The 70,349-nt window shown below is 38.3% G+C and overlaps 7 protein-coding genes, 1 long non-coding RNA gene and 1 pseudogene across 11 annotated transcripts; 5 read left to right on the forward strand and 4 right to left on the reverse strand.

The window, feature by feature from the left end:
* Positions 1,084 to 2,923, forward strand: LOC109124825. Of its 2 annotated transcripts, XM_010483797.2 has the most exons (5): positions 1,084 to 1,174; positions 1,825 to 1,879; positions 1,979 to 2,215; positions 2,317 to 2,520; positions 2,647 to 2,923. In XM_010483797.2, exons 2-5 carry the CDS (start codon positions 1,871 to 1,873, stop codon positions 2,707 to 2,709), a joined length of 513 nt encoding a protein of 170 aa, XP_010482099.1. In that variant the 5' UTR covers positions 1,084 to 1,174; positions 1,825 to 1,870; the 3' UTR covers positions 2,710 to 2,923. The 2 variants fall into 2 exon arrangements, with proteins under 2 accessions (XP_010482099.1, XP_010482098.1); XM_010483796.2 differs by lacking the exon at positions 1,084 to 1,174 and having other exon boundaries at positions 1,612 to 1,879.
* Positions 13,084 to 13,602, forward strand: LOC104763228 (BTB/POZ domain-containing protein At5g48510-like). Its single transcript, XM_010486632.1, has 2 exons — positions 13,084 to 13,224; positions 13,261 to 13,602. Exons 1-2 carry the CDS (start codon positions 13,084 to 13,086, stop codon positions 13,600 to 13,602), a joined length of 483 nt encoding a protein of 160 aa, XP_010484934.1.
* LOC104763229 lies at positions 14,562 to 27,704 on the forward strand (annotated as a pseudogene).
* LOC104763230 lies at positions 32,851 to 33,693 on the reverse strand. Its single transcript, XM_010486634.1, has 2 exons — positions 33,516 to 33,693; positions 32,851 to 33,266 (listed from the first exon to the last, which is right to left on the reverse strand). The coding sequence occupies exons 1-2, from the start codon at positions 33,691 to 33,693 to the stop codon at positions 32,851 to 32,853; spliced, it is 594 nt and encodes a 197-aa protein (XP_010484936.1).
* On the forward strand, positions 34,359 to 39,730 carry LOC104760829 (AUGMIN subunit 3-like). 2 transcript variants are annotated; one of them, XM_010483798.2, is made up of 18 exons: positions 34,359 to 34,787; positions 35,142 to 35,178; positions 35,280 to 35,383; positions 35,882 to 36,077; positions 36,168 to 36,234; positions 36,608 to 36,711; positions 36,974 to 37,055; positions 37,237 to 37,294; positions 37,523 to 37,654; positions 37,757 to 37,826; positions 37,936 to 37,993; positions 38,081 to 38,136; positions 38,298 to 38,450; positions 38,552 to 38,663; positions 38,760 to 38,901; positions 38,999 to 39,074; positions 39,172 to 39,267; positions 39,353 to 39,730. In XM_010483798.2, the coding sequence occupies exons 1-18, from the start codon at positions 34,612 to 34,614 to the stop codon at positions 39,485 to 39,487; spliced, it is 1,854 nt and encodes a 617-aa protein (XP_010482100.1). In that variant the 5' UTR covers positions 34,359 to 34,611; the 3' UTR covers positions 39,488 to 39,730. The 2 variants fall into 2 exon arrangements, with proteins under 2 accessions (XP_010482100.1, XP_010482101.1); XM_010483799.2 differs by having other exon boundaries at positions 34,361 to 34,787; positions 37,240 to 37,294.
* LOC104763231 (F-box protein At1g31080-like) lies at positions 40,270 to 41,622 on the reverse strand. The gene has a single exon (XM_010486635.1). The coding sequence runs from the start codon at positions 41,620 to 41,622 to the stop codon at positions 40,270 to 40,272; it is 1,353 nt and encodes a 450-aa protein (XP_010484937.1).
* Positions 47,551 to 50,320, forward strand: LOC104760832 (RNA-directed DNA methylation 4). Of its 2 annotated transcripts, none has more exons than XM_010483802.2 (10): positions 47,551 to 47,772; positions 48,079 to 48,200; positions 48,336 to 48,416; positions 48,506 to 48,609; positions 48,703 to 48,777; positions 48,894 to 48,935; positions 49,037 to 49,170; positions 49,278 to 49,469; positions 49,554 to 49,627; positions 49,866 to 50,320. In XM_010483802.2, the coding sequence occupies exons 2-10, from the start codon at positions 48,092 to 48,094 to the stop codon at positions 50,129 to 50,131; spliced, it is 1,077 nt and encodes a 358-aa protein (XP_010482104.1). In that variant the 5' UTR covers positions 47,551 to 47,772; positions 48,079 to 48,091; the 3' UTR covers positions 50,132 to 50,320. The 2 variants fall into 2 exon arrangements, with proteins under 2 accessions (XP_010482104.1, XP_010482103.1); XM_010483801.2 differs by having other exon boundaries at positions 47,552 to 47,772; positions 48,082 to 48,200.
* Positions 48,886 to 49,105, reverse strand: LOC104760831. The gene is made up of 2 exons (XR_763039.1): positions 49,014 to 49,105; positions 48,886 to 48,918 (listed from the first exon to the last, which is right to left on the reverse strand). It is a non-coding gene; the product is annotated as an uncharacterized LOC104760831 (long non-coding RNA).
* Positions 50,306 to 51,332, reverse strand: LOC104760830 (cysteine-rich repeat secretory protein 55-like). Its single transcript, XM_010483800.2, has one exon. It carries the CDS (start codon positions 51,271 to 51,273, stop codon positions 50,482 to 50,484), a length of 792 nt encoding a protein of 263 aa, XP_010482102.1. The 5' UTR covers positions 51,274 to 51,332; the 3' UTR covers positions 50,306 to 50,481.

Below are 70,349 nucleotides of genomic sequence, written 5' to 3' on the forward strand. Positions count from 1 at the left end.
AAAAAATTCGAGACTTATTATTATGAACTGTAAAAAGATGGAATTGAATAAGGGGAAAAAGTAAGAGAAAATTGACAAAAGATAAAAAATAGAGAGTATGGGATTGCTTGGAGTCGTGGCAATGTTATTGTATTGTTGTTGGTTGCACACTGCACAGAGCACAAAGTTTCATAACAGAGGTAATGTTGCATGTGGCCCCTTCCTTCCTAAAGCTCCTTTTCTTAACTCTTTTGTCTCTTCAATTCTTTTTTTTTTCACTTTTTCTAAACAATAAAATTCCATTTTTCAAATTGGATATTCTGAGAAATGACAATTAATGAATGTTATATCTAATCCACACAACACAAAAACAATCTACTAGTATTTTTCTTACCCAACTCACAAGATAGCAATAAATGGAACGAGTAAGTCAGCTTTAGAATCCATAAAACTTGGTCAATTTAATAGTGTTAGTGAAAGTTACGTTACGTTTTAAGTCTTTTTTGTTTTGTTAACCATGGAAAAATAAATGTTTTGTAAAATTTTATAAAGAAAAAAGTTATCTCATGTAAAAACAAAGTCTAAAGCCACCAATTGTTTTTTATAAAAATGGATAAAAATCCTCTAACATTAAAAGTAAAGACAGTAGTACACAACACTGTATAAAAAGAAATTATATTTAAAAAACAATAGTACTCTCTCGTCTCATAATATAGGATGTTTCATTTTTTGAGGCAACTTTTAGACTACTTTTGTATTTTCTTATTATTTATTTTATGCAGTTTTATTTTTGATTGATTAAAACATTATTAGTTTATTATGGGTGTTTTGGCTAAAACATTATTTTATATTTTGAAAGAGAAGAGTATTATTTTGTTAGAAAAGTAAAAAAAAAAAAAAAAAAGTAGTTGAAGAAGAGTGGCTAAACCCGACTCTATTTTTCATTATTAGTTTTCACTTATTCACTTACCCTACAAGATTTTTTAAAAACAACACTCACCTCTGCTCAGAGAGACCACACAGAGTCCCCCATCTCTCTCTCTCTCTCTTTAACACTCCCCTACAAGTAGACTTTAAGGCAACCTCAGTGTTGAGTAATGTAAAATACCCATCTGGTCATTTACTTAACATACTCTCTCTCTCTCTTCTCTCTCATTCTCTATTTAGATTACTTAAAGCAAGCAGAGATCCAAACATCATCANTATCTAGTATTTTTCTTACCCAACTCACAAGATAGCAATAAATGGAATGAGTAAGTCAGCTTTAGAATCCATAAAACTTGGTCAATTTAATAGTGTTAGTGAAAAGTTACGTTACGTTTTAAGTCTTTTTTGTTTTGTCAACCATGGAAAAATGAATGTTTTGTAAAATTTATAAAGAAAAAAGTTATCTCATGTAAAAAAAAGTCTAAAGCCACCAAATTTTATTTTTTAAATGGATAAAAATCCTTTAAACATTAAAAGTAAAGACAATAGTACACAACACTGTATAAAAAGAAATTATATAAAAAAAATAGTATTATTTTGTTAGAAAAGTAATAAAAAAAAAAAAAAATAGTAGAAGAAGAGTAGCTAAACCCAACTCTATTTTTCATTATTAGTTTTCACTTATTCACTTACCCTACAAGATTTTTTAAAAACAACACTCACCTCTGCTCAGAGAGACCACACAGAGTCCCCCATCTCTCTCTCTCTCTCTTTAACACTCCCCTACAAGTAGACTTTAAGGCAACCTCAGTGTTGAGTAATGTAAAATACCCATCTGGTCATTTACTTAACATACTCTCTCTCTCTCTTCTCTCTCATTCTCTATTTAGATTACTTAAAGCAAGCAGAGATCCAAACATCATCATCAATCAAACCCATTCATCACTACTTCACTAGTACTACAATGGACTACGTAAGCTAATAAGCTCCTTCCTCTTTCTTTCTTCTTCATCTTCTTGTGGGTTTTACAAAGTTTTTAACTTTTTGTGTTCTTTTGGGTTGATTCAATCAGGAATACGGAGGAGGAGAGTACTGCAGGAGAGGGCACGTGCCGGCTTTTGGAAGCTGGGACTGGAACGATGCCGTGCCTTTCACTCAGTGCTTCGAGACTGCGACAACTCAACAGCCAGCTTTTCTTCACTACGCTCCTTACCCTCATCAAGACCGTGATCTTTACCTCGCTGGTGACCTCTACGACAACCACCACCTTGTGGCTGCTCCCGCTGTTATCCTCCTCCCTCGTCGCCGGGTACGTTCTTGATTCTTGACTCATGTTTCCCGATTCAACACTTGTCGCCCGTGAGTTTTCTTGATTTAGTCTTATGTTCCCGGAAAATGTTTATTTTTTAGGCTAAGGTGGGGCAAGAACCGGGGACGGAGAAGAAAAGAAATGTCTCCAAGGAACAACACAACTACGAGACGGATGCGCGTGAGTTAAACGCGCCGACGAGCTGTCCAACACCGGTGGTGAAGCGGAGGATGAAGGCACCTAAGCCTGTGGATGAAGACTTGTACAAAGTCTCCCCACAACCTCTCTCAGTCAAATCCAAAAGGGTATTCAAAACCTAATTAATTTGTTAATTAGTTAGTTTAATCTTTTATTGATATGTTTCTATGACTATTTTTTATTATTATAAGGTTTGATTTTTTTATGGAAAATGTTAAAATTGAAATTTGCAGAAAAGAGGAGGAGGTGGGTTTGGGTGCATTTCAAGGTGTTTTTTGCCAACACGGGTGCTTTGACGGAGGAACAAGCGTGAGAGATTTCGAGTCACAAACAATACTTTATTATTATATATTATCAAAAAGACTATGCTTTGTGAAATTATTATATATGTATTTAATTATGCGTAGGCAAAAAAGAAGGAGATGAATCCTAAAAGATAGTAGAACAATGTAGCTTTTGAGCCATATTGTGTTAATTAGATTATAAAAATATGAGACTTGGTTTTGCATATTTGGCTCACATCCTCTAAAATGTGCACTATATTGTTGGTACTAGTGATCACTGATCAGTGATGGATTTGGTTTTAGATTAGGGATGGGAAAGGAGTTAAAAGCTGTGAGGAGGGGAATGTTGAATAGTAGCTTAGCTTCGTCTACACAAAGTTTGACTTGTGGCACCTACTTTTTTTTTGTTTTTGTTTTTTTTTTCCCTTTTTTTGTGAATTGAAAAAGAGTGGACTATACTAAGAGTTTATGAGAATGTAGACAACGGATCCTAAATTGATATTTTTTTATATATATTAGAGTATATGGAATGATCCTTTATTTTCATTTGTAAACTCTATTATAAAGTAGTTTTGTTCCAATAGATCTCTATTTTCACCTCTATAATAGAGATTATTATTTTTTCCCTATTTTTAGGGAAACTCTATGTTCTTCTCTATAAATAGAGGTGAACTATTTTATTTGCAAAGTAGTTCTCTTAATTTTTAACTTCTTTTATTTATGACCAAAATAAATAAAATAAATATTTTAAGAACTAATAATACAAATTTATTAAAATAAGTATTTTTAAAAACTAATAATATAAATTTAAGTATAAATATTTAGTCTAAAATATTGAGATTTTACCATTTGGAAAAAATAATTTCTATAAATTATAATATTTATTTTTCATTCAATCCATAATAATTATTTTAATACAAAAAAACAAATAACTTAATAATCTGGTAAATTACTTTGGGATCCACCAATATCGCTAAAATATTGTGAAAGTGTTACAAATTTAATTTAAATAAAAATAATAATTTTATGAAAGTGTTACAAATTTTAAGTAAAATAGGTTAGTTTGCAATTTTTATAAATAAAAAGTGTTAATTGTAAAATAAATAAAAAATCTATTTGGAATATTCTTTTTAGAAGAAATAATAGAGAAAACCATTGGACCAAAACTCTTATCTATTATAGAGATCTTCTATTATAGAGGAAAAAATAAGGGAAACCATTGGAGATAGTCTTAGCAGAAAGAAACTCGCAGAAATCTTAATGGTAGATTTGACAAAAATTTTCAAAGTTAGCTGAGTTCTAAGCTGTGTGTGGGACTTAATAAGAGGAATTGAACTCTATAACCAACAAAAAATTATAATTCAACAACTAACTATTTTAACATGAAAAGTAATATACACTATATAAACTATAATATAATCTATATTATTCTTGCCACCACCACCATTCCCAACCCCTACTACCAACATCCCTACCCCCTACCACCACCAACCCACCCCCTAAAACCACACTCCCCACCTCTTACAACCACTTCCGGCAGTCACCACCACCACCTCCGGCGACTACTACCTCCATCGATCACCAACTCCGGCTACTCTCTCCGGCCACCCTCGCCGGACCATCGTCAGAACACCTGTCGGAACACCGCCGGACCACGCCAGAACACCGCCGGATCACCATTGGACCACCGCCGAACCACCGCCGGACCACCGTACACCATCATCCCCGGCCACCCATCCACCCTTACCCCTAAACTATAAAACCCAAAAAGGTAATTTACTTTACCCTTACTCCTAAATATCTAATTTTTTCAAATTAATGGTTATATTATTTGTTCCTTTTTTTATTTGGTCACTCACCTAATTCACCCTAATAATATTAGGATAGACCCTGTTTTTTAAAAGAAATAAATTGTCAAGTTTTGGCAATAAAAAAAAATAAATAAAAGCTGGATAGGCCCTGTTTTTGAAAAGAAATAAATTGTCAAGTTTTGGCAACAAAAAAAAAAAAATTGTCAAGTTTTGGAACTTGGAAGCTGGATAGGCCCTGTTTTTATAAATGACTTGGTTTAGCAAGAAGCTAAGGTTGTTTTGTTTATTTATTTTGTGCCTTTGCTTGTATTTGATGGACTAAAGTACGTAATTCTTCCAAGTTTCATTTTATAATAATCAGATGACAAAACAGTTGTATATTCAAAATTGTTGGTAGGTTACTTCATATGTTCCTATTGTTATACTGAGAAGTGTATATAAATGAAATTAATATTTTGATAAAAACAATTATGCTTTCAAGATAGAGAAAAACTTATATAGCATGGGATGATAATATATTATGCTTTTCAAGATAGAGAAGAACTTATATAGCATAATCTTTTGTGGCTTTCTTTTTAAACAAACTAAGATTTTGTGACTTAAAATCAGAATTATCTTTGCGAGATATGATAGATAAGGCTAATGAGAGGCAAACACAAAAATTCTAAATGAGAGCTCACAAATGCTAAAACGACAACCATTGTTCAAACAAAAACATACAGATAAATGAGAGCTCACAAACTCAACCAAAAAAAACATACAAATTTTGGCTACTAGAGAGGGAAGCACCGTAAGAAAATCCAAGGTAAATAAAGAAAAAATAAAACTTTCTTTTGCTTTCATTGAGATCTTCAAGTCAGGTCATTTAGTTGAATTGTTTAATTTACTGTATATAGTAAATGTTGAACTTTCAAGCATAATTTATATATCTAAACTTTATAAAAAAAGTTTAAAATATTAAATATTTAAACATACTAAAATTTTAAAATATTATAGGACGGATTATATTGTGAAATGAGTTTGAATCGATATTAATATTAATATAAATTTAAAATATCATTTATCCAATACTTCAGTACAAGCTAAATTTTTATTTACTATTTTTAGCATTACTTATAATTAAATATGTCAAATCAAACTGATTTAGTTAAAATTGAATGAAACAAAAAATTATTGATACAGTATGAGAATACTACGCATATTAAATCCTATTTTACTATCTGCGTTGATTCACAAATATTCAAATTAATCATATTGAATCAAAACGAGTACCGAATTTAAACGTACCGTAACAAATAATACCCACAACACAACCCTACCTCTCAAACACATCTGAATAAAAAGGTGAATATCATAACCAAAAGAAGAAAACAAAAAACTGTAGTATCGTATTTATATTGTTATTTTGGAGTTTGGACAAACAAAAGTACTAGGGGACATCCAATTATTTTTCAACAAATAGCTTTCTATGAAACCCAAATATACTAAATCACTTAAATATCCTTTGATATCTCTTTTTTTTTTTTTTTTGTCATCTGGTTTTATATTATAACTGAATAGATTACATCTTTTGAATACAAAAAGATGAAAACAAAGAAATCACCTAATACCAAGCCAAAACAAGGGAAGCTTAAGCTGGCAAGTAACACACTTCCAGAGACATAAACCGACAAGTTACAAACTTCCAGAAACAAAGATACAAAGACTAAACAACCTAAAAGAAACAGGTCACTAAGGAATATACAAAAACCAAAGAACTAAAACTGCCCAGCTGAATCAGAAAGAAACTTACAAGCTTTCCCATAGAACCTGTAAACGCCGGAGAGTACCAATAAGACCGGAAGTGCTATAAACCATGATAGCACACCGTCGACAAACCATCATCAGCACCGGCAGGAACGAAAGCAAGCTCGAACGACATCAGAGAAACAGAAGCCACAACTATCCAGTCGCACAAAACCAGTCTAGAGAAGGCGAGCCAAACTAGGGACAAAGAAGAAACCTTGAGATTCGACCTGAGACAAGCTAAAGAGGACTAACAGCTCTTACACGCGGACCCTCGTCGACCCAGCTTTAACCATCTACAGAATCAAAACTGGTGACCTCCTCGCAAGAGAACAGCTAAAAGACGACTCCACTACTATGCTTAGAACCCAAAACCACAACTCAAAAGAGCCGCCGAAGTGAGCTAGTAGATGGCTAGCAACAAAATACCATTCGAATGACAAGCATAAAGAACGAAACCTAACAAAGAGCACAATCACTGACTAGCCAGGAGACCTAATAGAGCAGAAGATCTAAGGATTGAGAACCAACCAACAGAGAAGGCAACTTTGAGAGAAGACACAAACCACAAACATCTCTTTGCAACCTGAGACCATCGGTTGAAGCCACACTAACACCAACAACACAACCTAGTTGAAAAAACGCAGTCCAAAGAAGAGAGAAACGAGAGAAATACCATACCAGACCAGGAAACGACAAGCGTTCATTTCCTTCAAACCGCCATTCACAAGAGAACCACCAGAACCGAGCCACAACCTAGACTAACCCGTTAACAAACGGATCCGTCTCTACCATAACCAACTCTCGCCGCTGATGACTTCTCCTTTTTCAATCGATCTTCGCTTCAAAGGGGATCTTGACAACAGAATTGCTACAACACCGAAAAAAAAGATCTAAACCAAAGAAAACAAAGACTAAGAAGCACGACGAAGAACTACACCCTCCCACAGCTCCGGCTTGAAGCCCGGCAGTCGGAGAGGGCAGATCGAATTTTTTTTTTCTCGCGGCGACTGGTTTTGGAGAGAAATTAGGGCTCTTGAAGGAAGTGCTCTCATCCTGTTGATATCTCTAACCCAGCTCATATATACGGTGAAGTGGATGATTGATATATGACCTCCTTCGCTCTTTTTTATTTAAATTTTCACTGCTGACACTTTTATAACATAAAACAACGTTGTCGAAATCTTCTCCTCCATCTTGTTAACCTTTTCACTATATATACTGATGGTACTTGTTTTTTGGAATTTATGGATTGGATGGATTTTGTGGAATATGTCATATATGCTTTATTTAACCATAATTTCATTCATTTTCTTGGAGAGAGATAGTATTTTCTTCGGCTACAAATCATTATATTCTCTTCTTTTTTTTTGTATTTTTCTCCACAATATTTTTATAACTTTTCTATATCAAACTTTTCATAAAAGTAGGTTTTTCGTTTTTTTTTTCTTTGAAATTGAATTTCAATCGTTGACAAAAACAATTCAGTTTATATAACCAACAGCTTAATTTAACGTTAAAGTATCACATAAATGTTGGGCGTGACTCTTAAGTAAATTATGAAAGTCTTGTCTTTCTTTCTTATTAGGCTCGAACTTACAACTATTAAAAATTCAGTTACAATTATTTTAATTAATTTTCTAATCAAATTATTTCGTCTTTTTATTATCTTTCTAATAAAGAAATGGAAAGAAAAGAAAAGAAGATACACGTTCAAATAAAGGGAAAAAGTGGGTAATTTAAGAAAGAAAAGAAGACAAAGGTGGTGGAATTATGGCAATCAATGTCATTAAAGGAAAGAGAGCCACGCTTTCAAATTAGGGAAAGAGAATGGTAGCACTCTAAAGCACAATTAAAGCAACTATAGATTGATCAAGTTAGCTTCTACTTTTTTACTTTGTCGCGAGATGGTTGTTTTATTATATTTTACTTTCTATTACAATCATAGAGAAGTTTTTTAGGATGAAAATAGTTGAATAAAAAATACAACAATAAAAATAGGTTGAATTGAATAAAATTATTTCCTTTTTTTCAAACAAATAAAAATAAAAATATTTCTACAACTTACTATTTGTGATGGAGAGTAAGCATAAATAGATTCACTTATGCCACTACAAGTTTGAAAAGTTGAACAAATCTTATTATATAAACCTTGATGACAAAAATACTCATTAACAAAATCGTTACACGTGTCAATTATATCACTCAGATGTTGACACATGTCAATTCATTATTAAAATTTTAAAAAATAAAATTAAAAAATCTAAACCTAATTTAGAAAGGTTTTATATAAAAGTAAGTAGATAAAATAAAACCTAATTTTATTTAAAATCTAATTATAAGATAAATTTATATATATAAACCGTAAATTTTCAAAATTATTATATTTTTTACTTACTTTAATTTTTAGTTGCTATATTACAAGAAAAATATTACTTTTTATATAAGACAAAAAAATGATTGTGAAAATGATATAATCAGTTACTGTTTCTAAAAAAACGTAAATACTCACCTTTACACAAAGAAAAAGATTCTTGAAGTAAAATAAAAAAATAGATCGTCTCATATTTTTTTCACGAATCAAATAATTTATTCAAAAGACTGCTATTGTAATATATATGATAGGAGTATGTAAGATTAACGTATGCGCTTTTATAACTATAAAAATGCTAAAGTGAAGAAAGATATAACAGGTTATATAATGTTTTCATAAAGACAATTTTTTTGTAGTAGTTAAGACTAAAGAGTATAGTTTAACAGTAAAATATATTTGTGTGTACAAATAAACTTTTACTGGTAATATAGACAGTAGATTTGTAAATGGATATACATTAGTGTACTATAGCAAAAAAAAACAACTATTTTCTATAACTAAAAGCTTATCTCTTTACTTTTATACATTGTTTTTACTTACGAAATAATTAAATATATATTCTTTGTTAAATTAAATTACATTTTAATATTTTTGAACTCATCTACAACTATTTTTTTTTTAACTAAAAGTGTATATATTTTTTTTTTAACCAACCAATAAAGTAAAAGGAATTTTCTCGGTTAGTTTCCTAAGCCAGAGGAAAGGGGTCTACAAAAGAAACTTCAGAGATAAGAGAATGCGAAGCACGGACAAGACAATTTGCCTTCAAATTGTCGCATGCGGGATCCAAGAGATGGAGAATAGTGAAAAAAATAAAATTAAATTTGACAAAAAATATATATTTAATTATTTATTATATAAATCTTGATGACAAAATTATTCATTAACAAGATTGTGACACGTTTCAATTATATCATTCAGATGTTGACACATGTCAATTCATTATTAAAATTTTAAAAAATAAAAATCTAAAAAACCTAAACCTAATTTAGAAAGGTTTTATATAAAAGTAAGTAGACAAAATAAAACCTAATTTTATATAAAATCTAATTATAAGATAAATTTATATATATATATATACATATATATATATACCATAAAATTCAAAATTATAACATTTTTTACTTACTTTAATTTTTAGTTGCTATATTACAAGAAAATATTACTTTTTATATAAGACAAAAAAATGATTGTGAAAATGATATAATTAGTTACTGTTTCTAAAAAAATATAAATACTCACCTGTACACAAAGAAAAAGATTCTTGAAGTAAAAAAAATAATAGATCGTCTTATATTTTTTTCACCAATCAAATAATTTATTCCAAAGACTGCTATTATAATATATATGATAAGAGTATGTAAGATTAACGTATCCGCTTTTATAACTATAAAAATGTTAAAGTGAAGAGAGATATAACAGGTTATATAATAGGTTCATAAAGACAATTTGCTGGTAGTAGTTAAGACTAAGGAGTATAGTTTAACAGTAAAATATATTTGTGTGTACAAATAAACTTTTAGTGGTAATATAGACAGTAGATTTGTAAATGGATATACATTAGTGTATTATAGCAAAAAAAACCAACTATTTTCTATAACTAAAAGCTTATCTCTTTACTTTTATACATTGTTTTTACTTACGAAAAGAATTAAATATATATTTTTTTGTTAAATTAAATTAAATTTTAATATTTTTGAACTCATCTACAACTATTTTCTTTAACTAAGGGGGATGTATTCAATCCATGATTTTGGAGGATTTTGGATTTGTATTAAAATCACATGTTATTCAATTTAGAATTTTAAAATCCTTTTCTAAATCTAGTGTTATTGAAAATGACATTTTAATAAAATCACCCAAAATCGCTCAAAATGTCTTGTTATTCAAACATCAATTTTAAAAAATCATATAAAATCAACTGTTATTGAAAACATAACTTTTTTTTCTTTAAAATCTCATAACAATGATTTTGAAAGATTTTGAGAGATTTGGAATACATTTTTACACTACAAATCTAATTTATAAAATCACACCTCTAGAGGTGCTATTTTGAAGGATTTGTTTTACAAAAAAAAAAAAACATCGTGACCTCTCCTCTCACTATAGACAGCTTAGAGAATTTCACTATCAATACAATATGATCATTACCATCACTAACGAAACCAAAGTGCTTGAATCTTGTCCTCTTTTGCCGCCTCCATATCAGCGTTCGGAACCACCACGTCCTCAACTCCACATTCGGCCAGTGAAAAGAAGATGATGATTGGGGGAAGGAGATGATGAACAATATTAGGAGATGACAATGTTTTTTATCCACCGTACCATGATTCTCCACTCCCCAGTTCTTAATTAACAATTAAAACTAGAAGAAAAAAACTAATGACGAAACAAAATTTGGGGAAAAGAGATGATGAACAGAGAAATCCATTTTTGTCTTTCAATTTTTTAACCAGTACAAGCCGTAAGGTTATATTTTAGCTTTCAATTTATTTTGGAAATCCATATTATTTTTCCTATAAATCTCTTACAATCATCCAATATAATCCCTTTGAATCTCATCAAATCACAAACTTTTTTTTAACAATTCCACCGAATATCCTAAAAACTCTCTTTAAATCTCTCAAAATCTCAAATTTCCTAAATCCCATAAAATCTTCTAAAATCACAGTTTGAATACACACCCCTAAAAGTGTATCCATTTTTTTTCAACCAAACAATAAAGTAAAAGGAATTTCCTCGGTTAGTTTCCTAAGCCAGAGGAAAGGGTTTTACAAAAGAAACTTCAGAGATAAGAGAATGCGAAGCACATGAAAGAAAATCTGCCTTCAAATTTGTCGCATGCGGGATCTAAGAGATGGAGAGTAGTGAAAAGAACTCCAGCGAATAAACTCATCGAGCAAGTTGAAGAATGATGACCAATATTCGGGGAATGCACCATAGTGAGTAACTCAGCACGTATCCACTCCATGGCCCACAAAAACGTTTCTAACTCTGAATGCAGGGGGGAGGGGGTCCGTCTTAGACACTTGGCCCCCAACAACAAGGTTCGCTCCTCACCAACGCATCACCACCAGCCCAATCATGAATGCTCATTGGTTGCTTTCTAAGAACCATCAATTTGACAACAAGGTGAAGAAACCTGGACATTCAAGGACGGAGATGGAGCCGATATGACCGCCGTAAAAGATAGCGCCTCTTCCCAGGCTAACTTATTGCCCAAAGCCTGAGCAATTATGGCATCCAGATTGTCCATAAAAATCATGGTAATTGAAGAAGTTGATCAGGATCACCCTGTTGAGAGACATCCATCCAGAAAACAAAATTCAAATTTGAGTACACCGACTCATATGGAAAATCCTCTGATGAGACCGAAGTTAGAGATACAACCTAAACTTCCTACGAGTGAGGCCATTCAAAGAAAAATGTGATTAATAGTCTCAACCGCAGAGTCGCACCTTTTAAACAAGATAATTACATTGGACACCTCGGTGTTTCTATTTACTTTTATAGATAGTTTTTACTTATTTAAAATATTTACTTTATATTCATTGTTAAATTTTATTTTATTTTAAAAACTCTAAACCCGCACATCGGGCGGGTCCTAATCTAGTTATATATAAAGCAAAAGATTTACCTTTTTATTTTTAACAGAATTTTTTTTTATTTTTGTTTTGTTTTGTTTTGTAAATGGATAGGTAAAATGAAAACCTCTCTTTTATTTATTTTATTTTCCTATCAATGTTTATTCCTATAGGGGTGATATACTAATCATTCAAAGTCCAAATTATTCTCATAAGTCGTAAGGGGTGATACTAATCATTCAATGTTTATTCCTATCTGATCGCATGTGTTTGATGACCCATGCATAGACATGTGGTCTAAATGTCTAACGAATCGAAGACAAAAAGTAGTTGGTGATTATACAAACGCATACGTTCACGTCATCACGAGTTATGGCCATGCAAAAGTAATCTAAATTAATCCTTTTGTTTTTCGTTCTTTTTTGCTCCTTCGTGCTATTTTATCACCATCGCAAAAAATTAATCAATATATATCATAGAATGATAGACGTAAAGTTTAAAAACCCTGGAAAACTATTTTCTTGTTAAATTTATATGGCATGTTTTAAACATCTTCATATATACTTTTTAAAAAAATAATTTTAATATATATATATATACTTGTGTTTTAACGATTTCATATCGTAATACAATTTTCAAGAGAGGAGGCGAGGCCAATTAAGAGTTTGGACTTGGCAATTTCTTCGTATTTGTGTCTTCTCCATTTCCAAAGTCTTGAAAAATGGAAGCAGATGGAAGAAAAAGAATTAAATAAGTCATTTTGACCGTTTTCATTATGTTCTCTATATAATCCACTTTCGTTTTGCAACGATAAATATACTATTCTATTGATATGGCAACTCCAAATAACAAAGAGCAATTCTCGGGTGGACTTGCAAAGGTTTTGGCAGAACAATGGCAAGTTGACGTACGGCTCAAGGCAGTTAATAGTGATGATGAGGGTTCAGCTATCTCTGCCCACAAACTTATTCTGGTCTCTTCTTTTCATTCTTCCTTCTCTCTTTATTGATATCTTGCGGCTGATAAATATGAGATTCCGCATCTACGAGACCTATGCAGAACCGAGCTTATATCTTCTCTTAGTTTGTCGAATTCTCTTGACCTCCTTGAGCTCGCTCAAATTCCTTTTGACAAAGTACTTAACGATGCAGCCTTTGGCTATATCAAAACAAACATAAGTACGATTGCTAGCTCTGATGAGTTCAAGTTGTTCGTCGCCAGTAGCCCAAATCTTGCCGTGGAGATCATGAAGGCATCTCTTAGTAATTCAAGATGTTATTCCTGTGGTTACAACAATGCTCAATATATGACTAGAAGCAACTGTTATAGTTGTGGTCGCTACTTTCGTTGAATCACCACACTGTATTCCTGTGGTAATCCTTTTTCCCCATTTTCAAGGGGTTTGGATTTCTATGAATCTCCAAAAGATAACAAATCGCATATTAAAATAATTGGATTTCAGATCTATTTTTTTTATCAAAAATATCTCTTTACTATGCATGCGAAAACATTTTTTGTTGTTGTTGTTGAGAAAATAGATCGATTGTTAATATGAATATTGTTCATCTTAATGGAATTAAATAATTGGTACCGGAGCTCTTAGACTAGAAAGCGTTTACTGGAGTAGAATGTGTTGTCGTTGATTGCTTCGTACGTACGTAATTCCTATAGAGAGATTTGGTTTCTATTAAAAAAAAAGAAGAAGTGAGACTTGGACTTGGTGATTGATATGTTGTACACTTGTTCTACCATATTGGTCCTTGACGTTCCTCGTTAATGATGAAGAATCTCTCTGTATAGGACAAATGTGAAAACGTGTTACTCTCTCACTCTCAACATGTCGAAAGCTCTATTTACGTCCTCACTCTTGCCGATATTTCTTTTTTTGAAATATCTCTGTGCGATTTCCGTCTGTAAAAAAAAAAAAAAAAAATTCTCTGTCTGTAATGAGTTCAATATTTTTGTGGTTGGGAACCCAAATCCTGCTATATATGGGGATAATGTAGGAGGCTGCTCTGACTCCAATAAAAAAAAATCATATAGTTCCTACTAGCTAAAGTGGGTGTTTGTAAACTGATAAACATATATGCGGGTTTTAGTCAGAGAGAGTGTGAAACACCGGACTGACAATTTTAATAAGTAGCTCCAACATTTATCAAAAATAGATAGTTTAGCCATTATTTGTAAAAGACTTCCTTTGGATGGAGGTCTATATGTTACAGACTTTCTTGTCGTGTTTTATATAAATGTAATTAGTTCCCTGTGAGAAATTTCCGGGGAATTTGTTTCACATCACTTGGGTTATCATTTATGACTGCATTCAGGTTCTTATTGGTGTGAGATTTCCATTATGGTATCAGAGTGTTCATAATTACTGCACTAGCTTTTGTTGATGTAATCGTGTATATATATACCAAATCAGTACATCAGCACCGCTGACAGTTTCTTTTTTAATCAACAGAGATGCACTTTGGCGCATAAGGCTGAAGCCTTGGAGTTGCAGAAGCAGCTAAGGCGGTTACATACTCAATATGATTTATTCACTCGCCAATGATCAGATCTGATTCAAATTCAAGGGAGACTGTTGATGAAAGAAATCGACAATATAAATAAAACGAGTTTTAATGGGGATGAATCGGAGTTGTTCCTTTTATTAACATAGAATTGAATGTGAGAGTTTACGGAAAATACAATCAAAGATCTAATCAAAGATCTAAACGCAAATAATACGAAAATAATTGTTTTTTTTCTCTCTGATTGCCAAGATTTCGGATCCCCAGCTCTGACAAAGATCTCTAGTATTTATAGTGGGCCAGTGACCTAGGGTTTCTTCTGTTTCTCTGTAAAATGATGATTTTGCCCCTGCGACCAGATGGCCAGATCCAAGACTTCAGACCCAAAACTCCTAAAATTTTCTGTTTGGGCTTCTGTAGATGTTGGGGGCAAAGCCCATATCCGACAAAGGCCCCCTAATCCAATGAGCGATGGCATGCTTGAGCTCGTCGGGTACAGTTCCATGTCTCTAGATCCGTCTTGCAGAATGAACAGAAGATTTTTGAGAGTTTGACGGCCTTCCGGAAGGTGCCTCGATGAACAGTGTGTTGCGCATGTTTTTCGAGACATCCGGGAAATTCCGGGATGAATAATACCTTGCGCACGTTTTTCGAGACATTCGGGAGATTCCAAGATGAATAGTGTATTGTGCACGTTTTTCTAGGTCACTCGGGTTTTAAACGGGAGTTTTGCGTGTTTTGCACGTTTCCCGAGACGCGGGAAGTAGAGATGGCTCCAAAATTAGGGTTTTCCTTTTTACCTCGGTCAACGTGCTGGTCCCTCCATATATAAATGTCTCCACAAGGTAATTTTCTTTCTCTCTCCCTTATCCTTTTACTTTAGATTTTTTGTGGTTGTGTAAGGGCCATGGCTTCGCCGAGCACCCCCGCCGAGCTTGTCCGCCGCCGGGATCTATTCCCCACCATCGTGGGGTTCGGTCCATCTTCCGCCGCCTTGTTCTCTGTGGGTGATCGTTATCTCGCTGTGGCGCCGCCGTTGCCTGGTTCCGTCGAGCAGATTCGGCGAGTACACTGTCCGTTGGCTTTGGTCGAGACCGTGAGGCGCCTTGGCCCTGCCGCTCCGCCATGGTGCTTCTCCCTTCTATTCGCTTCGTTGCTCTGCGCTAGTCCCCTTGCTCGCCATACTTGGCCGAGACCGTTAGGCGTCTCGGTCCAGCTTCCGCCTGGATTGTGTTAGTGCAACGATGGCGGAATGACGACGTGCTTGCTTCGAAGAAGATGGCGTGCTCGTGATATGGTTGTGGCGAACTCATGACATGCTTACAAGGTACTAACAAGAGTCTCGTGGAATGTTGGGGCAGATTGTGCGAGATGACGAGATGACGAGATGGCGTGGTGAGATGGTCTGGCGAGATGGCGCGATGGCGAGATGGATTGACGGGGATTTGTCCGTACTGTGGCGTGCTCAAGGATTTGTCCTCGTTGTGAGTTTGAGGGCGCATATCGAGAATGGCGAGGTCGTGCTCGTAGCGAGATTGAGGTCAAGTTGATTGCCTGCATACGAAGCTTGCTGTGCTTGTTATTGCGAGACTGAGGCGGTGACGCGTTAGCGTGCTCGATACTTCTACGTACAGGACCTTGGCGAGCTCAACACTTCTCCGTATGGAATCATTGGCGAGCTCAACACTTCTACATATGGACTCATTGGCAAGCTCAATACTTCTTCGTCTAGAATCATTGGTGACCTCAATACCTCTCCGTAAGGAATCATTGGCGAGCTCAACACTTCTCTGTATGGACTCATTGGTGAGCTCAATACTTTTTTGTATGGAATCATTGATGATCTCAATACCTCTCCATATGGAATCATTGGCGAGCTCAACATATGTATACGGGATTGCTGCGTATAATGTTGTCTTGTCTTGGCGAGATTAAGTTGGTGTGGTCACCATTTGATGAGATCACCGCTTGCGGAGAAATTAACGAGCTCGTACGAGTCAAGACGTGCGCGTGTAGTAGGACGGTGAAGTTTTTTCAGACGTTGATTAACAGATGGGTCTTAATTCCCGAAGATAGGATCCGAAGCCATTCCTGGAGGCTGCTGATGGAGACACCGATGATGCTGCAAACGAGTGATATGNGGTCCATCTTCCGCCGCCTTGTTCTCTGTGGGTGATCGTTATCTCGCTGTGGCGCCGCCGTTGCCTGGTTCCGTCGAGCAGATTCGGCGAGTACACTGTCCGTTGGCTTTGGTCGAGACCGTGAGGCGCCTTGGCCCTGCCGCTCCGCCATGGTGCTTCTCCCTTCTATTCGCTTCGTTGCTCTGCGCTAGTCCCCTTGCTCGCCATACTTGGCCGAGACCGTTAGGCGTCTCGGTCCAGCTTCCGCCTGGATTGTGTTAGTGCAACGATGGCGGAATGACGACGTGCTTGCTTCGAAGAAGATGGCGTGCTCGTGATATGGTTGTGGCGAACTCATGACATGCTTACAAGGTACTAACAAGAGTCTCGTGGAATGTTGGGGCAGATTGTGCGAGATGACGAGATGACGAGATGGCGTGGTGAGATGGTCTGGCGAGATGGCGCGATGGCGAGATGGATTGACGGGGATTTGTCCGTACTGTGGCGTGCTCAAGGATTTGTCCTCGTTGTGAGTTTGAGGGCGCATATCGAGAATGGCGAGGTCGTGCTCGTAGCGAGATTGAGGTCAAGTTGATTGCCTGCATACGAAGCTTGCTGTGCTTGTTATTGCGAGACTGAGGCGGTGACGCGTTAGCGTGCTCGATACTTCTACGTACAGGACCTTGGCGAGCTCAACACTTCTCCGTATGGAATCATTGGCGAGCTCAACACTTCTACATATGGACTCATTGGCAAGCTCAATACTTCTTCGTCTAGAATCATTGGTGACCTCAATACCTCTCCGTAAGGAATCATTGGCGAGCTCAACACTTCTCTGTATGGACTCATTGGTGAGCTCAATACTTTTTTGTATGGAATCATTGATGATCTCAATACCTCTCCATATGGAATCATTGGCGAGCTCAACATATGTATACGGGATTGCTGCGTATAATGTTGTCTTGTCTTGGCGAGATTAAGTTGGTGTGGTCACCATTTGATGAGATCACCGCTTGCGGAGAAATTAACGAGCTCGTACGAGTCAAGACGTGCGCGTGTAGTAGGACGGTGAAGTTTTTTCAGACGTTGATTAACAGATGGGTCTTAATTCCCGAAGATAGGATCCGAAGCCATTCCTGGAGGCTGCTGATGGAGACACCGATGATGCTGCAAACGAGTGATATGTCCTTGTATTATTGCTTTTTGTTTTTGCTTTTAGATTTTTCTTTTTGTCATGCGAACTCGATTGCTGCAGGAACTTGGTAATTCGTATTTTATTGATGATCTTCGCAAAGATTGATTATTGCTGATTTTTGTCGCGCAAAATATATTATTTCGAAATTACCCTCAAAATAGAGATGCGACGTTTTAATTGTTTACAAGGCATATTTTGCAGTGCAGGACATCTCCTGGCTTATCCTGGATATGTTTTTCCCCGAAACGTCTTGAGTAGACAAGACGGACTTGTCGTACTGTTTAAGGTGCGGTACGCGTGACCGGCTTACCCTGTGGGTGCTGCAGGAATTACGTGTGTGTGAGTCGGGGTCTCGGCTTACTCACTCTACTTCCTGCCAGCTCATTGCGAGTCTGGGCTCGACTTAAAATGTCCTACTGAAGTAAGGACGTGGATTATTTCACCACTGCACCCATGCGGAGCGCATTTACAATCGTACACCTGGCCAGGGCGACGATGTGCAAGCTAATCGTTAGCAAGGCAGTATTGCCCGAAAACTCATTGGATGCGGCTTTTGCTTCTGGATTATCCCGTGAGTACTTAGAGCTCGATATTGTCGAGCGTGTGACGATTTTTTTTTTTTGGGCTTGAGAGGTTCTCGTTGCGCCAAATATGGCAGGTATTGCTCTTTGTTGCGTGCTGGTGAATGTGCGGTGGTTTGCCGGCGGCGCTGTCTGGTGGGTGCGTGTACGATGTCGACGTGATGGTATGGTAGTTGACGCGGAGGCAGCATGGCTCGTGTGACGATTTGTCGACTTTGATGCTTGTCCAGTCGGAGTGTTCGAGACTTGGCAAGGGCGAGATCATGGTTGTTCGGAATCTCACCATTCTTCCAATTTAGAGAGGTCGGTTGGAATGCTGCTTACTGAGCTTGGTGTGGCTTTATCCTCTCCGATTATTGTGCGTTGCGGCGTGATGGTGCTTGGCGATGTCAGCTTCAATACGGAGCGATGTTGGTGCCTTGGTCTAGCGGTTCGTTAATCCAAGCGCGACGGTGTGTAGAGGTCAACAGCATATTGTTCTCTGTGGTGCGGTGACATAATGGAGACGATAGCGAGGTGCCGCCAAGGGTGGTAGGAGAATCGTGGAGTCATGGAATGACGACGGGCAATGTACGATGGCGTAATTAAGAAATTTCATCCATATTTTGTGGGCTTGAGAGCGTGAGATCAAGAGTGGGGAGATCGAGAGTGCGAAATCGAGTGCAAGTTGCGAAATCAAGAGTGCGAGATCAAGAGTGGCGAGATCGTGACTGCGATATCGAGGGTTGCAAGCTACAGCAAGAGTTGCGAGATTGAGGGTAGCGAGCTCGAGCGAAAGTTGCGAGGTTGAGAGTTTTGCATACGAGATCGTGGCGAGATCAAGACCTTTTCGTACGAGCTCATGGCGAGATTGAGACTTTTGCATACGAGATCGTGGCTAGATCGAGAGGATGGCGAGGTCGAGACTATTTCGTACGAGATCATGGCTAGATCGAGAGGATGGCAAGGTCGAGACTTTTGCTAGATCGAGAGGATGGTAAGGTCGAGACTTTTGCGTACGAGATTGTGGCTAGATCGAGACTTTTTGCATACAAGATCGTGAGATGCGAGCTCAAGAGTGCGAGATTGTGAGTGGGAGACTTGGCGAGGTGGATTTTGTACGGGGGCGTGCTTGATGCTTGATGCGCGTCCAGCTTATCGGTCGCGTCTCGCAGGTCTCGGCGATGGCGCACTCGGTGGTGTGCTCGAGGGTTACCCTTGTGTTGGTTCGTGGGCCGAGTTCAAGGCTTGCTCAAAATTCTGGCGAGATCAAGGTTTTTCGGCGATGCGGTGGCGAGGTGACGCAGCGGAAGTCAGCGCATGAGTGCTTGCGATTTTAGGCGAGATGACTTGCTCGCATATGTGTTGGCGAGATGGCGAGATTGATGATGGTGTACGTGACTTCGTCGTGGCTTGCTTGAGAGTTGACGAGGTCGCCGTTACGGGCTATGCTTGCGAGAGCAAGATCGTATTCAGGAGTGGAGAATATCGATGATTGTTCGTTGATTGTTCGTTGATTGCATGTACGATGGTGTAAGATGGTTTGGGTGATGCGCGTACGCGCCTACGGTTACGCGGTGTTCGGAGCGCCGTAGGCTATGCCATTTGTTGGAGCGACGAGCGTAGCGCCTACGGCTTTGCGGTCGGTTGGATTGATGCCAACGGCTACACGAACAGGAGGGATAGCGCCGTTGGTTTCGCGATTAGTCGGAGCGACGCACGTAGTGCCTACGGCTTCGCGGTCAGTTGGATTGACGCCTTGGAGCTGGTTTGTCCTCGAGCGGAAGAGTTGACGCTTTCGTTACTTGAGAGATCAGTGTGAGACATGCTTCTGGTTTTTTGAAAACGCCTTTGTCTTCAAACTCTATTCGTCAAATAAAAGGATTCCGTCTGGTCCCACGGTGGGCGCCAAATTGTTGTATGTAAGAAATCGACAATAGAAATAAAACGAGTCTTAATGGGGATGAATCGGAGCTGGTCCTTTTATTAACGTAGAATTGAAGGTGAGTGTTTACGAAAAATATAATCAAAGATCTAAGCGCAAATAATACAAAAATAATTGCTTTTTTCTCTCTGATTGCCAAGATTTCGGATCCCCAGCTCTGACAAAGACCTCTAGTATTTATAGTGGGTCAGTGACGTAAGGCTTCTTCTATTTCTCAGTAAATTGAAGATTTTTCCCCTGCGACCAGATGGGCCAAATCCAAGACTTTAGGCCCAAAACTTCTAAAATTTTCTGTTTGGGCTTCTGTAGCAAAGCCCATATCCAACATAGACAGTGCCCGGGTTGCTGCAACTCAGCCTGGACACTAATACCCGTTACCCATATTCGGTCCGTTACTCGGCTCGTACCCGTCCCGAAAAAAGGGTACCCGTAACCTTAGGGTCGAGTAAAGGGTTCTATAATTATATTACCTGTGAGTAAGGGACGAGTATCGAGTATTAATTTAATTTTCAATACCGTCCCGTTACTTGTCCCTTTACCCGTTTTGTTACCCGACCCGTTAATACCTTTTAATATTTTGTATTATTATTATATATTATTAATTTATGAATATATTCTATAGTTAAAGTTAAAGTCTAGGTTCAATTTAACCCAATTAAAATGATACAAAGCCCAATTCAATTAATATATCCACAAGACCATAACCTAATTGAATTAATATATATTTCACCTAGCTAACATAGTTTCTATTCTCCTCCTCCACTACACTTCCTTGTCGGCCGCCAATTAGTTTCTAGGCTTTCACTTTGAAACAGGTTATTCATGTCTCATTTTATATTCAAGATTCTTGTTGCCACTTCTATTTTTTATTCATCTCTCTGATTTTTTGTTTATGTTATCTTGTTATGTTGTAGATGGCAATCGAAGAAATCGAAAATCCCAAGGTGGAACATAATTAAGGTCCCGACATTGATAAGATATCTCCAAAAATAAAGTCAGTGGCTTGGGATCATTTTAAGAAAACAGAGAAGGGAGATAAAGCGAAATGTAACCATTGCTCACAACTTGTTGGTCTTACGACGAAATCTGGTACCACTACAAGTAATATGATTAAGCATATGAGGAGATGCAAAAAACTTCACCCGGAGCTTGCCGTTGAAACAATGGATGGAAAAAGATTCAAGCAGGCTACCTTGTTCAATCAATCTAACAAAGATAACACTGTTGGAGCTGTTCCATCATATCTAGCGTTTAGTCAAGAAGATTCACGCAGAGCTTTGCTGAGAATGATTATAAAGGATGAGCTACCATTCAGGTTTGTGGAGAAAGTAGGTTTTCGTGAATACATGAGCATTGTTCAACCTCGGTTTACTATTCCTTCTCGTAGATCAATAACTAGGGAATGCATGAGTTTATTTCTTGAAGAAAAGAACAAGCTGAAGAAGTTCTTTAAAAGTTACAGGGGATCTGTTTCTCTCACTACGGATACATGGACGTCGGTGCAAAACTTTAGCTACATGTGTTTAACAACACACTTCATTGATGATGGCTGGAATCTACATAAGAAAATCATCAACTTTTGTCAAATACATAGTCATAAAGGTGAGATGATTGGGAAGATGCTTGAGAAATGTTTAGTTTCTTGGGGAATCAACAAGGTTTTTACACTCACCGTGGATAATGCAAGTGCAAATGATGTCGCTATAAGATTCTTGAAAAGAAGACTTAAGTCATGGGGTACAAGTTTCCTTGATGGTGATTATCTTCACATGAGATGTGGTGTCACATCTTAAATTTGGTTGTTAAAGATGGTCTACAAGAGATGAATACTGCTATTTGTCGAATTCGTACTGTTGTTCGCTACATAAGATCTTCTTCGGCTAGATTACTAAAGTTTAAGGAATGTCTTCTTCATCAAAACATCTCTACTACATCTGGTCTTACTTTAGATGTTGAGACAAGATGGAATTCCACATACCTAATGTTGGAAGCTGCTGTGAAACTTAAGAAGGGATTCGATATGCTTGAGTTGGAAGATGAAAAATACATGGAAGAACTTCAGAAAATAGGAGGTGCGCCAACTGAATCTGATTGGACCTATGAAATCTCCATTTTACCTATCTTTAAGTTCTTCTATGATGCCACTTTGAAAGTTTCTACAACACGTTATTTCACGGGAAATGCTTATATGAAGGAGATCTTTGGTGTTGGCCTTATGATTCGGAAAATGGAGTTAAACAAGAATGATGCTAATCTGAAGTCAATGGCTGGTAAAATGAAGATAAAGTTCGATAAATTCTGGGGAGAAAACATGAACTTGGTGATATTTATCGCATGTGTCGTTGATCCTCGGTATAAGATGAAGTACGTGAGTTGGCTAATCCGTGAAAGTTATGGTGGGAGCGTTGCTGAGGCCTTGATCGAAAGTATTCATACTCTGCTTGAGAAGATGTATCAAGTCTATGAAAGCTATGCTTCAAGCTCTACTACAAATACTAACCAAGTGCCAAGAGGAACCAGTAATTTAGAAGAAGTGGATGTGGTTGGAAGTTTTGATCTTGATTCATTGATGGATATGCATGAAGAAACAGAAGCAAATTTGGTTTTTAAAACAGAATTGGAGTGTTATCTAGCTGATGATTGTGTTCCTAGGTCTGATCCGGATTTTAATATATTGTTGTGGTGGAAGAAAGCAAGTTCAAAGTTTAAGATTCTCTCCTTAATGGCAAAGGATCTTTTAGCAATACCAGTTTCAACTGTTGCTTCTGAATCGACATTTAGCACAGGTGGTCGCATACTTGTTCCTTTCCGAAGTTCTCTCACACCAATGATAGTTGAAGCACTCATTTGCACTCAAGATTGGATTCGGTATGATTATCCACAAGTTTCTTCGGAGGAAGAACCAATGGAAGAGCTTGAGACTCTAGAAGATGGTAAAATTTTTAATCTTTGAGCTTTAATCAATGAATGTTCATATTTATTTATACACTTACAAGTTACTTTTTGTTTGTAGAGTTTAGCGCTTTCCCCCAAGGAGTTAGTCTTTCTTTGGAAGATGAGTGGGTTTAACTTCATTAAACACGGATGAAGAAGGTAATATTGTAAACCTCATACTGTTTCTGTGAATATATGTTGGAGCTTGATATTGATCTTTTGTATTACGCTTATGTTTAGGTAAGGAAAGAGAATCAAAGTTGTTAGGAAATTTCACGGCAGCTTACGGAAGAACGGCAACATGAAATTATAAGCTTTTTAAGTTTGTAATTTTATATTTTTTGATACTATATGTTGCATACATTTATAAATGTTCTTCTTTTTTGGATTTCGGAATATGAAATTATTGACATTTATGAGTTCTTCTTTTTGCGGTTATTGGCGATTTTTTTTGCCGGATACCAGTTTTTCCGGGTACCCGTTAAAGGGTCGGGTATTTAAAGGGTCAACTGTTTTTTACCGGGTACCCGTTTTTACGAGTACCCGCTATTTAAGGGTCGAGTACGAGTAATTTTTTTCTATTACCCGTAAGAGTCGGATCGGGTAAAGGATATCGAAAAATTCAAGGGTACGCGTCCCGTGCCCAGCGCTAGCTGCAACTTCTGCTGTCACTGGACAGATAACAGCTATAGAATACAACTTATCTGCTAAAAATTTGCAGGTTTGGTACATGAACCTCACACAATGTAAAGTGGAATGTAGAATTCTTTTGGTCTTTGATAAGTTTGTGATGTTTTCTTTCGGTAATTTCCTGTGATTTAGATGAATGGAGTTTTGGGAAGACGGCTTCCACTTCGCAAGAGCTGGCGCATTATCATTCCGGAAAAGGTGTCCTTAGTACCCCTTATTTGTTGGTTTAATTTTTCCCTATCCGGTGAACCACTGTATATCTAGTTGGCTTGAATGCATTATACTTTTAAATTAGCATCAGTTGGGTGAGAAACTTAAGCTGCATAAGATAGTTGCATATCTGGTAGATATTTTGAAAGATCGATTAGTTAGATTGGGTATTTATTTATCTGTAGCCTGGATATCATTTATGGAACTTATCTATTAGTTATCTGTATGAAGAGTTTTATGGAGGCCGGAAGTTGTATTTTCTTAGATACTTCTTTTGGTTGATAGATCAAAAAGTGGGGTTTTGACAGCTAGCAGAGCAGTTTTCTTACTGATATATTCTATTATATACAGTATGCATCATAGTAAAAGTCATCAACTCTTTTAGCCAACTTAATTGGCTGTTTCATATGTGAAGAGGACGGAGCTGCTTAGCATACTGCGATTTTCAGGACTACTTGGCTGGAGATTCAGTGTGCACAAAGGAGTTAAATCAGTGGTTTGCAAAGCAGCTAGACACAGTAAGTGCATGGAATTAGTGGTGAATCAATTGCTGATTATTTCAAATTTTCTTCCTCTTATAGAAAAGTCAAGCTAGCTGAGATCTTATTGGTCGTTCGTACCTAGTGACAAATGCTATGGTTTGACAATTTCTGAGAATGAAGAAATTATCAACTGGTATTCATCTTGCACCGTTTTGTGCACTTGTTCAATGTTTATCCGCTGTCATGTCAGGGGCCATACCGTTTAGTCGCAGATGAAGGAAAATCGAAATGCTCACGGGTTAGCTTTGATGATACATTAAACATGTTTCAAGGTAACGGTCCTACAGTGTGACTTTTGTTTTTCTCATATACTATTATGTAAGCCTAAAATATGTAACTTCCCTCTGTATAATAAAAATCCTCCATTTTGTTATTGTGCATAATTCTTACTTGTTAGAAGCCATTTTCCATCTAGAACTTGTCTATTTACATTGCTGCAGATTTGGAACAGCCACAGCATCAACGTGTAGATGAACTGCAGTGGCTCCGATCCATATATGTATTATTTGGTACTCCAGCAATATAATTTTCAGCTTTCACTTTGATTGTTACTCTGGATTTGAATATTTGAATATATTCGTTTAGTTGAGAAAAAAATGTATAAGTACAAGGGTCTCTCTAAGAGAAACTAGAGACCATTTTATGGCATATAAAATAAAATTGTGGAATTTTCACGCATACGATTTTTCTCACTCTCTAAGGCATTTTCCTGGTTATTCACAGCTTTGGAAAAAGGAAGAGAGACAATGGATTGAAGCCCAGGTCGAGAATGCTAAGCAACAAGCTAGATAATTCTCTTGACGCTCAAATCTCAAGTAACATCAGTTGAAGCTCATATTCATTTTGATCTACATTCTCTAAGGTAGAAGAACATGAAACATTGATAAAATCATCTTTTTGACACCTTAAATTGTCATACTGTATTCCGGTGATCATTTTCATAACTGTGCAGGAGAAAACAGGCAGATCTAGTTGAAAAAATCTCGACCCTTTATAAGAAAGAAGAAAAATGTTTATCTGAGGTTTGTTTAATTATATACTCAATTCTTGACATTTCAAGTATCAAACAAGTAGACACTTCTGTGAATATATAATATTTGCTTTATCTCTTCTTCCTTTTAGACTACTCCCGAGCTATGTTGGGAGCTTGCTCAACTCCAGGACACCTATATCTTGCAATGGATTAAGCATTTACTTTTTGCTCCTTACATGTAGCCTATGCATGCTTTTATATGCTTTTTGCTCATCATAAATTGTAGGTGACTACGATCTAAAGGTCATGCGTCAAGAACTGTATATTAGTAAACAGAAAGTGGTACGTTGTCATTAAGTTTTAATTGTATACTTTTAGTTAAATCTCTTCGAGATATGTTGGCCACAAGACTTGCATGGTGTTTTTTCCATGTCTAAGATACAAAGATCTACTTGTCATTATGTCTTTGATATCCCAATATATTGTCACAGTTCATCAGACACCTGGTTAATCAGCTTGCTAGACACCAGTTCTTGAAATTAGCATGTCAGCTAGAAAAGAAAAACATGCTTGGAGCATTTTCTCTGCTAAAGTAATCGAATCTGAACTCCAGACTTACCTCTTAGCCACAAGAAGTCGTGTGGTGTGGTCATTAGCCATAGTAATTATTGTCAACGCTTTCTTGCAACTATCGGATATTGAAACTAATTCATTTCTTCGCTATATATACAGGGACGATGTTCGGCTTTGATCCAACCTGCATATGATGTGCAAGAACAGGGAGCGGTGGATGACAATGACAGCTTTTTACATGGAGTTGGAGATCTCTTAAGCATTCACTCAAGTAATCAATGCTACCGTTTTACATGATTTTTCCCTTTTGTCTGATATTTCCTAACCTACTTTAGGCTGATGATCTTCATTTATTCCTGTAATAGATGCTCAAGCCATCATTCAGCAGATAGTTGCTCTTCAGTTAGGTATATCATCTCTTCAGTCTGACCTTGAGAATTCCCTTCCAGACGACAGAAATAGATGCATTAGTGAGCTGTAAGTCCAAAATCCTCATAGCACATTCCTCATTCTCTTTTACGACCTCATGTATCACTATTGTCTCTTCTCTGTTTCTCAGGCGAACCCATATTCAGAACCTGCAGCAAATACTCTTTGCGTCTTCAACTACGGCACAACCGATATTGACACCATGGGTAAAAGAAATCTCAGTTACCATTGTTTGACTTTAACCTTATCCAAGACCTGGAGTTTAACTCATTTTGTTTCTCCCTTGTAAATATTAGCTGTTGATGAAAGAACTTGATGAAATGGGGAAAATCACCTCCAAACTATATGTAACAGTGGAAGAAGTCATGCTTGAGCTCGACAATAAAAAAAGAAGGTGAGTCTTAATCTGTTCATCTAAATTCCTCTTCCATGAACTGCTATAGATGTATTATAGCGATATAGAAAATTTGAGTTTACTGCTATCGTTGCAGATCGTGGAGCATAATGTATTTGTGGACTTTTTCTGAGAAACCAAGTGAGGGAACTCAATGCGCGTGTCCCTGACCGTGCTTGCCAAACCTCATCAAGGTAAAAAAAGGGGTCAAAAGTATCATATTCGGAAGCAACCTAACTCTCTTAATAACAATAGCACTATATAGCAGCAAGGGATTTTAACAAAACAGGAGATTCATCAATCCCAAGAACTCCATTTGAACCTGCTTCACATGTATGCAACGCATCTCTACGAACGTTATTTCCCACTTATTGTGCTTCTTTAGCAATCACTCGCACATAATTTTCTATCATACATATAAAAGTCGATCTCTTTTCTCAAAACATGATTCTGCTTCTAAAGAACCACATTCTGTTTATACCATCGACTCTTTTTATTTCTTCATATATATAGCATCAATTTGTAAACTATATGTAGTTTGATCTCAGTCTTGTACTATTTTCCAAGATGAATAAAAAATCTCTTCGTATCGTCAAAAATTTATGGCATGCCACTTGGGTTAACCGAACCAAACTGACCTGAGCTGCCTTTTTTGGTTCTTGTTTAACCAAAATACTAGTAGTATTTATCGAAATTAACCGAAAATAAATGGTTTGGCTCGTTTCGGTTCTTGGTTAAATGTACTGATTTAAAAACGGTTAAAACTGTATAATGTGGGGAGGCATGGTAGCGGGCGGGCTGTTAGAAGTTCGGCTTGGTCGAGTTGCTAAAGCACCTATCTTTCGATAAGGAGTACAGGGACTGAGTCGACTAACCTGGCTGCACCACCTTCTTTTTAGTGAAAGGTGAGCTACGGTGTCTAACAACCTTAGCTGGCATTGATCACTCTTCCTTTCCTATGGCCGATCTGTCACCCAACCTACTTTAAGTGGGTAAATAGGTTCGTTTTAATTTAGGTATTAATGAATACCGATCTAATTTTGGTATAGCCAAACAATTACACAAAAACACTGATCGGTTCTACCCAAACCAAATCAAAATTCTCACGTAACCAAACCTAAATTAAAAACCAAACCTAAATTGAAAAGAACAATTCTTGGGTTCACTCATAAAACCCCTTTGTTCACTTCTCATTACTTTAGCCAATGAAAATATGACATGTCATAATACATTTAATAACTTATTCATTCATCTCCTTATAAAATAAGGAAACAAAATCTGTATATATTATTATAAAATTAAAAACTTAAACCGCTTATTTATAAACTAAAACCGATATATAATTTCATTCTAATTGTAAAATCTAACCCTAACCATCTCATTTGTAAACCCAAACCGACATATAATTTCGTTCTAATTGTATAATCTAAACCCTAACCATCTCATTTGTAAACTAAAACCGATATATAATTTCATTCTAATTGTAAAATCGAAACCCTAACCATCTCATTTGTAAACCCAAACCGACATACAATTTTGTTCTAATTGTATAATCTAAACCCTAACCATCTCATTTGTAAACCCAAACCGACATATACTTTCATTCTAATTGTAAAATCTAAACCCTAACCATCTCATTTGTAAACCAACCCGACATATAATTTCATTTTAATTGTAAAATCGAAACCCTAACCATCTCATTTGTAAACCCAAACCGACATATAATTTCGTTCTAATTGTAAAATCTAGACCCTAACCATCTCATTTGTAAACCCAAACCGACATATAATTTCGTTCTAATTGTAAAATCTAGACCCTAACCATCTCATTTGTAAACCCAAACCGACATATAATTTCGTTCTAATTGTAAAATCTAGACCCTAACCATCTCATTTGAAAACCCAAACCGGCATATAATTTCGTTTTAATTGTAAAATCTAGACCCTAACCATCTCATTTGTAAACCCAAACCGACATATAATTTCGCTCTAATTGTAAAATCTAAACCCTAACCACTTCATTTGTAAACCCAAACCGACATATAATTTCGCTCTAATTGTAAAATCTAAACCCTAACCACTTCATTTGTAAACCCAAACCGACATATAAATTTTTTGAATTGTAAAATTTAAACCCTAATCACCTTATTTGTAAACCCAAACCGATACATCATTTCATTCTAATTGTAAAGTCTAAACCAAGCCAATATTTAACTTTTTTTAAAAAAATTATACATAATTTGTTTCCTTAATCTGTTTTGCTTTTTAATTTAATTTTGATTTAATTTTTAAATAAAATAATGTATAGAAGATTTTGATTGGTTGAAAAGGAAAAAGTGAACAAGACACTCATAAGTATTTTTCAATTGAAAATATGCTGATTGGGTCAGCGGAGAAAATCGAAACCCAACCAAAACCACAACTTTTCGATTGGGGTAGTACAATATGTGACTCGGTGCAAAACCACAGTATGTAGATTTAGGCTAAAAGAATACTCAAGTTTGCACTGAATGATCTAATCTTATTCATACTCGTCCAATGCCTTTTATAGACTTAAAAATGCTGAAGCAAATAAACTGAAACAAAACATCACTCCACTAACTCAACTACTAACTAGTTTTGCGGAAACATAAACTTGACCATGTAAACTATAGAGAACAAGTCTCCTTATTGTTAAACTTGCGTAACTAACTAAGACTCGAAAGATAATCCAACAAACCCTCCCTTGAACTGAACCTTCTCAAGGAGTCAGTTCAAAACACGCATTCCGAAAGCTACTCTAATTCTCTGAAACGTTGCCATCTTCATCGGCTTAGTCATGATATCAGCGAGCTGCTGCTCAGTTTTGCAGTATGTCAGCTTAATAGCTCCTTCCTTAACCAAATCCCTGAGAAAATGAATATGAACCCTGATGTGCTTCGACTTACCATGTAACACAACATTTTTAGACAACTTGATGGTTGAAGTATTATCACATAGTAGCTCCATTTCTCCTCCTTGATTGTAACCAATCTCTTTCAGAATTCTTCCCATCCACATAGATTGACAAGCAGAAGTTGATGCTGCAACATACTCTGCTTCGGTAGTTGAAAGTGTCACGATAGGCTGTTTTCGTGACGACCATGCAACTGCTCCTCCTCCCATTAGAAAAACATACCCTGATGTGCTCTTGCTATCATCTATATCTCCCGCATAATCACTATCTGTGTAACCAACAAGCCCTATTTTTCCCTCCTTCTTGTACCAGATTCCAAACTCCATGGTGCCTTTTAGATACCGCATGATTCGTTTCACTGCTGCAAAGTGTAGCTGTGTGGGATTTGACATGAAACGACTAACAAGACACACCACGAACATGAGATCAGGACGTGTTGCCGTTAAGTACATCAGGCTTCCCACCATTTGTTTGTAAAGGGTTGAATCAACCTTCACACCCGTCTCATCTCGGTGAAGTCTCTGACCAGGAACAATTGGATTGCAGACAGAGTTGAAATTCTGCATTCCAAACCTCTCGATGACCTCCGCTGCATGCTTTCTTTGACAAATAAAGATGCCATCATTCTTTTGTACTACTTCTATTCCCAGAAAATACCTCATTCTCCCTAAGTCAGTCACATCAAATTCCCTTTTCATAGACTGTTTGAACTCAGCTAACAACACCTCATCATCACCAGTAAAGAGCAAATCATCAACATAAATACTAACAATGAGTATTTTACCTCCTTTGTGTTTGATGAACAAAGTTTGCTGCTGATGCTGCTCTCAAAGCCTGCTTTGATGAAGTAAGCTTCTATACGACTAAACCAAGCTCGTGGTGCCTGTTTTAGTCCGTATAGAGCCTTATGGAGCTTGTAGACCATGTGTTCTTTCCCAGTTACCTCATACCCTTGAGGTTGCTCCACATAGACATCTTCCGGCAACTCTCCGTGTAAGAAAACAGATTTGACATCTAACTGATGAATTCCCCACCCTCGATGAGCAGCTAGAGCAATGATCATCCTCACTGTATCCATTCTTGCCACAGGAGCAAAAACTTCGGTGTAGTCAATCCCATATTCTTGTGCATAACCCTTTACCACAAGACGAGCCTTGAACTTGTCAACCTCTCCCTGCTCATTAAGTTTTGTCTTGTAGATTCATTTCACGCCAATGGCTTTGGCTGCAGCTGGAAGCTCCATCAGAGACCATGTCAGATTCTTTTCAATCGAACAAATCTCTGCATTCATTGTAGTCTTCCATTTCGAGTGTCTAACAGCTTCCTCTAAAGAAGTGGGATCTGAGATCACCATAAGTTCTGCTACAATCTCCTCCTCCTCAGATCATACTCGCACCATGTTTGCCTCTTCTTCGGTGTCTGATAGCTCCTCTCCAGATGTGTAGTCATCGTGCCAAACAGGTGGCCTTCTTGTTCTGCCCACTGTTGCAGTTTTTGGTCGAACATGAGCTTGCGGAGGGGGATCTCCATCACTATCGTCTCCTGTTTCCTCCACTTCTACCTCTTCCTCTTCATTTTCATCGAACTCATGTTCATCTTCCCACTCGAGCTCCACCAACTGCTCTGTAGAGAGACTTTCATCCCAACTCCATTTTTTGTCTTCTTCGAATATCACATCACGACTGATATGAGTCTTCTTCTCTACCGGATCATACATCTTGTATGCTTTTGACTCACTGTTGTACCCAATCATGACACACTTCACGCTCTTGTCATCTAGCTTGGTTCTTTTCACATCTGGGATGTGAACATAGCCAACACAGCCAAAAATTTGAAAATGATCCACTAATGGCTTGTTCCCACTCCATGCTTCTTCTAGAGTCATATCCTTCACGATCACGGTGGGAGATCGATTTAGGACATGGTTTGACCATTGCACTACATCTGGCCAAAAACTCCTTGGTACTTCCTTCTCTATCAGCACAGCTCTCACCATATTCATGAGAGTTCTGTTCTTACGCTCTGCAACGCCGTTTTGCTGTGGGGTGTACGCAGCGGTGAGCTGGCGTTTGATTCCGTGTTCCTTGCAGAACTCCTTGAACTAAATGGAGTTGTACTCTCCTCCTCGATCTGTCCTTAAGCATTTGATGAAGCTTCCTGTCTGTTTCTCCACATACGCCTCAAATTGTTTGAATTGTTGAAAGGCCTCTGATTTCTCAAGCACAAAGTAGATCCACGTCTTTCTTGAGAAGTCGTCAATGAAGCTGATCAAATATCTTTTCTGACTATTCGATGATGGAGTTATTGGACCGCACAGATCGGAGTGAACAAGTTGCAGCTTCTCTATAGCTCTCCACTTGCTCTGCTTTGGGAAGGAAGTTCGATGGTGTTTGCCTTTGACACATGATTCGCAAGTCACCTTCGTTCCTCCAAAGTTTGGTAACCCCATGACCATCTCCTTGTTACGCAGGATTGAGAGACCTTTTTAACTAAGATGTCCATACCGGTGGTGCCAGAGCTCCTCTTGGTCTGCAACATCGACCTGCAAACATCTCTCCTCCTTTGTCTTCTCATTGATTTCTCCCAACTAAACGAACATTCGATTGGTGCTCTTGACTGACTCTGCAATTTTTCCTCTTGTAGGATGAAAAATGCTGCATGTGTTCTTTTCTCCTCCTCTGAATAGAACATCGAGACCCTTCTCTTGAAGTTGTCCAACACTCAACAAGTTGTTTTTCAGCTCCGGAACATAGTACACATCATTGATAACGTATCTTACTCCATTAAGCGTTATCTTCACAACTCCTTTCCCACTAACCATCAGTTTGTGACTGTTTCCAAGTTTGACATTGTGTTTGAAAGCACTGTCCAAACTTGAAAACATTTTGCTCTCTCCACACATATGGTTTGAGCATCCAGAATCCACGAACCAAACATCTCCTCTTTTGGTTCCTTGTAGTTCTACATATGCCATGAGGAGAACTTCATCTTTCTCATCAATTTCTGCAAATTGAGCCCCATGGTTCACATTTGGACATTCATATGAGAAATGTCCAAGCTTGTGACAGGTGTAACACTCGATCGTGGCTTTGTTGAATGTACGACCCCTGCCTCTGCCTCGACCTCGACCTATGTAGGCTCCTCTGCCTCTTCCTCCAACATTAAGAGCATGAACTTCTTCTTCATAGTTGGTTTTCTTGAACTTCTTCTCATGAACGGACAGCGAACTCTACAGCTCATCGATCGCCATGCTTTCGGTGTCTTTAGACTCCTCAATAGACACCACTACATAGGTGAATTTATTAGTCAGAGTTCCAAGAATCTTCTCAACAATCTTCGAATCTGGCATTTCTTCACCATTGCTCCTCATCTGGTTGGAGACACTCATCACTCTCTTGAAGTAATCGTCAATGCTCTCTTCATTCTTCATGACGAGTACCTCAAAATCTCTCCTTAAAGTTTGGAGAAGAGATCACTTCACTCTTTCATTTCCCCCAAACTTCCTCTTCATGGACTCCCAAATAATCTTAGATGTGCTACGATCCAAGATTTGCTCAAACACGACCCGATCAATCGCTTGGAACAGGTAATGCTTGACTTGGTGATCCTTCATCTTCAGATCATTGAAACTCTTCTGCTGCGCTGCAGTCATCTCAACTCCGGGTGCTGGATCGGTTACACCTTCTTCTACCAAGCTCCATAATCCCTTGGATCTCAAGAGATTTTCCATTAATTCACTCCAATGATCATAGTGACCATCGAAGTGTGGAATCTTCATTAGTGTTTTGTCGTCGCTCATCTTTCTTTCTCTGATCACTTTGAAATGTGTTTTGCTCTGATACCAAATGTAGATTTAGACTCAAAGAATACACAAGTTTGCACTGAATGATCTAATCTTATTCATACTCGTCCAATGCCTTTTATAGACTTACAAATGCTAAAGCAAATAAACAGAAACAAAACATCACTCCACTAACTCAACTAATAACTAGTTTTGCGGAAACATAAACTTGACCAAGTAAACTATAAAGAACAAAGTCTCCGTATTGTCAAAATCCAACACAGTCCTAGACAAAATCGTGATTTAGGCCATCTTGTTGTTGCATTCACTTGCCATGTAAAAGTTTGTTTGTTTTTTTTTTTTCCATGAAAGAATAACAAAAATATATTAAGGAGACATCAAAATATAGAACCTATCCACTAACAAAAAGCAAATGTTTATGTTTTTTTTGTTTCAAAATTGAAATTAAGAGGCAACAAACAACAGTGTGAATTTCAAAATTTCATTCAGGGGCAAATCGTATAATTTCCCACAACCACCGGCGCTGAAGAAAAAGGGCGATCGGTGATGAGCAGCGCGAGACTGTGCTCTCTCGTGGCGGAGCTAGGTTACGAAGGCGCCGGAAAATTAGATCCCGACAGCTTCGAATGGCCGTTTCAGTGCGACGATGCTCGACCTATCCTCGACTGGATCTGTTCCTCCCTTCGCTCTTCCAATGTCCTCTCTCTCGCCGAACTATCACTGTATGTTCTCTTTTTTTTTTTCGCTACCATTGTCAGATTCAAAATCGAATGTCTCACTTCTCAATGTTGTTTGGTTTCCGGATTAGGTCGAATTTGTTTTGGTTTTGGTGAAATAGGTATATATTCCATTTTGGTGAAGCTTGAATTATCGCAATTAGGCTAATCATTGTGGTTATACTTTCAATTGTTGTTGATAGCTAAGCTTATTTTCTCACTATTCAATGCCTTGCTGCATTTTAGTTTTACCGGAACTTATTAGCAAAGATTCAGATGCATTTCTTTGCCGTTAAAGTCCATGTGCTTCTTCTCTCTATGTAGTTAGTTCATAGTTGTTTTTCTTGTTTCTGGATCCAGATATGAGCAATTTCAAAGAGATGGGAAGCTCTTAGAGGTAACTCTCCTTGTGTCATTCTTCTATCCTCGGCTTTTTAAGGGTTTCTTACGCTGTTAATTCCCCTGCCTTCTTACTATGCATTTTTTGCATGGATTCAGGGCGAGGATCTGGACCAGGCTTATGATAGCATATCAGCATTTTCTTCCAGGAGAAATAATCAGGAGGCGGTTTTTGGAGCAGAAGAAAGTATTAAAGAAGTAAGGTTAGACCTTCATATCCTATATGCGATTCTGTACTTTCTGTTCCATGCCTATTATAATGCTCTTGAGGAATTTTTGTCAAGGACTTAGTTTTACATCACTTGAAACAAGTACAACTGTCCTGGTTTCTTAGTGTGGGATATAATGTGTGCAGTAAGTAAGTTTATTGACCTACGGTTCACTGTTAAATTTTTTTCTTCCCACGTGAGAAGTGGGGTACTTTTGTTGAGAAATTTGGTTTTATGTCACTTATCTCCTTAGGTCATCAGGCGTTTGCATTAGTAATTATAGGTTTCTTTGTGGTTCTCTATATATATGTGAGAATGTCCAGGGACTTTATTTCTCATCACTTGGATTTTCATGTATGACATTCAGGTTCTTACTGTGTGAGATCTCCTTATGTTCTCACAGCTGTTCATAAGTGAACTAGATTTCGTTGATGTAGTTGTGGATACCAATATTTACATCAGCACCACTGACTGTTTCTTTTTAACTGACAGAGATGCAACTCTGGCGCATAAGGCTGAAGCCTTAGAGTTGCAGAGACAGCTAAGGCGGTTACAGACGCAATATGATTTGCTCACTGGCCAATCTTCAGCTCTGATCCAAGGGAGACGTGCTCGAGTTGCTGCAACTTCTGCTGTCACTGGACAGATAACAACAATAGATGACAGCTTATCTGCTAGAAATTTGCAGGTTTGATACATGTACACAATTGTTTAGTGGAATTCTTTTGGTCTTTGATAAGTTTGTGATGTTTACTTTTGATATTTTCCTGTGATTAAGATGAATGGAGTTCTAGGAAGACTGGCTTCCACTTCTCAAGAGTTGGCACATTATCATTCCGGCGAAGGTTTCCTTCTTATACCTTGTTTTTTGGTTTCACTTTTCCATACCTGGTGAACTACCGTAAATCTTCTTTGAAGCTGAATTGTGTAATTGGCTTTAGTGCACTATACTTTTAAATTAGTTGCATAAGGTAGTTGCATATCTGGTAGTTATTTGAAAGATCAATTAGTTAGATTGGTTTCTCTTTGTAGCTAAGATTTCATTTATGGAACTTAGTTATCTGTGTTAAGAGTTTCATGGAGGCAGTAAGTTGTGTTTTCTGTAGACAAAGAAGGGGGGTTTTGAAGGTTATGTCAGCAAAACCGTTTTGACAGTTATGTCAGTAAATTGTCATCAACTCATTTAGCCAGCTTAATTGGCTCTTTTCATATGTGCAGAGGATGGAATTTACTTAGCATACTCCGATTTTCAGGCCTACTTGGCTGGAGATTCAGCCTGCACAAAGGAGCTAAATCAGTGGTTTGCAAAGCAGCTAGACACAGTAAGTGGATGTCAATGCTGATGATTTCAGCTTCTCTTCATCATATAGAAAAAGTAAAGCTAGTTGAGATCTTATCCATAGTATGGTTTGACAATTTCTGAGAATGGAGAAAGTATACTGTTATTCATTTTTTTTTTTTTTTTTTTTTTTTTTTTNTTTTTTTTTTTTTTTTTTTTTTTTTTGGTGGCAAACTTATACTGTTATTCATTTTGCACCAATTTATGCACTCAGCTTAATGTGAATTTTTCTGCTATCATTTCAGGGGCCATACCGTTTAGTTGCGGAGGAAGGAAAATCAAAATGCTCATGGGTTAGTCTTGATGATACATCAAACATGTTGCGAGGTAACTTTACTATAGTGTGATTTTTGTTTTTCTGGTGTACAATTGCGTTGCCTGAAATGCATATATCCCTGTGCAGTTATGTAACTTATGTATTATTGCAACATGTTTTATTATTGTGCATGATTTTTTACTTGTTCGACGAAGCGACTGTCCATCTTTAACTTATCTATTTACAATGCAGCAGATTTGGAAAAGTCACAGCATCAACGTGTAGCTGAACTGCAACGGCTTCGATCTATGTATGTATTATGTGGTACAACAGCAATATAAATTTCAGCTTTCCCCTCGACTGTCGCTCTAGATTTGAATCAAATCTTTTAGTTCAGAAGATTGTATATGCACAAGGGTCTCTCTTGCTTTGGCCAGCCTAAAAAAATACTGGATACCACTCAGTAGCACAGACAAGTTTCGTATTTTCACGCATACAAGTTTTCTCACTCTCCTAGGATTTTTCTTGTTATTCACAGATTTGGAACAAGTGAGAGACAATGGATTGAAGCCCAGGTCGAGAATGCTAAGCAACAAGCTATTCTCTTGACGCTCAAATCGCAAGTAACATCAGTTGAAGCTCATATTCATTTTGATCTACATTCTCTAAGGTAGAAGAACATGAAACATTGAAGCAAGAAATTGACAAAATCATCTTTGACAACTTTAACTTGTCATACTGTATTCCCGTGATCATTTTTATATCTGTGCAGGAGAAAACATGCAGATCTTGTTGAAGAAATCTCGACCCTTTATCAGAAAGAAGAAAAAATCTTATCTGAGGTTTGTTTATATACTCAATTCTTGACATTTCAAGTATCCTCTTTCCTAAACTCTAACATGTTGGTACTTCTTTGAATTACATATTTGCTTAATCTGTTCTTCTTTTCAGACTATTCCTGAACTATGTTGGGAGCTTGCTCAACTCCAGGACACCTATATCTTGCAAGGTATTCAGCATTTACGTTTTGCTTATTACCTGGAGCTCTTTGACAATTTTGGGATTTCATATGATTTTACTCATCATAACCTTCTAGGTGACTACGATCTAAAGGTCATGCGTCAAGAGCTGTATATTAGTAAACAGAAAGTGGTATGTTGGCCTTCACTTTTATTTGTATTTCTTTTGATTTGATATCTTCAAGATATTAATATCTTTAAGATATGTTGGCCATAGTAATGCGTGTTTTCCATGTTTGAGATATCAAGATCTGCTTGTCCATCTGTCTTTCATATCGGAAATTTTTGTTGCAGTTCATCAATCATCTTGTTAATCAGCTAGCAAGACACCTGTTCTTGAAATTAGCATGCCAGCTAGAAAAGAAAAACATGCTTGGAGCATTCTCTCTGCTAAAAGTAATTGAATCTGAACTTCAGGGTTACCTCTCCGCCACAAGAAGCCGTGTGGTATGAAACTTTAGTTTCAGCACATAGCCAATAGTTTCAGTCCACTCTTTCCTGTAACTTTCAGATAATGAAACTAATAATTTTTTTCAATATATTAACAGGGGCGGTGTTCAGCACTGATCCAAGCTGCATCCGATGTGCAAGAACAAGGAGCAGTAGATGACCGTGACAGCTTTTTACATGGAGTTAGAGATCTCTTGAGCATTCACTCAAGTAGTCAACACTATCGTTTTACACAAATTGTTCCCTTTTGTCTGGTATTTATCCAAACATAATTTAGGCTGATAACCTTCATTCTTCCTGTTATAGATGCCCAGACCGGGCTATCAAGTTATGTCTCAGCTCCAGCCATCATTCAGCAAATAGTTGCTCTTCAGTCGGATTTGTCGTCTCTTCAGTCTGACCTCGAGAATTCACTTCCAGATGACAGAAATAGATGCATTAACGAACTGTAAGTGCAAATTCCTCATCACATTCCTCATTCTCGTACACAGAAACAAGCATTTACGAGCCTTATATATAGCTATTGTCTTTTCTCTGTTTCTCAGGTGTACCCATATTCAGAACCTGCAGCAACTACTCTTTGCGTCTTCAACTACGGCACAGCCCATACTGACACCATGGGTAAAACAAATATCAATTCTCAGTTACCATTTTTAGTCGTTAATCTAAACCAATATATGGAAGTTTAACTCATGTTGTTTCCTTAATGTAACATTAGCCGCTGATGAAAGAACTTGACGAAATGGGGAAAATCAACTCCAAACTCTCTACAGCAGTAGAAGAGGTCACGCTCGAGCACCGCAATAAAAGAGAGGCGAGTCTTAATCTGTTAATTTTATTTCCTCTCATATATGTATTAGAGTGAAATAGAAAATTTGAATATACTATAATTGCTGCAGATCGTGAAGCATCACGCAAAGGACGTGGAACTCCAAAGGCGGGTATTTGTGGACTTTTTCTGCAACCCAGAGCGGTTGAGAAGCCAAGTAAGGGAACTCAACGCACTCGTTCGTGCTCGCCAATCCTCATCGTAGGTCCTCACTATAAGTACATAGCACAAGTGATCTCTCTTAGTTTTTTCCTTTTCAAAAAGTGTGCTCGCCAAGTGATCTCTCACCATTTCACTTCCTTTGTGATTGTATACAGAAGGGCCTTTATCTAGTGGTTGATTGATTTTACTTACTGCTCATCTTCTTAATTTTGTTTCTAAGTTTCGTGGTTTCTTTTCTTGTGCACCCATTCTTCTATTTATTTGGGGTTATTTGAGCTTTCTTCTTTCGTTTTAAAGTATTTTCAGTTCATGTTACAGTTGTATAACTCTTCTTTCGCCTCTTGTTTCTTTGTTTTGGTCTTAATTCATTCTCAAAAAGATAGATCTCCGATCTCATGCATCTCCCCGTTGACGATCCACCACTCTGATTTCTCTTCTTTCTTCTTGAGTGACGACGGTAGAGAAGGGGATTTTGTTCCGCCGTCTTGGCTGACCTGCCTCCCATTCGCATGAACCGGAGCAAGGAAGCTCCGTTTTGAAGCGAACCTAGCCGTCGCCTTGTGACGAAGGAGAGCATAGCTGGTGAGCGTAACAGAGTGAACCTATTTGGGTATTATGATTGTACCAAACCAATTTAGATTTATACCATAACAAACTCGGTCTGCGTTCTTTTTCAAAAATCCTTTTTCTTTCCGTTGATTCGGTTTGATTTGTGAAGGTAAAACACAAGAAAGAACGAAATAGCTAAAGCCAACATATATAGTGATAGAGCAGAATACAGTCACAGATTAGCCAATAACTAGCAATACATGTATATGTCCTCTCTCACTCTAGGTTAGCTAATAAATCGTACGAGTTCTGCATGAAACTTGTCGGCAGCGTCTTCATTATAGATGGAGCAGCAAATTTGCATATGCCTAATTGCTTTCCTGATGATGCACGACTACCTTGTTGTTGTGGTTTTGATGGCGCCCTTTTCTCAATGATGTTTAGGCTTGACTTGAGTGGCTCTGCATAGTTAGCATTAAGATCTTCCACATGGTCTACAAAAGCGTGAACAAGACTACCACACTCAAATCCTTGGATTTGGACAATCTTAACAGTGTTCCTTTCAGAATTGAAGTACAAAACTCTAATTGGTTCACTCTCATCCGAAGAAACAATTTCACCAGTACTCGTCACTCCAATGACGCAATCAAATTTCGCACCGCCGAGATCACCATCACCAAAAGTATAGACATAATTCGACCATTCATGTTTCTTGACATCCTCTAGAATCCACACACACAATTGGACATTAGTTATTCCACCGTTGGAATCATGCATCCAATAAATCCCACCTAGTTTACCCTTATAGTTTACCAATGTAACACATGCTTGATCATTAAAGCAGCTTGCATCAACAAACTTGAATTTCTCAGACCTAACATCAAAGCAAACTACAACAAAATCTGTTTCTTCCAATCGTTTAGCTAAGTAATACAAAAACCCATTGATGCATATCCCTTTATTAAAAGGATAAAGCTCTAACTCTAAGGGACATGAGATCTCCCTCCAACTCATTTTTCCAGTCCCTAATGTCAGAATATAATGAACCGTTTCAAAACAAAATCTATGTGGGATGGTACTATGAGGTCTACTGAACTCAACCAAATGCAAAACCTTGAATCGCTTGTCAATCGTATCAAACCCTAGAAAGAATCTCGAGCTGACTCCCGTTGTTTTCTGTTTAGGTAAGAACACACGTTGTCCTGTGGCAGGGTTACATATCACACACTGATCAACATCCCCGCCCTTGTTTTCCAAGATCGGCACATTAGGAAAACATAACAAACCAGAGGTATAGCTACACGTACAGTCGTCTCTGAACATGGACTTACCAGGGAAGTCCACATGACAATCGGTGGCCGCCACTTCAAGAGAAGACTTGTCATCATCATCTGGATTCTGAGGTGACGAGAAGAAGCGCCATTCACTGGGTTGTTTGATGGCGAATAAGAGACGTGGACGAGCCCATGATCTGGTCAAGAACAGTTCGGTGAAAGATGGACTGCTAAGCATGGAGTCCCATAGTTTCGACACGCAGCGAAACCTAGATATGGACTTTGCAGGCAACCTTGAGAATATCTCGTTAAAGAGATCTGTCGGAATGGAATCAAAAGTTTCTCCGTTACTCATGATCGTTGTTTTGTACGTGCTGATCATAGGAAGGAGAGAATACAATCACACTCTAATATATATATCAAGTTTCGAGGGTTTAGGGTTTCTAGGGTATGCCTCTATATAAAAGAGGTTCTTAGGGTTAAGTTTTATAGCTTTCTAATATTGGTTATACTAACTACTCTATATTAACATTTTTAAATTACATTTTGTGTTATGCCCTTTTAGTTTTGTTTATTTAAAAAGTTATTTACAACATTAACCCTTAAAAGATTTCCAAAACTAACATTACTCCAGATTTTGTTTCCTAAATATTTTGCATTTCATCTATATATACATTTTTGAAGTACATTTTGGGTTCTACCCTTTTATTTGTACTTATTTACAAAGTTAATCTCTAAAAAATTTCCAAAAATAGCATTACTTCCGATTTTGTTTCCTAAATATTTTAGATTTCATTCCAACTAAAAAATTACAGCAAAATAAATATGGAAACAGAAACTATAATATATTTAACTACATCTTTTATTGTGTTTTGAAGATATTCTATCTTTTAATTCTTTGCAAACAAAGAAAACAACAATTTGATTACCATTTTGTTTTTCAAAATCTGTGAGTTTTCATTCTTTACTAAAAAGAACTTTGATTCACATTTATTTAAATATTATAATTAATATATGTAAACTTATTTTAAAATATTACGAATATATAAAATTAAAAAAGTTTAAAATACTATATAATATGGTTATATAATAAATGAGTTATAAAAAAGAAATGTTTGAATTAATAAAATATCATTAAATTTGTGCTAACACGAGTTAAATCCTTATTTTATTATTTATCAACACTATTAATATGATTTGACATAGAAAATTAAGTTGATTTAACTAAGATTGTGTAAAATATTTAAATCATTAATAAAAATGTGACTTAATCATAGCGTATAAATGACTTATTATGTATTTAGATCCCTAATTTTTTGTTATAATAATTAAAAATCAAAATAAAATCTCAAACACTAAACAAACCAAATTAAATATAACAAACAAATGGTCATGAAATATATTATGGGTTAAAACATTAATATAAATATTTAGCCACACAAACGGCCGAGAAATTTAGTTATTCCTCTATTTGTAAAACATCCAATATTTAAATAACAAATACAATATAAAATATACATAATAATAAAAATTATATCCACGCCGTTTACCGTGGGTTAAAATCTAGTAATAACTAAAATGACAATTTTCTTGTCTTTCAGCAAGATATTTAGTTTTATATTTACTATCATATTTTTTACTAAAACTTTCTATTTATTTCATGTATAATTTATATGAAAAATTACTTTATCTTCAATAGTCTAAATACAAAACTATTAACTCAAACAAACACAGAAATTAATTTAAAATTAACAACAAATTTATTTTATGTCTTTATAGTGATAAATACATGTATATTCATAATTTATAATCTTATTATATAAAGTTGGATTTTGATAGTTAGCAATTAAAAAGATTTTGACATGTGTCAAGTTTAAATCAATATGAGATTTTGACATATGTAAAAATTAATATTTAATAGGAAGGATTTGAGATAATAACAAAAATAAAATATTTTGTTTTAAAGAATAATAATAGTGTAACCAATAATTATAAAAAAAATTACAAAAATTCAAAGTTCCTTTTAAAATAATTTTAAGGAGATTATATATATCTTATTATATAAAGTTGGATTTTGAAAATTAGCCATTAACAGTATTTTGACATGCGTCAAGTTATTAATATGAGATTTTGTCATGTGTAAAAGTTAGTATTTAATAGGAGGGATTTGAATTATACTAATAAAAAGTGGGAGCTATAAGCTCCTAAAAGCGTCCACATAGGATTTTAAACCTCTAATTGTGATTAGACACTTCACTAATTAACATTTTTTAAAATCTGCAGAATTTTCTATATTAAGAATTATTTTAAACAACCAATTAGGATTTGACATGTCATTCATTAACATTTTTTTAAATTTCCAGAATTTTTTAGAAAAAAGAAAATTTTAAATTTATGGAAATAAAAGAACTATGCACAATATCCCACATCGGCTATAAAATTTTTAGACAATGGTTCAGAACCAGTATAAATAAGATTAATATGCTTCCAACAACGAATGAGCAGGAAAGTTTGATTTATCAGGCGTCTAAGTTTAAAAGTATATTCGGTTTAATCCGGTTTTTTATTTGATCAAATTAAAACTTTCAAAACTTTCAAAAAAATATATTATAATATTTTAAAATTTTAAAAGTTTTAACATTATAAATATTGAAACTTTTAAAAGTTCTTAACTTTTAAAAAGTTTTTAAATATTATAATTTTTAAATTTTAAAAGTTTAAAATATTATAAATATTGAAACTTTTTAAAAGTTTTTAAATATACTAATTTTTAAATTTTAAAAGTTTGAAGTATTATAAATATTGAAACTTTTTAAAAGGTTCAAAATTTATATTTCGAAACCTTTTAAAAGTTTAAAATATTATAAGTATTTATGTAAAACATATATTATGTTATTTATCTACGTTTGTGCTTTTTAGTTTTTATGAGGTGTAAAACATATTTTTGTGTATGATTATATAGATGAGTTGATATTCTTGTATTAATTTTTTATTTTTTATCTTATTTTTTATTTTTATGAGAAAAAAATGATTTTGTTCTTGGAGTTTGATGGATTAACAAGTTGTGTGGTAGTCTAAAAAAAAAAGTTTTTCAGTAGAAGAATGTGAAGAAGTTGACGAGGATGAAGAAGAAAAAGAGTATAGCGAAGAACGAGACGGTAAAATTAATGATGACGATTACCACAAAATTTAACAAAAGAAATGACAAGAAAGAATATGAAGAATAAGAAAACATTGAATAAAAAACACGAAAACATAGGTGGTAGCAATCAATTAAATATGAAAATGAGTTAAATTCATGATGATAAATTGTTTTGTTTTCTGGTGGTCAAAGAAATGGTTTAGGATATGTGAGGTCATCAATTTAATTCGTCTCGCCTGGATGTCGAGTTAAATTCATGATTTTTTTATCAGACTTGATTTTATAACACAACTGATTTTTATATTTCAAAAAATTGTGTATCTAAAATTTAACTTTTCTCTTAATACTAATTTAATTTTTTTATAAAATAATATTTTACTACCGTCATCAATCATATATAGTTTTCATCAAAATATATCAAATAGGTTCAAAACCTAGTTATGAAAACAACAAAAAAAAGTTGTTTAAACAATATTCTTATTACATAAAGGTGATATGAAAGTTAGTCATTAACAGGATTTTAACACGTGTCAAGTTAATAATTTGAAATTTTGACATGTGTAAAAGTTAATATTTAATAGGAGAGATTTGAGATTATGACAAAAAACAAAAAATTGTTTAAACAATATTCTTATTATATAAAGTTTGGTTTTGAAAGTTAGTCATTAACAAGATTTTGACATGTGTATTAATCTGAGAATTTGACATGTGTAAAAGTTAATATTTTGACATCTGGGATTTGAGCTTATGACAAAAAACAAAAAATTGTTTAAAAATTATTAATAATGTAAAAAGATAATTATAAAAAAAATTAAAAAATTAAACAGTTTAAAAAAAAAGAATTATAAGGAGATTATATATTTCATAAAATTCAAAATTATAACCTTATTTAATAATTTTTAATTTTAAGTTATTAATTCAAAAAAAAATTGAAAAGAGATTAAGGAAAATGTACAGTTAATTATTAATTCTAGTAAATGTAAATACTCACTTCTATATAAACTTAGATCGTCTCACATTTTTCATCTAACAAAATAATTTCTTCAAAAACACTACTTTAAACTTTGTTCTATATATTGGTAAAAACGTTTTAATGGAAAGGTAAATTTTGCTTATTTTTTTAAACCAAACTTTCTCCTGCTTTGTCCTTTTTTGAGTTTGGAATATGTAAGATTAATATGTTGACCCAAAAAAAAAAGTAAGATTAATATATGCATCTACTTTTTCAAATACTGTATTTTAAATTTTATTGTAGTATTTTTATATTGTTTTATTTAATTTATATTTTTATCTTTGATTTGAGATTTATATATTAATGTGCTTATAATTTTCTATTATTGCTCTAATTATGTCAAATTAATTTTCTACTAATTTCTCAACCTTGATTGGTTGGTCATAGACTTTTTTTATGCAAACATAAATATCATAAGATCTTTTCCTGTAACTGGTCTCTTCATAAGTTTTTCCTTGATTCGTTCTATCCCAAAGAGAGATAAAGAGTAGAGATGAAATAGGCTAATCAAATACAAACTTACAACAAACATAGATAGATAGATTGGAAAAACATAAACTGTTCTTCTAATTTTTCAACCTTGATTGGTTGGTCGTAGACCTTTTTTTTAATGCAAACATAAATGTTAAAATTCATTCAATCCCAAAGGGAGATAAAGAGTAGGGATAAAATAGGCTAATCAAACACAAGCTTCCAACAAACATTGATGTATATATATTGAAAAAACATAAACCGTTTTTGATAGATCCATAGGAGCTCAGAGACAAAGGCTACATCATGATGTGTCAAAGACACTTCCACGAATATATTGGAAAATTAAACATTAGTTACTATCAAAAGATTTTGTGACGTTGGAAAAAGGCTTTAGTCTCATTGGTTGCCGGAACATGCCACTTTGAGATAGCTAAATGACGTGAACATGTTCTCTCCACACATGAGGAAGACATAGCCAAGGTTCTCTCCACAGTGAACGAGGTTGGACGCATACAAGGTTATCTCCCCAAAGGAGAAAGGCGGAGCCAAGGTTCTTTTCATGGTGGAGGAGGTTGGATGCAAGGTTCTCTCCATATGGGAGGAGGGCGGAGCCGAGGTTCTCTCCATGGTTGGTCATACACTATTGGGATGATACATCATTGATTAATATACTACTAGGTAATAACCCGCACTATGTGCTAGATAAATTTATGCTATGAGATTATGTTTAGATCAAACTACTATGTATCAACTAAATATATAATCCGCTCTTTCATCAATCTATACAAAACTTTTTTTTTTGTTTATTTTTTTGTGTAAGAATAGGTTTTACCCGTGAAATATTATATCAATAGTATTAAATAAGTCAATTGCCTATTATAATGATTATTGTGATAATTTCATTTTTGAAAATTTAAATATGTGAATAGTAATCAGTTTTTTTAATAGGTGAATAAATTTGGGTTTTGAAAATGTTTTAGATCTAATAATGTTATAATAATTAAATCTGTTATAAAAATAATTAAAATTTATTTTAAAATTAAAATGTTTGATTTTTTTAATTAATTGAAAAGATTATTCCTTAATCATTCAATAGCAATTATGTGTAAATATCCATAAAAATGAGAGCATTAAATTCGAGCTCTCTAGCGATGACACATCAACATTTTCTTGAGAATGCTTCTCTTTTAATATATAAGGGATGTAATATATTTTTTATTCGAGAAGTTTCTTGAACCAACAATTATAGTGATTAAAGAAACTATGCAAAAGTGAAAATAAATAGACATATAATAGTTGGCTTAATGTGTTTGTATATAGATATTTTTCTAGGTGGTGGTAAAAAATATATTTGTAACATATAATATACTCAGGTGTAAACCGAACCCGGTCCGAACCCGAAGTCTAGAAATATCCGATCCGAACTTAAACGTATACCCAAATGCCGAGGCCTAGTTTCATTAATACGTTCATTCCAAAGTTAAATCTTTTCCTTTTTGAGATAAAATGTCTTTTTTTGGTCACCAAATGTTGCAAATCTCTATAACAATAACAACACAACATATTATTTTACAAATTTATTTACATTAAATCAACATGTTCGTTTAAATAAAATCAAAAAGATTCAGAAGACTCGTTCGATTTCTGGTCGAGCTCAATCCCGGTTTATCTGATGGAATTCAATCCGGTCGATCACAAAATTATCGAAAACCGAACAACAAACTAAAACGGCGTCGCTTTGTGTTGTAGTCTGTGTAATCAGAAAAACGCAGCTAAATTCTTCGTCCTCTCTCTCATTCCCACCATTAGCATTAGGGCTCTCTCTAAATTTCTCAGTCTCTTTGTATCGTCATCGATCTTTCGCAGAGCTCAAGAGGGTAAGTTTCTCTTCTCTCTCTACCTGATTCTTCAAGTAAATTTCAAAACATGAGACCTCCATGAGCTGTCTATAACAACGATTCCAGCTTAATCTAGCTGCTTCTACAGTGCTGAATTGTGGGTTTTCTTTGTTAGCTGTTTTTATAGAGAGTAGTGTTCGTTTCTAACTGATGAAGCGATAAAGCATCAATCTTTTTGTGTGTCTATGTGATTACTAACACTGTACAATGGAAGTTGGAACCTTTGACCTTGTTTTCTTTAAAATTCCCAATTCAGTAGTTGAGTTTTGGTTTCTTTATGTTTAGCAGCGGGTTCACTATGGATGCGGTGGGTGAAGGTTCTTCTACTCAAAAGAATGAGGTAGGAGAGAAGCCTGTGATTGTTAGAGTGAAGCGAAAAGTTGGACAGTCTTTGCTCGATGCTTTCTGTAAGTTTAATCTCTCTCTCTCTCTCTCTCTCTCTCTCTTTGCTCGATGTGCTCTGTTTTGATCTTTGGTAGTGGATCTCTCTGTTTGTAGCTATTGTGTGAGCGGTGAAAAACTGATATTGTTTTGGCATTTAGGGTTGGAGATAAATGAAAGACCACTCAAACGGCAGACTCTGGCTTTATCACAGCTTTCTATTTCAAATTCAGGAGAGAAAGGTAAATTCTATATGTATCTCTGGATCTTTATGATTGTGTGATTATGGTTTGGACTCAGTGAAACTTCAGTATTGTTTATGTGGATACAGGTTCTTCTGTGTCAGAGGACGTAAAACCGAAGAAGGTGCTAGTGCGGCATTTGGAGACAGTCACAGACTCTGATACCACGGCTGACATTATCCACTCTTTCTTTGTTAGTGAACTTTCTTATTCTGGTTGAGTTACAAACCCTGCACGTTATTGTTGTTGTTTGTTTGTTCTGATAGTCATCATTTTTGTTCTGCAGGAGTCTGATCTTAATGACAAAAGTGGCAGTAAAGGAAAGTTTGAGGAGCGGAAATTTTCTTTCAAGAAAGACAATGTACATTGTTTCATTTTTTGTTTTTGTTTTCAGGACTCTTAGTCCTAATTCCAGATTCTCGATCTCTTGACCTTTGTTCGTATAATGGTTTAATTCCTTTTCGTTTTGGCCTGTAGAGAAAGGAACAGCGCCTGACCAAAGCTGTGCAACAGCAACAGGTATCTGCCTATTGGTCAAACAGTTTCTCTGAGATAAACATCTTAGGAGAAGATCTAATACCATTTTAGATAACTAACTTGAGACTTCGGTAATAATTTAGATTGCTGCAGAGAATGCTCGGTTTGAGCAGATATGGCGGAGTAGGAATGGAAACACGGAAGGCATCCATGATAGGTGTCATTTCTATGACGTTCTTCGTGTTGATGCTGAAGAAATACGAGACAATGCACAAGAGTAAGTTCCCTAGTAATGTGTATTTGTAATTGAGATCTCAGATTCAGAAGTAGTTTAGCTGTAGTTGAAGAATCACGGCATTTTAAAGTTGCACTCTTGTTCTGTAGGGTTACTTCCTTGGAGGACCAGATAATGCTCGCTAGTTTCTTGCCTCTTCTCAGAGAGTGTATTCCAACAGCAGCTGAAGAGATTGAGGCTGATATTCATTCTAGTCGCACCGAAGAATATGTTTATGACTATTATGCTGTGAACGAAGAGATGGATGTCTGCGAAGATAGTTCCAAGAGCCAGTTTCCTCTGTGCGTATTCGTTTTCCCGAGGACTACTTCACTTTGTCTCTTGTGTCACCTGCTAATATGAGTTGTTGGGTCTTTTTTTTTCAGTGTCATAGTCGAGGATGAAGAAGACTTCTGCGATGGACCTGATGAATCAGACTACGACTCTGATGATTCCAATGGTACACTTTTTACCATCCATATGTTTTATATCCACTCTTAATTAACTAGAATCTCGTAGTTCTGGTTTTGTGGCGTTTGGTTTTTGTAGCGCTCTTAATATCTTTTATCATTATGAGTTAACATTGAGCAGAATTATCACTGGCATTGTTGAGCATTGATGGTTGTCTACTGTGTAACATAGAAACCGGAAGTCAAGAAAGAAGTAATCCTTACTATTTTTTTATTTGCGTGACTCAGCTGAAGAGCACCCAAAGAACGATTACTCAGAAGAGATCTCTGAAGACGAGGAGGAAGAAAAAAAAGAAGAAGATGATGATGATGAAACAGATGAAGAAAAGAGTGAATCCTCTGATGAATCAGAAGACGAGGAGACTGCAGAAAGACATGTGAGAAGGGTCCTTGGAGACGACGAGTTTGATGATTATGAAGATTATGGAGCGGATGCGGATGGATATGGGGACAGCGATGAGGAGTTCGAGTCTAATAAATGGTCTTACCGATGAGTTTTGTGTACTTAATGAAGATTATGCTTGTGTTATATTCTGATTAAGAGACAGTGAAGACCATTAGTGGTAAGGCCGTGGATCAAAATTGTTGACTCCACTGTTAAACAAAAGTAACCAGAAGTTGGTAGCTCGCTTAGATGTCCGTTAAAAATAATGTGTGTCCAGAAGTGATGCATTATGAAATTAGATGCTGATATTGTTTATATTGAAAGGGATAACATATTTCTTTATGATAAAGAAGTTAAACATACAGTATTGGATCCAAGTAGGCATGATGGAATCTAGAAGAAACAAAGGAAAGAGCCTACTGTTTGGAATCAGACTTATTCTTGTATTAGACTTTGTGACTATGTAGAGAGACGAACAGAGGAAATTTTACCAACACTAGGACCGGTTTTAGCCGGATCAAGAGGGAAGTAAAAAGGATAAAACTCGTACCGGACATAGCAACTACTATACAAAACACGACAACCCTTCTTGTTGTGGCAAGTTGTCATGAAGCTCCCGACAGCAGTTGCAAAGCACTGAGCGCAATCCAACTCGGATAAGTCCCTTGTGCATTGGACCAAACCGTTTAGTGTCGCAAAAGGTGTCAGCTTTGTCTTACCTTTACCTAAACCTTGACTCTTAGGCAAAACCGCCTCAGACCTTATTTTGTCAAAGAGTGCCCCAAGCTCATTATCGAACGTTTTGGGATCGGTTTCGGTTACGTTAGCAACGTTGTAGTATATAAGACCAGCGCCCGTATCAAGTTTCCCTATGAAATTCTCTTGGCTGTAACGTAAGAAGCAGAAGTCGTACAAGATCCTTGAGTCGGATTGGTTAGGACAGACTTCTCGGATTTTCTTGGCCGCGTCTTGGATGCACGTCGAGCAATCGGTCTTGCTGATGTCTCCTCTACATTGAGCAAGTCCATAAACTTTCTCTTTGTCGTTGTAACTTGAGGAAGTTGTGGTCATGAAACCTTGCGAAGGAGTCTTTGAGACAAGGGTAGCGAGAAGAGAATCGATGTTCTTGGAGACTTTACTGCTTGCTGATATGTTTGAATTTTTGTTGCAAAGATCCCATATTGAATCTGCTGCTCTGCAGCTACATACAAGAGCCAATAGAAGGAAACACTTCACAACTAATGTCTTCATTATTATTTTTAATAAAATTTATACTTTCTTTTGAGGTTTATCTTGTGACCTGTGTTCACAATAAGGATTGAGTCTTATATTTTATAACCAAAATGTTATCTATTCTAGAACGTGATATCTATAGAAGTCGGTCAAAACGCACATAATCAGCAAGTGGAAATTATTGTTTATGAATTTAAAAAGAAAATACAAAATTCAATTTGTTGACCGAGTAGACTCTATATGCAGCCAAAAACTTGTGAGTTTATGACCAATCAAATCAGGAGATAAACATTATAGTTTGGTCAACTTAACCTCGCCCTACGACTTTGGTATTTTGTAATTTTTATTGTGTGACAAATAAGTTTTTTAGATAGGAAAAGATAAATAATTTAGGTGGAAGATTCCAAAATGGCATCACATGGGGTTAAAATGAATGGAGCAGAAATTGTTGACTGTAGGTATGTTATGGCTTCTTTTATATATTCAAAACGTCAACGTTAACGCCAAAGTGGCGCAACATCGACCACTTCTCTCTTTAAAAGTCTTTAATGAGTGCTACTAATAAATAATAGAGTTTATTGCACCTACACCGACTTTGGGGTGAAATTATTTCACAAAAACATACTTTCTAAATTCACTATATTTTCTTAAGTTCATGTTTAAGTGTTCTTTTTTGTTGGATAATTTTGTCTCCAAGAAAAGAGATGGTAAGAGGTTTAAGTTACCTATACTTTATGTTGGTTTATTCTCCACCGTTAAATTAGGGGTTTTCAACTGTGTTAGTAGATGAAAAAAATGTTTGTAGATAAGAAACAATATTGGAAGGTAGGGTTTCTGTCCCCGTGAACGAGACATGGCTGCGCAGGTAGGATCTAGATTTTGTGTGGATAGGGTCGAAAAAAATCAGTTGTGTAAGTGGTTCGTGGATGGCTGTCAAATTAATCTTTGATTTTTGATGCAGGGTGAAGATCCTAGTTTCTGTATCGTAATATCCAAGAGCGGGTGTTTTTCTAAGGACGGCGTATGGAGTTTCAAAGTGGACGATAAACTTTTGTCGCGTGTTGTTCCATTGTATGTGACGACAAGGTTAGGAGAGTTAGAAGTTTCGGTTGTTGAGGAATTCGGTTTGGTGGAGAAGATGTAACGCCTGCGTCCCGCGATCCTAAAGGGGGGGCAGGTTAATTTAAGGAAATTGATACCTAAATGAGCTTAAGTAGCTAAGCTACTAGCTCAACCAGCTGGAATATGAGCTAAACGAACTCGATGAACAAGTTAGCTCAGCTGCGGACAGCTCTCGGTTAGCTACAGACAACTCGACCAACTGCCGACCAGCTAGTGTCAGCTCGTCCAGCTAGCGTCAGCTCGACCATCTAACGGTCATGGGACGCGGTGACGAACGGTCATGGCAAAACAGGCACGACCGGACAAGCACGACCGAATGTACACGATCGAACATGAGCGATCGAACGGTCTTGTCGGACATGTGCCTTTTGGGATCTAGACTTCGGCGAGGACACTATAAATAGAGGGCATGGCCTTCATTCCAGGACACCATCATCCATCCATCGTCCATCTATGCCTAAGAAGAAAAGGGGGTGTGGCTCGGCGAGTACTTCGATACTCGTCCAAACTGATGCGAATGCTACCTCTTTGTCGACAGTACGATGAGACGAGCAACGGTTCGACATATGGGTCGAACTGATCAAAGGATAAGCGGTGGTTCGACAATGCAGTCAGATCGATCGAAAGGTCATTGACGACACGCGTCAATGGACGAATTGATCAAGGGTTGGTTGGTGATTCAATCGCTAGTCGGATCGGGTGATCAAAGGATCAACGTTACGAGCCGAAAGTTGGATTGATCAGTCGGGTGGTCGACAAATTGTTCAGAAGTATCGGGCTGGTCTATGGATGATCGACGATTCGATTATGGGGTTGGATTATTCGATCGGACCTGGCTCTGATATCAAGACCGACAAGTCGACGAAGTTCAATGGTATGACCGATGGGTCAACTAATGTCACGTCTAGTGCCAAGCTTCAGGAACACGAGTGGTTCGGGAAGCCGATAGCGCAACCAATCACCGTGCACTGAAGGGACTATAAGTCCCCATCTCTAATGTGTAAAGTCTGTGGGTTGGTTGGTTCTATGGCCTAGTCACAAAGAGATGGGTCATGGGTAAAGTTACATTCCGCTGCGTATAAGGTTTACGAAGCAAGTTCGCAAGCCAAAGCTAAATAAATGGGTTAAATCAATGGATGTTTGGCCGGGAAAAAGGCCAAACGGATGCCGTGATCGCGGACACCGGGAAGTCTGGGTCGGGGTCTTTCAAGTTGGTATCAGACATGCGCGATCCTGTGAGGACGTATGCAAATGTTTTATGTGTTTGGACAAAATGGAAATCTCTGATAAGATCGAAAACATGCTTGGGAACAGGAAAGTGTTCTCCAAGATGCGCTCGTGAATCGAGCGATTGTTCAAAACGTCGAACACATAGCACATCGGCCAAAAGATCATGATGGATCGACCAAAGGTCGAGAGAAGTATCGGGAAAGAGTCGACCAAAGGTCGAGAGAAACATGGACCAAAGGTCCAGGAAATGACGACTGAGTCCAGGGAGGACCATGGTCGGGAAATTGTCCTAGTAGGAATGAAACTAGGACGGGAAAAGACTTGATCTATTCGGAGATTGACCAAGATTAAGCAAAACAGATTGCGCCGTGAAAGACGTAGATCAATGAAAAATGACCAAGTCTTAAAAAGAGTAAGATCGAGAATAGATTGAGTCTCAAGTGGACAAAGGTCGGGAATCTCTACACCCAACAAATTTGAGGACGAATTCATTTTAAGGGGGGTAGATTTGTAACGCCCGAGTCCTGCAATCCTAAAGTGGGGCAGTTTGTTTTAAGGAAATTGATAGCTAAATGATCTTAAGTAGCAAAGCTAAGAGCTCAACCAGTTGGAATATGAGCTGAACGAGCTGAACGAACTCGATGAATAAGTTAGTTCAGCTGCGGACAACTCTCGGTCAGGTAGGGACAGCTCGACAAGCTGCCGACCAGATAGTGGAAGCTCGTCCAGCTAGCATAAGCTCGATCAGCTGCAAGCCAACTTCCACTAGCTCGACCAGTTACCAAAGAGCTCGACCGAACTCGACCAGCTCGACGGTGGTGGACAGTATTCGAGTCAGCTGGCGAGCTCATGGGCGGTCATGGGACGCAGTGACAAATGGTCATGGCCAAACAGGCACGGCCGGACAGGCATGGCCGAATTTGCAAGATCGAGCGGGAGCGATCGAACGGTCTTGTCTGACAGGTACCTTTTAGGACCTAGATTTCGGCCAGGACACTATAAATAGAGGGCATGGTCTTCATTCCAGGACACCATCATCCATGCATCGTCCATCTGTGCCTGAGAAGAAAAGGGGGTGCGGCTCGGCGAGTACTTCGATACTCGTCCGAACTGATGCGAATGCTACCTCTCTATCGACAGTACGATGAGACGAGCAACGGTTAGACATATGGGTCAAACCGATCGAAGGATAAGCGGTGGCTCGACGATGGAGTCTGACCGATTAAAATGTCATTGATGATCCGCATCAATGGACGAATCGATCAAGGGTTGGTCGGTGATTCAATCGCTAGTCGGATTGGGTGATCAAAGGATCAACGATACGAGCCGTAAGTTGGATTGATCGGTCGGATGGTCAACAAATCGTTCGGAAGTATCGGTCTGGTCTATGGAGGATCGGCGATTCGATTATGGGGTCGGATCATTCGATCGGACCTGGCTCTAATATCAAGACCGACAAGTCGAAGAAGTTCAATGTTATGACCGATGGGTCAAGTAATGTCACATATAGTGCCAAGCTTCAGGAACACGAGTGGTTCGGGAAGATGATAGCGCATCCGATCACCGTGCACCGAAGGGATTATAATTCCCTATCTCTAATGTTTAAAGTGTGTGGGGTTAGTTGGTTGTATGGCCTAGTCACAAAGAGATGGGTCATGGGTAAAGTTACATTCCGTTGCGTATAAGGTTTATGAAGCAAGGCGCAAGCCAAAGCTAAGTAAACGGGTTAAATCAATGGATGTTCGGCCGAGAATAATGCCAAATGGATGTCGTGATCGCGGACGCCGAGAAGTCCGGGTCGGGGTCTTTCAAGTTGGTATCAGAGCATGCGCGATCCTGTGAGGACGTATGCAAATGTTCTATGTGTTCGGACAAAATGAAAATCTCTGATAAGATCGAAAACATGCTTGGAAATAGGAAAGTGTTCTTCAAGATGCGCTCGTGAATCGAGCGATTGTTCAAAGCGTCGAACACATAGCACATCGGCGAAAAGGTCGAGATGGATCGACCAATTATCGAGAGAAGTATTAGGAAAGAGTCAACCAAAGGTCCAGGAAACAACGACTTAGTCCGGGGAGGACCATGGTCGGGAAATTGTCATAGTAGGAATAGAACTAGGATGGAAAAAGACTTGATCTATTCGGAGATTGACCAATATCAAACAAAATAGATTGCGTTGTGAAAGACGTATATCAAACAAAAACGACCAAGTCCTAAAAAGAGCAAGATCGAGAATAGATTGAGTCTCAAGTGGACAAAGGTCGGGAATCTCTACACCCAACAAATTTGAGGAGAAATTCATTTTAAGGGGGTAGATTTGTAATGCCCGCGTCCCGCGATCTTAAAGGGGGGGCAGTTTGTTTTAAGGAAATTGATAGCTAAATGAGCTTAATTAGCTAAGCTACTAGCTCAACCAGCTGGAATATGAGCTGAACGAACTCGATGAACAAGTTAGCTCAGCTGCAGACAGCTTTCGGTTAGCTACGGACAGCTTGATCAGCTGACGACCAGCTAGCGTCAGCTCGTCCAGCTAGCGTCAGCTCGACCAGCTGCCAGCCAGCTACCACTAGCTCGACCAGCTGCCAAGGAGCTCGACCGAGCTCGGCCAGCTGGATAGTGGTCGACAATGTGCGACTCAGGTGGAGAGCTCGTGGGCGGTCATGGGATGCGGTGACGAACGATCATGGCCAAACAGGCACAGCCGGAGAGGCTCGACCAAATATGCACGATCGAACATGAGCGATCTGTAACATCCATGAACCGAAATTCCAGTTTAGGGATTGCATTGGTCGATGAAATACATGCATTGGTCGATGCAAGGTCGATTTTGTGCGTGCGAGTTTAAGTTAAACGCTGCATTTTGGGTAAAGCAAAACCCTTAACTCGAGTTTTTGCCTCATTAGTCGTGTTTAGCCGCTTTTGAGAGAAAAGAAAAGAGAGAAGCTTCCTATTGTTATTGGTGATTTCTGGTGATTGGAGGCATTTCCTGTAGATATCTGTAGCTGAGGTTGTTGTAGAAGCTTCCTAGGAGCGTGTTCTTGCTTGTTTAAGGTTCAGAAACTTCTTGGCAAATGTAAGTGCATGACCATGGCTCTGGAAGCTTTCTTGTGGCTTGGGATCGAGTTTTTTTGTGGTTGTAGGAAAAAAGATCCGGCGAGAAGCTTCAGGGAAAACGATGCTTGTCATATGCATCGGTCGATGCACTTTGTGCGTCGGTCGATGCAAGTGCGAGGACGGCGTGTGAAACCTTAGGGTTTTCGTGCTATGTCGAGCATGCGTCGGTCGATACAATGGGAGTACCGGTCGATGCAAGTGACCCTTGCATCGCTTGATGCATGTGATGCGACGGTCGACGCAACCCCCAACTGGTGTCGGTCGATGCAGAGTCCTGGTTTGTTATTGTTGGTTGTTGATTGTTGGTTGATGGTTAAAGATGTCTCTATTGCTTGTGTGTATTGCCCAATAGATGGCATGATCGCCTTACTGAGTGTTTATCAAATACTCATGCATTGCAATTTGTGTTGTGGTGCAGGTAAAGGCAAAGTGTGATCGTGAAATCAAGGCAATGAAGAGGAGGATGTTCTAGGGACTTGATTGGTTGTTGTCTGGCATTGATAGGTTGCTAGAGTCGGGTCATTAGAAATATTGCTAGGTTGCTGGTTCTATGTCTCCTCTTGGTTGAATATTGGTTATTGTTTATGTTATAATATTGGTTTATTATTGGATATTTATTGGATATTGGTATTGGTTATTTCCATTGGTGGTTGTGATTGTGGTTAGGTGACTAGTGGGTATGGCACCACTAGTTATAGTTTATTATTATCATTATTTATTATTTAATTATTAAAAAAAGGGTTAGGTCGTTTTAGTTTGGTATTAGAGCCCTTATGGTTCTAGGTTTGGGTTCACTGGGTTTCTGTTGTGATGTTTGGGATTGCATGTCTTGATTGATTATGTGAATTAGTCAATTGTGTGTGGCATGGAGTCCTAGAATATCCTCTTCGAGCCTACAGTGTGATTCCACGGTGAGATTATGATTTTTGTGTTATGTTAATTGCGTGCTTAGCCTTCTGTTCATGGCAGTGCAGATGGCTAGAGAGGGTGCTGTTGCTGGACGTGGTCGTGGACGCGGACGTGGTCGTGGACGTGGACGTGGTCATGGACGCGGACGTGGTCGTGGTAGGGACAGAGTCCTAACGGTTAGTGAGACTGCAGACCAGCGTGTGACAGCAGAGGGTGTTAGCGAGTCGCAGGATATCCAGGGAGATTCAATGAGTGTGACCGGAGGGGGCGGTGTTGATGCCCAAGTAGCCGGTGATGTTAGGGCCCCAGGTGTGAGAGTCCCAGTGGGTGTAGTCCCGGGTGTCGACCTTGCGGGTTTGCTGACACAGTGATTAACACGGTTACCGGGTGTGGTACCGGCTCAGGCACCGGGAGTGGCTCCAGTGGCGGCAGGGATGCAGCAGCCAGTGGCTGCGGATGTAGGGGATCATTCTCGTTATGTCAGCACGCTGAGAGAGATGAGCCGTATTTGTACCGAGCGGTTTTTGGGAGGTACTGATCCTAATGTTGCAGATGCGGGGAGGACGAGTGTGGAACGTAACTTCCATACTCTGAGATGTCTGGAGGAGTTTTGGGTGACATTGGGGTCTACCATTTGACGAGTGATGCTCAGTTATGGTGGAGTGCTGTGGCTGCTAGGAGAGTGTAGAGGAAGATGTCTTGGGATGACTTCGTCTTGGAGTCCAACCGCAAGTATTTTACTAGAGAGGCATTAGATAGGTTGGAGGTGCAGTTCCATCAGCTAGCTCAGGGGACTCGGTCAATGCGGGAGTTTGACTTGGAGTTTAGTCGATTTCTGCGGTATGGGGGTCGGGATATAGAGTCTGAGGAGGCTCAGATCATGAGGTTTTAGAGGGCCCTACGTGATGATTTGAGGGTTCACTGTAGACGGCGGAGTTATGATACGCGTGCAGAGCTGGTTCAAACTGCAACAGGGATCGAGGAGGATATTCGGGCACAGTTAGTGGCGGCTAGCCCAACAGTTCAGCCTAGCAAGGCTCAACATCAGGGAGGTTCTAACAAGGGCGGCAAGCCTGCGCACTAAAACCAAGAGGAGATGGGAGGCTATGCAGAGGCCGGGTGGTCCGAGTTTCTTCCGGTGTGGGGGCAAGGATCACAATATTGCTAGCTGTCCCAAGAGGAGTGCTCCGACCGCAGCAGCTCGTGTATGCTATCATTGTAGGGAGCCATGACACATCAGGCCCTTGTTCCCCAAGTTGCAGCAGGTAGCAGTGGCAGCGTTGCAACAGGTGCAGCCGGGAGGGCAGCAGGTGGCACAGATTGAGCAGGCGCCATGGGTTTACACGACTGTAGAGACTGGTGGAACCAGTGCCAGGGCGATCACATGTACAATTTCTAGTACTCTGTCTTTGTGAATTCTTAGTAAGTTCAGATTTTATGTTGTCTTATGATAAAGTGTTAGGTTCTCAACACATGAGGTTTGTGTAGAGACCTTGTTGGTGGACGGGTTTAAGTCCCATGTTATGTTTGATTCTGGAGCTATTCATAGCTTCATTACCCCGTAGTGTGCAGAGAGTGCGGGTATATTGGGACATCCCGAACAACGTGCAGGAGTTCTCAGAGTTGCGGGAGGCAAGTTTCTGAGGATGTGTTCCAGTCATCGCAGGGATTACCACCTTCTCGGTCTGATCCTTTTACGATTGAACTGGGACCAGGGACGACATCGTTATCCAAGGCTCCTTACAGGATGGCTCCAGCAGAGATGGCAGAGCTGAAGAAGCAGCTAGAGGATTTTTTGAACAAGGGATTCATCCGTCCTAGCATATCACCGTGGAGAGCGCCGGTGTTATTCGTTAAGAAGAAGGATTGGAGTTTTCGCTTGTGTATTGATTACAGGGGTCTCAACCGGGTCAGTGTGAAGAACCAGTACACTGTTTTGAGGATCGATGAGTTGTTGGATTAGTTGAGGGCTGCTACTTGGTTCTCCAAGATAGATCTGGCGTCGGGTTATCATCCTATTCCGATAGATGAGGCAGATGTGAGGAAGACTGCTTTCAGGACGAGGTATGGGCATTTTGAGTTTGTGGTGATGCTGTTTGGGTTGACTAACGCACCAACAAAGTTTATGAGATTGATGAACTGCGTGTTTCAGGAGTTTCTGGATGTGTTTGTCATCATTTTCATCGACGACATTCTAGTTTATTCTAAGAGTTCTGAAGAGCATGCAGTGCATTTGAGAGCAGTTCTGGAGAAACTGCGTGAGCCGAAGTTGTTTGCTAAGTTTAGCAAATGTAGTTTCTGGCAGCAGGAGATGGGTTTTCTGGGTCACATTGTGTCTGCAGATGGGGGTTCTGTAGATCCAGAGAAGGTTGAGGCTATCAGAGATTGGCGTAAACGGCATAATGCCACAAAGATCAGGAGTTTTCTTGGGTTGGCAGGTTACTACAGGAGGTTTGTGCAGGGGTTTGCGAGTAGAGCACGTCCAATGACTAAGTTAACAGGGAAGGATGTTCCTTTTGTCTGATCACATGAGTGCGAGGAAGGCTTTGCAAGCCTGAAGGAGATGTTGACTACCTCTCCAGTGTTGGCTTTGCTTGAGCAGGGAGAACCCTATGTGGTTTATACAGATGCATCCAGAGTTAGTTTGGGGTGTGTGTTGATGCAACATGGGAAGGTGATTGCCTATGCTGCGTGGCAGTTGCGGAAGCATGAGGACAACTATCCTACTCATGACTTGGAGATGGGTGCTGTAGTTTTTGCCTTGAAGATTTGGAGATCTTATCTTTATAGTGCAAAGGTACAGGTGTTTACAGATCATAAGAGCAGATTTTTCTGAGCAGAGTGCGTTTGGCTCAGGAGAATGATTTGGGGCTGGTGAATGCCTCTAAGGCTGTTGATTCAGAATATCAGGTTTCGGCTAATGGTACTATTTTGGTACATGGGCGGATTTGTGTGCCTAAGAATGAGGCTCATGCAAGCATGTTCTCTATTCATCCAGGAGCGACTAAGATGTACCATGATCTCAAGAGGTACTATCATTGGGTCGGGATGAAGAAGGATGTGGCTAGTCGTGTCGCGAGGTGTGATGTGTGTCATCTAGTGAAGGCTGAACATCATGTAAGAGGGGGATTACTGAAGAGTCTTCCCATTCCTGGTTGGAAGTGGGATATGATTACTATGGAGCAATGGTCTTGGCTAAGAAATATGTGAAGGAGATAGTCAGGTTGCATGGGGTGCCAACGAGCATTGTGTTTGATAGGGATTCCAAGTTCACTTTGGTGTTCTGGAGGGAATTTCAGGCAGAGATGGGCACTAAGGTGCATATGAGTACAACGTATCATCCCCAGACAGATGGACAGTCAGAGAGGACGATCCAGACGTTGGAGGATTTGCTGAGGATGTGTTTGCGGGATTGGGGTGGCCATTGGGCAGATCACCTGAGCTTGGTAGAGTTTGCTTACAACAACAGTTACCAAGCAAGTATTGGCATGGCTCCTTATGAGGCTTTGTATGGGAGGCCGTGTCGTACACCGTTATGCTGGACTCAGGTGGGGGAGAGGAGCATGTACGAGGCAGATTTTGTTTAGGACACCTCGGAGAAGATTCAGGTTCTCAAGCAGAACATGAATGAAGCTCATGATCGGCAGAGGAGTTATGCCGATAGGAGGAGGAGATATCTTGAGTTTCAGGTTGGAGATAGAGTGAACCTCAAGATGGCCATGTTGCAGGGTCCGAACAGGTCATTGACTGAGACTAAGTTGAGTCCGAGGTATATGGGTCCGTTCAGAGTGATTGAGCGAGTTACCTGAGGTTATGCGAGCATTCCATAAGGTTTTCCATGTGTCTATGTTGCGGAAGTGTCTCCGTGAGGATGATCGGTTGTTGGCTAAGATTCCTGAGGATCTTCAGCCTAACATGACTTTGGAGGCGAGACCAGTGATGGTGCTCTAGAGGAGGATCAAGGAACTTCGGAAGAAGAATATTCCTTTTTTGAGAGTCCTTTGGGACTGTGATGGTGTTGAGGAGCAGACTTGGGAGCCATAGGCGAGGATGAAGGCAAGGTTCAAGAAGTGGTTCGAGAAGCAGGTCGCGACTTGAACTTGTCTAGCCTGGTCCTAGTTGTAGTCCGTGGCTGGAGCGGTAATGGAGTATACCAGCCCATATCTCTTGTTTACTTGGTCTCTTAGGGGTGGTTGGTTGTGTGATTAAGTAACAAGATGAAGTGGTGCTCGGGATACGAAATTTCTTTGAAGCGGTGTTTGAGGAAAAGTTTCCTGAAATAGAAGTTTCTATAAGTGGAAGTTCCCAGAAGTGGAAAGTGCTAGAAATGGAAAGTTTTATGTGAGTTAGAATTTGTCCATTTTTAGTGGCGGAATTTTGAGTCATTGCGGCCGTGTGTGGCGGTCTCTTGAGATAATGTGTGGCCTTTGTGGCGGGCTGTTTAGCCGTGTGTGGCCTTTGTGGCGGGCTGTTTAGCCATGTGTGGCTTTTGTGACGGGGTGTTTAGCCAATTGTGTGGCCTTTGTGGCGGGTTATTTAGCCAGAGTGCCTATTTAGACGGTCCTTTAGGGCAGATTGTCTTTGTGACGGTCCTTTGGACCAGATGGTCTTTGTGACGGTCCTTCGGGGCAGATGGGCTTTGTGATGGTCCTTCGGGACAGATGGTCTTTGGGATGGTCCTTCGGGACATATGGTCTTTGTGACGGTCCTTCAGGACAAGTGGTCTTTGTGACGGTCCTTCAGGACAAGTGGCCTTTGTAGCGTTTAGCACATTTGGTTGGCCTTGGTGGCGGTCCTGTATAGGACATTTGTTTGGCCTTGGTGGCGGTCCTGTTTAGGAAATTTGTTTTGCCTTCGTGGCGGCCTGTGGGGCAGTGAGATGATCCTTGTGTTGTCATGAGGTATTCGAGTGAGGGAATATGTGGTTGGTAGGACATTGTGCTGTTTTACGCGAGCCACGGGAAGGAAACCTAGATAGGGATAGGACTCATACGTGTTCAGAATTATTTGCTCACGACTCTTGGGGGACTTCGGTTCTCCTAGTACCACCATATTCTAAGACTTTGTGGCTTGGGAGTATGGTTGGTATATCGACTTCGGATGACGATCTGGGGCGCGTTGTAGGGTGGCAACCCGAGAGACGATTGTTGGACTTCCTTATATTATGGTGACCTTTCGTAGATCGGTCAGAGGAGTGCAGGTCAGCACGGGAGTCCTTTGCTGATAGTTGTTCAAGATTCGAGGACGAATCTAAATTGGTGGGGGAGAATTATAAAATCCGCGAACCGAAATCTCGGATTAGGGATTGCATCGGTCGATGCAATACGTGCATCGGTCGATGCAAGGTCGATTCTGTGCGTGTAAGTTTAAGTTAAACGCTGCGTTTTGGGTAAAGGAAAACCCTTAACTCAAGTTTTTGTCTCATTAGTCGTGTTTAGCCGCTTTTGAGAGAAAAGAAAAGAGAGAAAAGGTTCCCTAAGTGTTCTTGAGTGTTTTTGGTGATTTCTCGTGATTGGAGACGTTTCCTGTAGAGATCTGTAGCTAGGTACATTGTAGGTGCTTTCTAGTAGCGTGTTTGGCTTGTTTAAGGTTTAGAAACTTCTTGGCAAAGGTAAGTGCATAACCATGGCTTATCTAAGCTGGAGATTTCTCTGATCTGCTTGTTGTGTGTTGTTAGGCTTGTTAGAACATTATTTGGGACATTGGGAAGCTTTCTTGTGGCTTGGGATTGAGTTTTTTTTTTTTTGTGGTTGTAGGAACGAAGATCCGGCAAAAAGCTTCGGGGAATACGATGCTCGGCATATGCATCGGTCGATACACTTTTTGCGTCATTCGATGCAAGTGCGAGGACGGTGCGTGAAACCTTAGGGTTTTCGTGCTATGTCGAGTATGCGTCGGTCGATGCAATGGAAGTATCGGTCGATTCAAGTGACCCTTGCATCGGTCGATGCATGTCATGCGTCGGTCGACGCAACCCCCAACTGGAGTCGGTCGATGCATGCTTGGTGTCGGTCGATGCAGAGTCCTTGTTGGTTATTGTTGGTTGTTGATTGTTGGTTGTTGATTGTTGGCTGATGGTTAGAGATGTCTCTATCGCTTGTGTGTATAGTCCAGTAGATTGGAGGATCGCCTCACTGAGTACTTCTGGTAATACTCACGCATCTCATTGTATTTGTGGAGCAGGTAAAGCGAAAGTGTGATCGTGGAATCAAGACAATGAAGAGGAGGATGTTTTAGGGACTCAATTGGTTGTTGTGTGGCATCACTAGGTTGCTAGAGTCGGGTCATTAGAAACATTGCTAGGTTGCTGGTTCTATGTCTCATGTTGGTTGAATATTGGTTTATTATTGGATATTGGTATTGGTTATTTCCGCTGTCGGTTGTGATTGTGGTTAGGTGGCTAGTGGATATGAGACCACTAGTTATAGTTTATTATTATCATTATTTCTTATCTAATTATATAAAAAAAAACGGGTCAGGTCGTTTCACGATCGAACGGTCTTGTCGGACAGGTGCCATTTGGGACCTAGACTTCGGCCTGGACACTATAAATAGAGGGTATGACCTTTATTCCAGGACACCATCATTCATCCATCATCCATCTATGCCTAAGAAGAAAAGGGGGTGCGGCTCGGCGAGTGCTTCGATACTCGTCCGAACTGATGCGCATGCTACCTCTCTATCTTTGGTACGATGAGACAAGTGACGGTTCGACAATCGGGTCGAACCGATCGAAGAATAAGCGGTGGTTCGAAGATGGAGTCGAACTGAATGCAGGATGATTGACGGTTCGATCATAGAGTCGGACCGATTGAAAGGTCATCGACGATCCACGTCAATGGACGCGATCAAGGGTTAATCGGTGATTCAATCGCTAGTCGGATAAGATGATCAAAGGATCAACGATACGAGCCGTAGGTTGGATTGATCGGTCGGGTGGTCGAAAAATCGTTCGGAAGTATCGGTCTGGTCTGTGGATGATCGGCTATTCGATTATGGGGTCGGATTTTTCCATCGGACCTGGCTCTGATATCATGACCGACAAGTCGACAGAGTTCAATGGTATGACCGATGGGTAACCTAATGGCACGTCTAGTGCCAAGCTTCAGGAACACAAGTGGTTCGGGAAGTCGATAGCGCAACCAATCACATTGCACCGAAGGGACTATAAGTCCCCATCTCTAATGTGAAAAGTCTGTGGGGTTGGTTGGTTGTCTGACTAAGTCATAAAGAGATGGGTCATGGTAAAGTTACATCCCGCTGTGTATCAGGTTTACGAAGCAAGGCCGCAAGACAAAGCTAAGTAAACGGGTTAAATCAATGGATGTTCGACCGGGAATAGGGCCAAACGGAAGCCGTGATCACGGACATTGGGACGTCCGGGTCGGAGTCTTTCAGAAGAAGGCAACTCTGAGTTACTTCATCCCAACGTTTATGGAATTGACAACGGGAGTGAGGACGCCTCCGGTGGTTGTGACAACAAATATATAAAAAAAAACCCTAAATATTTAAATTATAAAATTTATAAAAATCATTTCTAGTGTTTGTGATATTTTTAGATTAAAAAGGTTTGTAATGGTATTGCAACAAAAAAACTAATTAATGATGAATTTTTGGATTCTGAATTAATATATATATATATATATATATATATATATTTATGGTGTTAATATATATTTTACTTGATATTTTGTATGTTTGTTCTTGTGCACAATAGTATATTTAAATATTTTGGCAATTTTTACGAAAATAAGTATTTGTTACATAATATATATTGGAAATAAAATAGTCGTCCTATTCTATGTTTTATAATTGGGTGAATTAGGTGAGTAACCAAAATAAAAAAAAAATCATAGAAGAATATAAAAATATAATTAAAAAATTAGGAAAACAGGATGAGGGCAAAGTAAAATTACCAACATAATGTCTTGTGGTAGTGGAGGGCAGTTGAGGTTGTTGGTTAGAGACGGTGGCTGACGGCCGGAGGAGGAGGTCGGCTGCCGGTGGTCACCGGAGAAGGTGACCGGAGGTTGCTGGAGAAGATGGAGGGAGGTTGCCGGAAAAGGAGGCCGGAGGTCGCCGAAAAAAAAGGCTGGAGGTCGTCGGAAAAGGTGGCCGGAGATCACCGGAGTAGGTGGCCGGAGGTCGTTGGAAAAGATGGCTGGAGGTCGCTGGAAAAGGTGGTCGGAGGTCGCCGGAGTAGGTGACTGGAGATTGCCGGGAAAAGTGGAAGGTGGCCGGAGTAGGTTGTTGGTGTAGGTGGTGGCCGGAGGTCGCCAAAAGTTGCCGAAGTAAGTGGCCAGAGGTCGCCGCAGATCACCAGAGGTTGCTGGGGAAGGTGGTTGGAGGGAAGTGGGCGGTGGTGAAGATAGTGGTGGTTGGAAAGGTAAAAAGTGTAATTAATATAGAAAATACAGCAAATATAACTTTCTCATGGTTACAATTGTTACCGAGTGAATTATAATTTTTTTCGTGAGTTAGTTCTCCCAATTCCTCTATATAATTCTACAAAAAAAAAATACTGACAAAATTAATAAAATTCTAACAAGAAAATTTTATTCAACATCAATCATTACAATTTTTACAGAGTTTCTAAAAATTCAATCATTACAATCTTTAAAGAGTTTCTTAAAATTCCTAAAAAACTTTCAAAAGATCTAAAAATCACAAACATGACATGTTGTATCAACTAACAATTGTTATTCAATAGTTGTATAAAATTTTTCATCGCTTTTGTTTAAACTAAACATTTTAGTAAAAAATGACCGGGTCTAAAATTTAAACACAACAACAAATGAGAAAAAAAATGTTAATTGACTAAATCAAGATCCTTTTAGATCGGAATTAAATAAGGAGTAAGCTCAAAGTAGACATGTTTTGTGTGAAACACATCAATGTTCTTGTATAAGTAACCTTTCTTATTAGTTATTTCTTTTTACAATTTAAAGATCATCCATTCATTTTTATCATGGAGGATGGAAAAGACCCTAAACAATGCAACTGTTGTGGACCATGGCCTCCTCTTTCATAATGTGGTTACTAAATTATTTACAATGAAATTCATATCATATATATGATGAGTTCAATAATAAAATAAGAAAATAATGTTTGTGTTTAGTAATAAAATAAGAAAAGAATGGAGGGTTTATATGGTGGAGGGATGTATATGATAGGCTTATCAGTATCTGTGGGTTCCACTCGAGTAGTCACTCGATCGAGTGTTCAATCGTGTGTCTGGTCGAACACACTGTCGAGTGATTTTCCTACTTTATTCTAAGCTGAAACTTGTGACCATTCCTCCCTCTCTTGAACCTCACTGTCCTCAGTGACATCTTTCTCACCAACATAGATAGCCTTAGCTGTGTACTCCCTTGGATTTTGAATACCTTTGCCAGGCAGCTAGTTAGACTTAGGAACTGAAGTTGAAGCTAGACTGTTCTCCATGAACTTTATTTTAGAGTTTAAACTGTGAAACTTGATGTTTAGATCATTGTAGGTGGAATCAAGCCTCTGGTTTATCTCAGCAAACTTCTTTGTTGTCTCCATCTGACCACTAGCTTTTCCAAGTAACAGTTGCTGCATTAGAGCTCTTAAATCTGGTTCCTGGACTTGATTGGTTTGAAACCCTGGTGGGGGACACATTGGAGCCTGGAAACCGTGTTGTTGCTGCTTTGGTATATATGTGTTGTGCTGTTATGGTGGTTGAAGAGTGTAAACCTGATCTTGAAGGTTGGCTACATTTGTGCTTCTGTATGAAAGGTTGTTAGGTTTAAACTGATTGTAGCCTTTGAAACCTCCTTGGTTCTGGACATAGTAAAGCTCAGCAAGCTCATTCTTCCCATCTTGAGCTAGAGTGTCTTCTTCACCAAGAAAATGTATATTCTTCTGTTGGCTTAGCAGTATCCTTTCCAACTTCTCATGAACAACCTTCAAATCCATCATATACTTCTCAACTGGACCAGAATCAGCAAACTTCACAGTCCTATCATAGTCTTTATTGTAGTTCGCATAAGACTGACCCAAGTTCTTAACTAGTTCCCAACCCTCATCTACATTTTTGTTGAGGAAATTACCATTGGAAGCTGTATCTAACAACATTCTGATCTTGGGCAATACTCCTCTGTAGAGAGTGCTAAGTACTGACATTGTTGAATCCATGGTGTGGACATTGTGTTTGATAGCCCTTGAACCTCTCCTAAGCCTCACAAAAGGTCTCATTGTTCTTTTGTGCAAAACCTGAGATCTCATTCCTCAATCTTGCAGTTTTGGCATTAGAGAAGAATTTGGCCAGAAAAACTTTCTTATAGTCATCCCATGTAGTAATAGCACCAGTTGGAAGTGTTTTCTCCCATAGATGATCCTTGTCTCCAAAATAGAATGGAAACAACCTGAGCTTTAAGCCATCTTTACTTACACCATTGATCTTTGTTAGACCACAAAGTCTGTCAAACTCATCTAGATAATTTAAGGGATCTGCCATAGGTAGACCATGAAAATTGTTAGCTTGAATCATGGTAATGAGACCAGTCTTGATCTCAAAGTTGTTGTTGGCCACAGCTGGTGAAACTATCTCTGCTCTCTGATTGTTAGTGTTAGGAGCATCTCCAGCTCCTATGTGCCTTGGTCTTTGATTCTGAATGTTTTGTGGATCCATAAGTAAATGCTCCTCTTGTTCTTGAAGTATTCTTGTCTTTTGTTGCCTCAGGTCCCTTGGCAAATGGTTGATGTGATCAATATACTTCTAGAGGTTGTGGTTTCCCTTGGATCTAGTTTGCATGAACCGACTCGATCACATGCACGAATGGCCACACGGTCGAGCACAGGCTCGAGAAACTGGTCGATTGACTGAGACGAGGAAACAACCAGGTTTTGGGTGGGTGCTCGATCACAGGCTCGATCATGCAGACGATCGAGTGCTTGCTCGATGATTAAACAGGCATTAAAGATCCAGATCATTAGATGTCAAAAACCACCATAGACAACTAATCTCTTAGGCTAGACACAATAATCTCCAGTATTAGTCCTATCTAACAACCTAAACATTGGTATGATGCAAGAAAGCTTAAGATCTGTTCTTAACTTCTCAGAACAAGAACAGTTTAGAGGACACCTAATCTGGAAGAGATCTATAAACAAACAAGCTTGATTAGTCTAAATAACCATAACCCCTAAACCAGCCTAATCCATCTCTAGAACCCTAGCTCACTACTCAGATGAACAGATCATGATGATGAAAACTCAAACCCAGAAAATGATGAAACCAACATAATGAGATAAATAAGAGAGAGATCTGCAACTTAATAAAAGGTATCAAACTCAGATTCTCAACACATAAAAAGTTATAGAGTTTACAAACCGAGAAAATCTAGAAAAAACAAAGAACAAAAGCAGATAATGATGCTAAAAATAATACAAGCCCAAAAGGGGTAAAAACTAGGTTTGAGGTGACACCCAAAAATGATAATCTATAAATATAATAATTTTTTTTATAAATTATGAATAAATAATAAAAACTGCCATATAGATAATACCATATCTTTGTGTTCTTAGTTTTAAAAGGTGTGTCGATCGACACTGGGCTGGTGTTGGTCGACACTGAGCTAGTGTCGGTCGACACTGGGCTGGTGTCGGTCGACACTGGGCTGGTGTCGGTCGACACTGGGCTGGTGTCGGTCGACACCTCCTTTCCAGCGAACGGATGATACTTGTTTCCCTGGTTTATGTGTTTGTTTGGTGATTGTTTGACAGTGAAATCTCAGTTGCTTGTGTGTATAGCCGAGTAGACGGGAGGATTGCCTCACTGAGTGTTTATAAATACTCATGCATCTCAATTTGTGTTTGTGGTGAAGGTAAAAGCAAAGTGTGATCGTGGAATCAAGGCAATGAAGAGGCAGAGATGTTCTAGTGGCTTGATTGGTTGTTGTCTGGCTTCTGTTAGGTTGCTAGAGTTGAGTCAGTAAGACAATGCTAGGTTTCTGATTTGTTGTTTTATGTTACTGTTGGATTGTTTAATACTGCTACTGAATTATTGGTTATTGGATATTCATATATGTTGGTTATTTCCGCTGTTTGTTTTGGTTGTGGGTAGGTGAATAGTGGATATGAGACCACTAATTTAGTTATTATTAGTATTATTATTATTATTATTATTATTATTATTATTATTATTATTATTATTGTTGTGAACAAAAAAAACGGCTCAAGTAGTTTCTGTTTGGTACCAGAGCACTTACGGTTCTAGGAAACTTGGGTTTCGGTTGTTGATGTTGTGGATTTGCATGTTGTGATTTATTATGTGAGTTAGTCAATTGTGTGTGGCATGGAGTCCTAAAACATTCTTTTCAAGCCTTCAATGAGATTTCACGGTATGTTATGTTTCTTTGTGTGGTTTTGGATTGTTTTATGTTTGTTAGTCTCTGTTCTTGGAAGTGCAGTGGTTAAAGGTGTTTGAATTGTTGGTCGTGGACGTGCGCGTGGTCGTGGCTTTGGTCAGACTGGTTCCCGAGGCAAGCGAGCAGAGGGTCGCAAACGTATTAGGTGAGTGTGCTGGTGTGGGGTTGCAGCAAGTGGAGCCTAGGGTCGAGATGATCGATTGGCAGATCTGTTGTTGTGTTGTTGGAGCGGTTACCGAGAGGGGTACCAATGCAAGCTCCAATTGTGCCGCATGTGGCGGGATGCAGCCGAAGGCTGCGGATGTCGAGGAGTTTCTATCTTATGTT

The sequence above is a fragment of the Camelina sativa genome, chromosome 18 (assembly GCF_000633955.1).
Source record: "Camelina sativa cultivar DH55 chromosome 18, Cs, whole genome shotgun sequence".
Lineage (NCBI taxonomy): Eukaryota > Viridiplantae > Streptophyta > Magnoliopsida > Brassicales > Brassicaceae > Camelina > Camelina sativa.

Excerpts from the sequence above, each read along its gene's own strand:
- LOC104760832 (XM_010483802.2), top strand. The coding sequence starts at position 48,092 with ATGGATGCGGTGGGTGAAGGTTCTTCTACTCAAAAGAATGAGGTAGGA. Across the intron at positions 48,936-49,036 it reads AAGCTGTGCAACAGCAACAG|ATTGCTGCAGAGAATGCTCG; the intron begins GTATCTGCCTAT and ends GTAATAATTTAG. Across the intron at positions 49,470-49,553 it reads TCCAAGAGCCAGTTTCCTCT|TGTCATAGTCGAGGATGAAG; the intron begins GTGCGTATTCGT and ends TTTTTTTTTCAG.
- LOC104763231 (XM_010486635.1), bottom strand. The coding sequence starts at position 41,622 with ATGAGTAACGGAGAAACTTTTGATTCCATTCCGACAGATCTCTTTAAC.
- LOC104760829 (XM_010483798.2), top strand. The coding sequence starts at position 34,612 with ATGAGCAGCGCGAGACTGTGCTCTCTCGTGGCGGAGCTAGGTTACGAA. Across the intron at positions 36,078-36,167 it reads TATCTGCTAGAAATTTGCAG|ATGAATGGAGTTCTAGGAAG; the intron begins GTTTGATACATG and ends CCTGTGATTAAG. Across the intron at positions 38,664-38,759 it reads TCTCTTGAGCATTCACTCAA|ATGCCCAGACCGGGCTATCA; the intron begins GTAGTCAACACT and ends TTCCTGTTATAG.
- LOC104763228 (XM_010486632.1), top strand. The coding sequence starts at position 13,084 with ATGGCAACTCCAAATAACAAAGAGCAATTCTCGGGTGGACTTGCAAAG. Across the intron at positions 13,225-13,260 it reads CTGCCCACAAACTTATTCTG|TATCTTGCGGCTGATAAATA; the intron begins GTCTCTTCTTTT and ends TCTCTTTATTGA.
- LOC109124825 (XM_010483797.2), top strand. Across the intron at positions 2,216-2,316 it reads TCCTCCTCCCTCGTCGCCGG|GCTAAGGTGGGGCAAGAACC; the intron begins GTACGTTCTTGA and ends TTTATTTTTTAG. Across the intron at positions 2,521-2,646 it reads TCTCAGTCAAATCCAAAAGG|AAAAGAGGAGGAGGTGGGTT; the intron begins GTATTCAAAACC and ends TGAAATTTGCAG.
- LOC104763230 (XM_010486634.1), bottom strand. The coding sequence starts at position 33,693 with ATGAAGAATGAAGAGAGCATTGACGATTACTTCAAGAGAGTGATGAGT. Across the intron at positions 33,267-33,515 it reads GGAGTCTAAAGACACCGAAA|AAATTGATGAGAAAGATGAA; the intron begins GCATGGCGATCG and ends CTCAATTTGCAG.
- LOC104760830 (XM_010483800.2), bottom strand. The coding sequence starts at position 51,273 with ATGAAGACATTAGTTGTGAAGTGTTTCCTTCTATTGGCTCTTGTATGT.